General features: G+C 39.6%; 2 long non-coding RNA genes and 1 other non-coding gene across 4 annotated transcripts; all 3 read left to right on the forward strand.

Moving 5' to 3' along the window:
* The first annotated feature begins 1,025 nt into the window (after positions 1 to 1,025).
* Positions 1,026 to 52,993, forward strand: LOC129658117 (uncharacterized). 2 transcript variants are annotated; one of them, XR_008717277.1, is made up of 6 exons: positions 1,026 to 1,227; positions 18,998 to 19,042; positions 34,184 to 34,330; positions 39,009 to 39,103; positions 39,287 to 39,473; positions 52,968 to 52,993. It is a non-coding gene; the product is annotated as an uncharacterized LOC129658117 (long non-coding RNA). The 2 variants fall into 2 exon arrangements; XR_008717276.1 differs by lacking the exon at positions 18,998 to 19,042.
* LOC129658204 (U6 spliceosomal RNA) lies at positions 20,644 to 20,751 on the forward strand. The gene has a single exon (XR_008717307.1). It is a non-coding gene; the product is annotated as a U6 spliceosomal RNA (small nuclear RNA).
* Positions 52,994 to 62,601: 9,608 nt separating the features above from the next.
* On the forward strand, positions 62,602 to 63,820 carry LOC129658118 (uncharacterized). The gene is made up of 2 exons (XR_008717278.1): positions 62,602 to 62,688; positions 63,529 to 63,820. It is a non-coding gene; the product is annotated as an uncharacterized LOC129658118 (long non-coding RNA).
* The last annotated feature ends 8,269 nt before the right edge of the window (positions 63,821 to 72,089 follow it).

Raw genomic sequence — 72,089 nt, forward strand, 5'->3', positions numbered from 1 at the left:
CCTCAGATATGCAGATGACACCATCCTTATGGCAGAAAGTGAAGAGAAACTAAAAAGCCTCTTGATGAAAGTGAAAGAGGAGAGAGAAAAAGTTGGCTTAAAGCTCAACATTCAGAAAACTAAGATCATGGCATCTGGTCCCATCACTTCATGGCAAATAGATGGGGAAACAGTGGAAACAGTGTCAGACTTTATTTTCTGGGGCTCTCAAATCACAGCAGATGGTGATTGCAGCCATGAAATTAAAAGACGCTTACTCCTTGGAAGGAAAGTTATGACCAACATAGATAGCATATTCAAAAGCAGAGACATTACTTTGCCAACAAAAGTCTGTCTAGTCAAGGCTATGGTTTTTCCAGTGGTCATGTATGGATGTGAGAGTTGGACTGTGAAGAGGGCTGAGCGCCGAAGAATTGATGGTTTTGAACTGTGGTGTTGGAGAAGGCTCTTGAGAGTCCCTTGGACTGCAAGGAGTTCCAACCAGTCCATCCTAAAGGCGATCAGTCCTGGGTTTTCTTTCGAAGGACTGATGCTAAAGCTGAAACTTCAATACTTTGGCCACCTCATGCAAAGAGTTGACTCGTTGGAAAAGACCTTGATGCTGGGAGGGATTGAGGGCAGGAGGAGAAGGGGATGCCAGAGGATGAGATGGCTGGATGGCATCACCGACTCGATGGACATGAGTTTGAGTAGACTCCAGGAGTTGGTGATGGACATGGAGGCCTGGCGTGCTGGGATTCATGGGGTCACAAAGAGTCAGACACGACTGAGCAACTGAAATGAATTGAAGACTAAATTTGTTTTCTTTTCTCAAATCTTGGGCTGATAATAGCTCAACAAACCAGTATTCATATCAATTGTTTTGTGGCTGGTGGATGACACACCTCATTCCACCCTATCTCAAAAATGCATATTGTGGGAGAGGGGCCTGGTGAAACTCGGTCAGCCTTGAGGCGTCTTTCTTATCTGATTAATAGTTTTCTAATAGACAGAAAACATCCAGCTGAAGACTAACAAGGGGCATTCTCAGTCCCCCTTCTGATGTGTATTTCAGAAGATTTCTGTGTCCCTTTTCACTTTAAGAAAACTCTGCTATACAAAAGCTCCTGAGTGATCAAGCCTGGTCCCTGATCTTGAAGCTAAATCTTCTTCTTTGGAGGTCACGAATCTGATGCCGTTAACTATAAGGTATCATCTCGGAGGTTCGTCTGGAATCTTCAGGACAAGGTAAGAACACTCACAGCTCTAGACTCTCTGCTTTCTCAGTATACACATTTTCTGCTTTACTTTGCTAACTCTCCGGTATGCTTCTGTGAATGAATGACACGCTGTGAGCAAAGTAAGCAATGAGCCCTGATTGCAGTGCTTCACATCGACTAAAGGCAGCCCCAAAAAGGGGAGTCTTGTCAGGGATTTATACCGACTTGCCAGTACCAAGAGATACCCAACATCCCTGCAAGGGGAGTGGCCAAAGATTGGCAAAGCGTGTGGACTGAACTTTTCTTTCTCGGTCATCTTTTTCCCAGTCTCTGACCACTTCATAATTGCATGGGGAATTAGAACTACTAACCTAATCTATCGAATTATAGACTTCCAAGGGAATTGTGATCCATGCTGTTACTATGTACTTTTACTTAGACACCAAGTATGGAAGCACCTATCCTTGTTAGGAGCCGAAATTTACAAGAGCGTGTTTGGGAGTGAGGCGGAGCTCTAGCTCCAGGAATGTCTCTCAGGCTAGAGGTCACTCTCTTGGCTGCCTGCCTCAGGGGCCAGCGACCTGAAAGTGAGTCTTTGTCATGGCTATGCCACCTATCTATGTGGATAAAAGTACTGCTGGTGACCATGAGATTTTTGGAGACACAGATCAGGAGTTCCAGGATCTGGTCAGATTGGAAGTGCAGTGGGCTTCTTCCTTTGGTAGTGTTAGCTCTTAGTGGACCAGAGGAGCTCTCTGGTGGGTTTTGTCTCAACTCCTTACATATTCTTTTGTGGAATCTGTGGAAATAAGCTGGAAGGCTTGGTCCTGATAGCTTGAGGACATAAATCACTCTTTTCTCACTGGCTGACACTTTCAGTATCACATATACTGATGTGGCAATGACTCAACACTTCTACTGTGGTCAGGACTGTACACAGGAGTGTGCATGGGCACATGTAAGATGGCTGCTTCCCCTAGTGGTCCTAGCTTGGGAAACATTCTGGGCAAGCTACTCTGCTCCACCCCAGGTGGCATCAGAGGAAAAGGGCAAATCAAACAAATGTCTTGGTGTTAAGAAACTGAAAATCAATCTGTGATGCCATCAGGTCTACCCCTGGTGCCTCCATGATAGAACTGGGAAGGATGAGTATAGAGCCTGCGTCAGTAAGGGACAGACTAAGTCCGACCAGGGAAAGAAAGCTTTGGTGGAAAGTCTGCCTACACCCCCATCTAAAGCAAGGAGGGATGCCTCCAGTGGAAAGAAGACACAGCTGTAGATGCTGCTTTTTTCTCTCTTATGCTGCTGCTGCTCAGTTGCCCCAGTCATGTCTGATTCCATGCAATCCCATAGACAGCAGCCCACCAGGCTCCTCTGTCCCTGGGACTCTCCAGGAAAGAATACTGGAGTGGGTTGCCATTTCCTTCTCCTTATCTCTCTCTCTCATAGATGGGAGCTAACAGTTCCAGAACCACTTCTTTAAAATGTATTTTTAAAAACTGGGACAAGTTTGATCCCCAGAATTTAAAAAGATATCACTCTGTGATACTGAATGGCCACAGTATCCTTTGGAAGGCAGGGAATGCTGGCCAGTTGAAAGGCCTCAATTATTACTGTTTTACAACTAGACCAGTTCTGTAGAAAACAAGGGAAATGGGTAGAAGTGACATAAGTGGTGCTCTTTATCTCTCTGTGAGACATGCCAGACTTGTGTCCTAAGGGTACAGATTTGGCTGTGAAACCTTCAGCTCCCTCCTGTCCTCTTACTTTGCCCCTGTATCTGGGGTTCCCAACTGAACAGGTTGAGAGTCAGGGCACCCTTCCAGGAGGGGTTGCCTCGGTCTTGGTAGAAATTCAAACAGTACCAATTGCGGTTGAGACTATCAAGAGGATCCAAAAAATACATAGAAGCCTTTATGGGGCTACCTTTACTTTATGAGCTTACTTGAAAAGAAATAATGTATGTCTTGGGACAGACGCTGACTCCTGATTCGGGAGCTTGAATTTTGGGGAAAACTACTGCTTTTGGAGATGAATGGCTTGAATGTGAGACAAGGGGAAAGAGTGAGCATGAAGTAGCTCCCCTCCCTACTGGAAGCCAATCAGTCCCTATAACAGAGACACTTTGTCAAGTGTATTCTTGAAAGACTCAAGTGAGTGCCGCTAAGACTTTAAAATATGCTCAGCTGGCTGACATGGAACAGGGAGAGAAGGAAACTCCTGGTAAATCCCTAGATAGACTACGGGAGGCTGTCCACAAGTTTACTGATGTTGATCCTGAAAGTTCAGAGGGAGAAATGATCTTTAAAGATAGATTTATCACTCAGTTGGCTCCAGATATTTGCTGTACATTACAAAAACAGGAGTTTGGACCAAATCAGTCTTTGAAAAACTGTTAGAGCTGGCTCAGATGGTGTATTATGGTAAAGAATATGAGGAGAAAAAAAGAACCAGACAAAGGACCAAAGGCCCAACGAAGGCTGTTAAATCTGCCTTGAAACAGCCTGAGAAAAATGCCCTGAAGGACTCAGGTAAAAAAGGATAGGCTTGCTATTACTGTGGAAAGGAGGGGCATCTCAAGCAGGATTGCCCTCAGGCATCTAAGGTGCCCCCAACTCCATGTCCAGTCTGCAAATGATCATATTGCAGAAGACTGCCCACTGAGGTGTAGGCCCCAGGGGTCGGACTCCCAAGACATTCGGGACTGAAGGTGCCCAGGGGTCCCTAACCAAGACCTATCCTAATAACACCTGAGGAATCCCTGGTATTGATAACTGTGGAGGGCCAATCAGTCAATTTTTTTTTGGACACCGCTTTCCTTCCCATTCACTACTGCAGTGGGGCTGTCTGGACAAGCCAAATGCTATTATTTCAGTCATACTTAAAGCTGCAACTGGGACTCTGTGCTATTTTCTCGAGTTTCCAATCATGCCAGTCTCCCTCACCTCTTCTGGGGAGGGATATGCTGAACAAGGTCCAGGCCTCTGTTTTCATAAATGTGGGGAACCTGCTCTTTTAACTGAACAAAATGTAAGTTATAAAGTGTGAACTGATGGGAAAACTGTGGGTCAAGCACAAAACACTGTTCCTGTCATTATCAAGCTCAAAGACCCTCACCTATTTTCCCATCAAAAGCAGTATTCACTAAAGCCTGAGGTTAATGAATGGGCAAAATCTTACTGTACTGCATTCTCATAATGTTAAGTGGGATCTTAAACTCTAAAGTTCAGAGTGACCATGGCTCCATCTTTAAAGATGCTGTAACTCAAGGGGGTATTAAAAGCTCTAAGATTAGAATATCACTCACACTATTCCTGGAGACCCCAATCTTCAGAAAAAGTTGAAAAGGCTAATGATATTAATAAAAGACATCCGTGTAAGCTAACTAGGAAACACAAGACAGTTGGTTTAAAGTTTTACCCGCAGCTTTAATGAGGATTCAAACTGTCCCTAAGAAGAAGGGACTATCTCTATGACAAACTGTTTTTATGCACAGATATTGTCATAGATCCTGAAGTCACATAGTTAAAATTAACTACGTGACTCACCTTTTAGCTTTTCAACAGACGTTACCCAGGGGTTAACTCCTGACCCAGTCTTTGAGTCAAACAAGCCACTGTTTGAGCTAGGAACCGAGATGGGCCTGAGAATTTAGGTGGGCTTGCTTCTGTTGACTCCAAAAGTCCTGAGTCTGTTGGTTGACCCTCAAGACAGCGCCTTCCTGTCCTGCACTCATTCCTACATTGCTTTCCGCAATGAGTCTAATTGCTGGATCTGCGGAGCACTCCCCTCCTCATCAATTGAACACTTCCCATGGCAGGTTTCTCCTTTTCAAGGAAAGGACTTTCTTCAACTCTGTGATGCTGTCTAACAATCATAAGATGGACTGCTATAACATATTGTACCTTAACTATGGACATAGTGTGACTTTTAATTTTGATTATGTTTTAACTTGGTATAATAACTATTTTGCCTTACATCTGTAACTGTAAAAAGGAGTTTGTTTCTAACCATCTGAAAGCATTTAAGTTACAAATTTTTGTCCAGGCTCCTATCAGTGCCACAACCTCCTCCAACTATTACTTGGGGCTCCTGGATCAGAGACCCTCAATATGAGTATTAGGAGAATATATTGGCTCAACAATTTAGGGACAATGCCCCTTTCCCTTAGATACATAACTCCTAAAAGAAAAGGGTGGGGGCACTCTTTCTGGCTCCTTCTGATGTCTCTATCAGAAGCTTTTTCTATCTCTTTTATATTTAATAAAACTTTATTACACAAAAGCTCTGAGCAATCAAACCTTGTCTCTGGCCCCAGATTGAATTTGTCTCCCCCAGAGGCCAAGAATCTCAGCATCTTTTTATGGTTTAACAACAACCTTTTAACTGTTTCAATACCTGTAGTGATTGTGATAACAGTATTGAATTATTTATAATGTAGCTGGTTGTAGTTATCAGTACTATTAAATTGTCAAAATCTAATAAAATTTATTTTGTGATTATTCATAAAATTGTGGAGGACAGGGACACTAACATCATTATGCTGGCATATGGAAAAATTTATTAGCTTCTGTAAACCAGCCTTTTAGAATAAGACCTAAAACCTATATGGGAATCATATGTGATGTTTTCTCAAATATTATATTCACTTGAGAATAAAAATAGAGAGAAATAATTTTGCTGTTTGGTAGGCAACTCTAGCATTCAGAAATGGAATGCATCAAGCATGTTCAAGTGAATCAATATCCCTCAGTGTGACTTGAGTATAAATCAAAATTTATGAACCAAATATGGCATACTGTGACAAAATTGAATAAATAAGAGAAAGTGATACTACAGAAATAAACATTTCTATATCAGGATGGCTGGCTATTATTTTTATCAAATGGTGGAAAAAGCAGTGCCAGAGAAACACTTGCATGAAAAGGATAATTTGCTCTTCCCTAAAAATTGAACATGGCAGCTAACTCCATCAAATCACAATAAATGTTATTTGTGGCAGATAATAGTACAAAAATCATAAGTAGATATATTCAAGAAAGTGTACTCAGAATTACATATTATCTTAAAACATAAAAGGTTAAAGAAAATCAGCTAATAGAATCTCCACATTATACAAATGTGAGGTGAAGTTATCTTGGCTAGGGTCAGAAAGCTGGTTAGTAACAGAATTTACAGCATCAGCTACATACAAGTCATTACAAAGTTTATATTTCGTATCCATGTCTCTCTCTCCTAGTTACAAACTACATCAACTATTGTTGTTGCTTAGTTGTTAAGTTGTGTCTGACCCTTTGGCAACCCCATGGACTGTAGCCTACCAGGCTTCTCTGTCTATGGTATTTCCCAAGCAAGAATATTAGAGTGGGTTGTCATCCTTCTCCAAGGGATCTTTCTGACACAGGGGTTGAACCTGCATCTCCTGCACAGACAGATGGGTTCTTTGTCAATGAGCCACCAGGGAAGGACCATGTCAACTATACTTGTGAGTTCACCACATTTATCAAATGAAAATCTGTATTGTGTCCAGCGAAATGAAATTTTTGATGGGAAAAAAAAAAAAAAAAAAACAACTTTTTTAGTTTAGCTTGTTCCGTGAAACATTTTGTGCATATTTATATTAAAATTATTTAGTGTTCATTTAAAATTCAAATTTATGTAGAAGTCCTGTACTTTATCTGACAATCTATATATTAGGAATTCCCATTTGGATGAAATTTGTACATCTTTAGGTCAACATACTCAAAATCAAATTTTTTATTTTCCACCTTCAAACTCAGCCTTCCTCTATGGCACTGTTCTTAGTGAATTTGGGTTTGATCCCCAGGTCCAAAAGATCCCCTAGAGAAGGAAATGAAATCCACTCCAGTATTCTCGCCTGGGAAATCCCATGGAAGGAGGCGCCTGACAGACTACAGTCCATAGAATCACAGAGAGTTAGACACGACTGAGTGAATTCACTTTTTACTTTCAATGGATTTATCTGCCGCTACTTTAGCCTCTTAATCTATTCATGACTTTAGGAAAAGGAATGGGTGAAAAAAGGTCGCTCAGTCGCATCTGACTCTTTGTGTTCCCATGGACTCTATAACCCATGGAATTCTCCAGGCCAGAATACTGGAGTGGGCAGCTTTTGCCTTCTCCAGGAGATCTTTCCAACCCAGGAATTGAATGGGGGTCTCCTGCATTGCAGGTGGATTCTTTACCAACTGAGCTATCGGGGAAGCCAGACACATGTCCCTGGGGGCTCAAACAGTAAAGCATCTGCCTACAAGGTTGTAGCTATCAATGTTCACTCATTAATGCCAAAGAAGGACCTAAAACATTCCCATTCAGAATCATTCCCAGTCTGGTCCCTGCTAGCTACAGCTAACTCAAGTTGGACAGAAAACCTTTGCCCTCAACAGTGTAGATCAGGGGTTTTCAATCACTGAATAATATTGCCCACTGATTGCTTTGTAAACAAAGCTGCATTAGGGCTTATCCATGCCCATATGTCTGTATTTTCTTTGTCTGTCTCCTTGCTATAACTCTAGATACACAAAATTATTCATAATGTTTTTGAACTTACAATACTCTATCTCAGTAGTAGGACAAAATTAGCAATCTCTTTGCAGAATGTTGTTTCTTCCAACATAAGCCATGACAATTCTCCTTAAAAACCCCACTCCTCTTTTATATTTCAACAAAAAGCACCTCTGCTTCCAGAAAACCTCCTGGTCTACCAGAAAGTATGAGGTCTCCACCTCTGGGTTCACTGGGACATTTCCTCTCTACCTCTTTGCTCTGGTTATCCCATTTGATATTTACAGAACTTTATCTTTTAAGATAGTGAAGTCACTCAGTTGTTTCTGACTCTTTGTGACCCCATGGACTACCAGACTCCTCCATCCATGGGATTTTCCAGGAAAGAGTACTGGTGTGGGTTGCCATTTCCTTCTCCAGGTATCTTCCTGACCCAGCGATTAAACCAGGTCTCCCACATTGCAGGCAGATGCTTTACCATCTGAGCCAACAGGGAAATGCATGCATCATTCCCTAATCTAGTGTCAGCACTTAGCAGAGATAGCTTGAAATAGGTGCTCATTCAATGAAGTACTGGAAACCTGAATCTTGTGTGCAGAACCTAGTCCCTGAGATAATCTCATTTTTCCAATGTCCTCATTTATCCTGTATTGACAGCTTTGCTTCAGGCCTATGAATGTGTATCTAAAATATGCTTATTATTGACACTGTAATGCAAAATCGGTTTCTGAAATTAAGAATTATGTCTAAAAGGTTAGAATAAATCTGCATAGTTAAAACCACCTTCCAAAAAAAGGTATTTCAGGATACACATTAAACACATAAAAATCAACAAGAGAAGGTGCAAAGTCAACAAAAATATTGAAAGAAATATCTCTCAGTTGCCTGAGAACATTTGCTAGGTATGAAATCAATTTTCTATCTTTGGTTTGTTATTATTACTATTGTGTTGTTGTTGTTTCCCATTAATTCACTTGGTGTTGCATAGAATGGGAAGCTGGTTTGTCAATATACACATTTTTAAATACTGGAAGTCAAATTGTGCCATTGAAAATGTAAAATTGAACCTCTTTTCTAAAGGAAGGTTGTGTGCATGTGTGGTAAAACGCTTCAGTCCTGTCTGACTATGTGGCCCTACAGACTGTAGCCCACCAGGCTCCTCTGTCCATGGGATTCTCCAGGCAAGAATACTGGAGTGGGTTGCCATTCTTTTCTCCAGGAGATCTTCTCAACCCAGGGGACAAACCCATGTTTCTTATTTCTCCTGCTTTTGCAGGTAGGTTCTTTACCACTAGCACTACCTGGAAAGCCCAAGGCAAGGGTAGGGACACTAATATCCTCATCCCAAGAAATGTTATTTAAAATGCATTATCAAATATATATATATATGATATACATATTATATATATATATATGATCACAAAGGCACTTAAACAGAAGAAAACAGTAATTTTACTGTTAACAATTGAGAGGAAGATTAATTGGGGGAATAGACGTGGGAGGATGGAACACAAATTGCTCTTACTAAAGCAATATTTCATGCAAAGATGGGCACAATAAAGAACAGAAGTTGTATGGACCTAACAGAAGCAGAATGGCACCCCACTCCAGTACTCCTGCCTGGAAAATCCCATGGATGGAGGAGCCTGGTGGGCTACAGTCCATGGGGTCGCTAAGAGTCGGACACGACTGAGCAACTTCACTTTCACTTTCACGCATTGGAGAAGGAAATGGCAACCCACTCCAGTGTTCTTGCCTGGAGAATCCCAGGGACGGCAGAGCCTGGTGGGCTGCTGTCTATGGAGTTGTACAGAGTCAGACACAACTGAAGCAACTTAGCAGCAGCAACAGAAGCAGAAAATATTAAGAAGAAGTGTCAAGAATACACAGAACTACTATAGCAAAAAAGATCATGACCCAGATAACCACCATGGTGTGATCCCTCACCTAGAGCCAGACATCCTGGAATGTGAAGTCAAGTGGGCCTTCGGAAGCATAGTTACAAACAAAACTAGTGGAGGTGATGGAATTCAAGTTGAGCTATTTCAAATCCTAAAAGATAATGCTGTTAAAGTGCTGCATTCAATGTGTCAGCAAATTTGGAAAACTCAGCAATGGCCACAGAACTGGAAAAGGTCAGTTTTCATTCCAATCCCAAAGAAAGTAATGGCAAAGAATGCTCAAACTACCACACAATCATCTCACGTGCTAGTAAGTAATGCTCAAAAACTGCAACCCAGGCTTCGACAGTATGTAAACCATGAACTTCCATATGTTTAAGCTGCATTTAGAAAAGGCAGACGAACCAAAAGTCAAATTGCCAACATACGGTGGATCATCAAAAAAGCTAGTGATTTCAGGAAAAACATCTATTTCTGCAGGTCAGGAAGCCATAGTTACAATTGGACATGGAACAACAGACTGGTTCTAAATAGGGAAAGGAGTACTTTGAGACTGTATATTGTCACCCTGCTGATTTAACTTCTATGCAGAGTACATCATAAGAAATGCTGCACTGGATGAAGCACAAGCTGGAATCAAGATTGCAGGGAGAAATATCAATAACTTCAGATATGCAGATTGACACCACCCTTATGGCAGAAAGCAAATAAGAACTAAAGAGCCTCTTCATGAAAGTGAAAGAGGAGAGTGAAAAAGTTGGCTTAAAACTCAACGTTCAGAAAACTAAGATCATGGCATCTGGTCCCATCACTTCATGGGAAATAGATGGGGAAACAATGGAAACAGTGACAGACTTTATTTTCTGGGGCTCCAAAATCACTGCAGATAGTGACTACAGCCATGAAATTAAAAGACACTTGCTCCTTGGAAGAAAAGTTATGACCAACCTAGACACCATACTGAAAAACAAAGACATTACTTTGCCAAAAAATGTATGCTTAGTTGAAGCTATGGTTTTTCCAGTAGTCATGTATGGATGTAAGAGTTGGACTATAAAGAAAGCTGAGTGCCGAATAATTGATGCTTTTGAACTGTGGCATTGGAGAAGACTTTTGAGAGTCTCTTGGACTACAAGAAGATCCAACCAGTCCATCCTAAAGCAAATCAGTCCTGAATATTCATTGCAAGGACTGTTGTTGAAGCTGAAACTCCAATACTTTGACCTTTTGATGTGAAGAACTGACTCATTTGAAAAGACCCTGATGCTGGGAATGATTGAAGGCAGAAAGCGAAGGGAACGACAAGGAATGTGATGGTTGGAGGGCATCCCTGGCTCAATGGACATGAATCTCAGTAAAGTCTGGGAGTTGGTAATGGACAGAGAAGCCTGGCGTGCTGCAGTCCATGCAGTCGCAAAGAGTCGGACATGACTGAAAGACTGAACTGAACTGAAAGCAATATTTGTAAAGACATTGTAGAGTTATGTAATAACTACCTTAAGAGCTAGATACATAAATTGTTAACAGCAGATGAACCTGGACAGTAAGATTAGCAATGGGGAAGTGTAAAGTAGGAAACTGATATTTTTCATCAAAAAAAAGAAACTTTTATATGATCCGTGGGTGTTTTTTAATGTCATATACTTTTTGATATTTAAGTGATTTTTAAATATATTTTCTCCTTAGATCTTATCCCTGTAACAGCGTTTGTGAGTATTTTAATCCTTTATTCATGGACTCACATTTCAGTTATCCTTATTTAACTCTAAGTCCCAGAATATTCCCTGAACGATTGGGCATTATATTTCCTGTTTTATTTACATTCAGCTCGATATTTGCCACAAAACAAGTGTCTAACTCTGAAACATTTTCATGCAGTCTTCCAGAGGTCTTCAGTAGGACTGAGCCCCAGTTGACCTCATAACTGTTCATTAGTATACACTGTATTGAGAACCTTGTATTTTCTGCTTCACTTTCCCATTTCCTACTGGTTCAGCCTGTGACCCCATTGAAAATAGACTGTTTCACTCAGAGCCTTTTATCAAGATTTTTTTTCAAGGGAAACACAAGCTATGATAATTGGAGCCAAGAATAGAATTATTTTCAGTAGAAACCAAGACCCAGGGTTACATTGCTAAATGGCCAAATGGCAACAAGACACCATAGTGGGTGGTAAGTCAGGTTAATAGAACTGTCAACCATGGTGGATGGTGATGGAATATATATAGGTGTGAGAATATATACTGGGTTATGGAACAATGGGAAATTTAAGAATTCTGGCTGTTAACAAGTGCCCTAGAGCTCTGAAAGAGAAAATGCTTGTCTTAGTTTAGGCAACTATTAAACAAGGGAACACTGGAAGAGCAAATAAGCCTTAATGGAAAGTTTTAAAAAGACTGTTAACTTCACCTGGAGGATAGACTTTGCTAAGTATCAGACCTGAGACTTGATTATAAGGGTTTCAGAGTTAGGTTGAAGGCTGAATTCACAGACCCAGCAAGTCTTCTGTAATAAATTTAGGTCCGTGATAAGAGAAGAATAGAACGCTGAAATCCAGGATGGGAATATTGGGCAGGTGTGTTTGAATCCCAAGATTTCCTTAAACCTATGCTGAAAAATTGCCTTTTAATAAAAAAAGAGAATCGTCTCTCATTGCATAAAGACCATGCAAGGACTTTACCCAAGGTTAATGTTAGCCAACAGGATAATTAACCTTCTCAAGATCTGCTCCTCCTTTCATTGTTCTCAGTCAATAGTTAATGTTAACATGGTCAGAATGAAGGAGTTTAAGAGGGACACAATCAGAGACCAGTAGAGCATGCCTCAGGATAGATACAGAGGGTCCAGCACAATGTATGTTTGATGGAAGATAGTTTATTTGTATGAGGGCACTCTTCACTGTTTTAGGATTTACTACTCCTACAAGGATACCTAGTATACTTCTGAAATTGGTCCTTGAGGCAGAGAAACAATGATGGTCTACAAAGAAATGAAGGAGAGATGACAGAATAGCTTTAGCAGATAGGAATGGAAGATTTCAGAATAGTTGAGGCTCATAGAGGTAAAGTGGATACAAATTATTAGAGGTAATAATTGCAGCCATGAAATTAAAAGACACTTACTCCTTGGAAGGAAAGTTATGACCAACCTAGACACCATATTAGAAAGCAGAGATATTACTTTGCTAACAAAGGTCCGTCTAGTCAAGGCTATGGTTTTTCCAGTGATCATGTATGGATGTGAGAGTTGGACTGTGAAGGAAGCTGGGCACCAAAGAATTGATGGTTTTGAACTGTGGTGTTGGAGAAGACTCTTAAGAGTCCCTTGGATTGCAAGGAGATCCAACCAGTCCATTCTAAAGGAGATCAGTCCTGGGTGTTCTTTGGAAGGAATGATGCTAAAGCTGAAATTCCAGTACTTTGGCCACCTCATGCAAAGAGTTGACTCATTGGAAAACACCCTGATGCTGGGAGGGATTGAGGGCAGGAGGAGATGGGGACGACAGAGGATGAGATGGTTGGATGGCATCACCGACTCAATGGACATGCATTTGGGTGAACTCCGGGAGTTGGTGATGGACGGGGGGGCCTGGTGTGCTACAGTTCATGGGGTCGCAAAGAGACGGCACGACTGAGTAACTGCACGGAACTGAATTCAACAAAAAAAGATTACAAATTTTTTTAATGTACAAGGAAAGCATGTGTCAGCTACTACAATGGAAAATCACTCTTCCTTACCCAGTTTCCAAACATAAACCAGTTGTTGAACTCTAGAACCTACTGAGTGAAAGATCATATCTGTTCAAGACACAGTAGATACTTCTTCTCAAAACAGCAGCCTATAAAAGTAAGTTTTTTTATTTATTTTTAATTAGAGGATGACAGCTTTACAATATTTTTTTGGTTTCTGCCACATATCAGCATGAATCAGCCATCAGTTCAGTTCAGTTGCTCAGTCGTGTCCGACTCTTTGTGACCCCATGAATCTCAGCAAGCCAGGCCTCCCTGTCCATCACCAACTCCCAGAGTTCACCCAGACTCACGTCCATTGAGTCAGTGATACCATCCAGCCATCTCATCCTCTGTCATCCCCTTCTCCTCCTGCCTCCAATCCCTCCCAGCATCAGAGTCTTTTCCAATGAGTCACCTCTTCACATGAGGTGGCCAAAGTACTGGAGTTTCAGCTTTAGCATCATTCCTTCCAAAGAAATCCCAGGGCTGATCTCCTTCAGAATGGACTGGTTGGATCTCCTTGCAGTCCAAGGGACTCTCAAGAGTCTTCTCCAACACCACAGTTCAAAAGCATCAATTCTTTGGTGCTCAGCCTTCTTCACAGTCCAACTCTCACATCCATACATGATCACTGGAAAAACCATAGCCTAGACTAGACGAACCTTTGTTGGCAAAGTAATGTCTCTGCTTTTGAATATGCATATCCCCTCACTCTTTAACCTCCATCCTACCTCCCATCCCATCCCACCCCTCTAGATTGTCACAGAACACTGGGTTTGAGCTCCCTGCATCATGAAGCAAATTTCTCCTAGCTATTTAATTTTACATATTGTAATGCATATGTTTCAATGCTGCTCTCTCAGTTGATCCCACCCTCTCCTTCTGCTACTGTGTTCACAAGTCTGTTTTCTATATCTGCATCTCATCACTGCACTGCAGATAGGTTCATCAGTTCCAGCTTTCTATATTCCATATACATGAATTAATATATGATATTTGTCTTTCTCTTTCTGACTTACTTCACTCTGTGTGATAGGCTCTCGGTTCATTCACCACATTAGAGTGACTCAAATATGTTCCTTTTTTATGGCTGAGTAATATTCCATTGTGTACATGTACCACAACTTTATTCATTCATTTGCCAATGGACATCTAGATTGCTTCCCTGTCCCAGCTGCTGTAAATAGTTCTGTGATGAACACTGGGGTGCATGTGTCTCTTTCAATTATGGTTGTCTCAGGGTATGTTCCTAGTAGTGGGATTGCTGGGTGGTATGGTAGTTTAATTCCTAATTTTTTAAGGAATCTCCATACATAGTGGCTGTATCAATCTGCATTCCCACCAGCAGTGCAAGAGGTTTCCCTTTTCTCCACATCCTCTCCAGCATTTATTCTTTGTAATTACGTTTGATGATGGCCACTCTGACTGGTGTTAGATGATACCTCATTGTAGTTTTGATTTGTATTTCTCTAGTAATGAGCTATGTTGAGCATCTTTTCATGAGTTTATTAGCCATCTGTATGTCTTTTTTGGAGTAATATCTGTTTCAGCAATCTGCCCACTTTTTGATTGAGTTTTTTTTTTTTTTTTTTTTTTTTCGGGTATTGAGCTGAATGAGCTGTTTGTATACTTTGGAGGTTAATGCTTTGTCAATTTTTTCATTTGCTATTATTTTCTCCCATTCTGAGGGTTGTCTTTTCACTAGGAATAAGCCTACCTAAAGAGACAAAAGACCTATATGCAGAAAACTTTAAGACATTGATGAATGAAATCAAGGATGACACAAACATATTGAAAGATATTCTGTGTTCCTGGATTGGAAAAATCAATATTGTGAAAATGACTATACCATTCAAAGTAATAGGTAGATTCAATTCAATCACTATCAAACTACCAATGATATTTTTCACAAAACTAGAACAAAAAATTCATAATTTGTATGGAAGCACAAAAGACCCTAAATAGCCAAAGTAACCTTGAGGAGAAAAAATGGAGCTGGGGGAATTAACAGGTCTGAATTTAGACTATACTACAAAGTTATAGCCATCAAGACAGTATGGTATTGGCACAAAAAAAGAAATATATTGTTCTAATGGAACAAGATAGAAAGCCCAGAGATAAACCCACATACCTATCTTTGACAAAGGAGGCAAGAATATACAACAGAGTAGATAGTCTCTTCAATAAATGATGCTGGGAAAACTGGACAGCTCTGTGTAAAAGAATGAAATTAGAACACTTCCTAACACCATGCACAAAAATAAAATCAAAATGGATTAATGACCTAAATGTAAGACCAGAAACTATAAAACCCTTAGAGGAAAATATAGGCAGAACACTCTTTGATGTAAATCATAGCAAGATCTTATATGACCCACCTTTCACAGTAATGGAAATAAAAGCAAAAATAAACAAAAAAGTGAAAGTGAAGTCGCTAAGTTGTGTCCAACTCTTTGTGGCCCCATGGACTGTAACCCACCAGGCTTCTCCATCCATGGGATTTTACAGGAATGGGTTGCCATTTCCTTCTCCAGGGAATCTTCCTGACCCAGGGATTGAACCCAGGTCTCCCACATTGTAGGCAGAAGTTTTACCATCTGAGCCACCAGGGAAGCAAGTGGGACCTAATTAAAAGCTATTGCACAGCAAAAGAAACTAAACATATTTTTTTTAATTGAGGAAAAATTATCTGGATGTTGATAAGGCCATTGGATACAGGATCTGAATTACCACTGGTAAAATAGAAATGAAGACAGCCTCATTACTTCTTTTAGAGTGTGGATATACGGACTTTTGACCCAAATATGTGCCATCTCAGTTTCTGAAATGATTGGGTCATTTCCTCAGCCTCATAGCACAATCCACATGGATATATTTAGCAGCTGGCAGAACCATCATCGTGTTCCTTCATCTGTGGATGAAGAGCTATTATGCTATAAAAGTCCAAATAGAAGCTTGTAAAACTGTCTGCATCCCTCATTTACAGAAAGTCAAAAGTGCTGGTGCATCCTAGATGAAGTTGCACAGATAATGCCATCTTCAAAAACTTAAATGATGTAGCAGTGGTGGGCTTCATTATATCCTGCTTAATTCACTGATATGGGATGTATGAGTTAAAAAAAAAAAGATGGATTTTGACAGATGATGGCAAGCTTTCATAAATAAAGTGGTAGTGATGGTTTCTGTGTTTGGAAATATACCTTTTCTAAAAGAAATCACCATATGGAAATATATGACCTTAGAAACTATAAAACAAGTTACTGATTTGGGGAAACTATTTGTTTCAATACCTATCAGGAAGGCAAATCAGCTGTTGTTAGCAGTCACTTGGAAAGACAGCAGTACACCTTAACAGCCTTGCCTCAGGGTTATGTTAATCTCTTGCTCTGTAGGTCAATGGGACCTTGATCATCTAGACACATTGCCTTGCACAAAACTATTCTCAGCAAACTTTTACTGTAAAAAGTCAAATAGGAAATTTTTGAGGCTTTGCAGGCCATGTTTGCCTGGTGGTTCAGACAGTATAGAATCCACCTGCAATGCAGGAGACCTGGGTTTGATCCCTAGGTTGGGAAGATTCCCTGGAGGAGGGTGTGGCAACCCACTCCAGTATTCTTGTCTGGAGAATCCCATGGACAGAGGAGCCTGGCAGGGGCAGTCCATTGGGTTGCAAAGAGTTGGACATGACTGAGTGACTAAGCACACACACAGACCATGCGATCTTTGTCACAACTCCTAAAATCTTCCATTGAGCAGTCATAGACATTATGTAAATAAATGAGAATGATGGTGTCCTGATAAAACTTTATAAATGAAAGCAGATGACAGGCTGCGTTTGGCTTGGAAGCTGTAGTTTTTATACCTCTGTACTACACCAACTGTATCATATTAATTTGACCTGGAGATTGTGAAATGTCAAGCACTCTGGAAATACTGGAAAGGTACCTACGTATCAAGGGAATGTTAAACCCTAAAAAGTTTTGGTTAACTGACATATCTGTGAAGTTTTTAGAGGTTTGAGAAATTGGGTAAAACTGAGGCATTTCTTATAAACTCAATTTCAGGGTATTTGCTCTGTACTTTCTAGGACTAAGAAACTGGGACAGTGCTTGGATGGTCATTTTGAGTTTTAAAGATATTAATACCATGAACCATTTTAGTAATATAACTCAGAATCAGTTCTTAGACATTCATTAAGAAGTCAGTTTTGAGTGTGACTCGAACAATAGAGCCTTCTCTAGTAAGTTCAGGAAATGGTTCAGTTTGGATGCATTCAAGAAACTGAAGGTATTTATGTGTTATCTGTGGTAATCCACAATATTGACACTCTGTAAAACTTCTGAAGACAGGCAGTGTTCTTTGTACCAGAGCACTATTTGGTTTTGCATGGCAAATACAACAAGCCACTGTACCTTAATAGAAAGTCTATAATAGACCATGAGACATCTAGTGAGTATGCAATGTGTATGTTCATATGTGAGTTCACATAAAATATCCTTTATACTCTACAGTGAGTCCCTTATGAGCTAATTATTTTCAGGAGAGTATAGCATTAATCCATCATATTATGGAAGTGGTACTGTGTGAGCTGGGCATGAGTATGGCAGGAGAGTACAAATAATTTGTACAAATGGGTGTACTATATATTTATATCACTGACTCTCATGGCCAATCCTCTCCTTGGCTCATCATGTGACCCTATTGAGGGTTCCCAGGTACTGGCTGCCTAGAAGAATATCCTGAAACTGGTTCATTAATGGGTCTACTCCATATGTTGGTATGAACAGAAAATATACAATTTTTGAAGTACAATCCCAATCATGTATATATATATATATATATGAAATACAGTGGTGATGGCCATTCCTCCCCAGTGGGCAGATCCTTGGCAGTACATCTGTTCTTCAACTTGGTGGGGAAGTGATTACAGATAAGAATACACACAGAGATACTTGACCAGTGATAAATGACTTAGCCTGAAAAAGACTGGAAATTGAGGATAACAAAATAAGAAAATTGTCAGGAAGACACTAGGGGATAGACCTGTGAGACCAAAAGGTGTAAATATTTTATCTCAAGCGATGCCCACTAGAAAGAGTATTCATCTCAGCAGAAATGCTAACCAACCAGATAAACAGGATGAGCTCATACAGTTAGAGTGCAGCCACCTGCCCTTATTGCTCATCCCAGAGAGCAATCTACCCAGAGAGTGAGCATCCATGATGGTAGGAATGGTGGTCATTCACAGCCATGGGGTTGCAAAGACATGGACACAGCTGAGCTACTAATATACATGGCTGCAATATTACAGGCTTCCTTGACCAAGGCTATAATGATTATCCTGCTAATGTTAAATCTATCATTAGTAAAGTTAGAAATCAAGCCCTTGCTATGGTAATATATAATTATAAGACAAATTAGCCACTTAGAGACAAATTACATAAGAACTCTATCACTTGAATAGGACTGGCATCTCATCCTTACAAGAATTGGTGTATTTTCTGGATATGGGTTGGTCATCCCTGAGCATATTGTTGAGACATTATATTCATTCCTTTTGCATCAAATGTTTCTGTGTATTACTGATTTGGTCACATCATATTAAGAAAAACTGTTTTGTTTTGGTTTTTTTCCCCCATAGACTTTATCTGGCCACTGGAATAGACTGAAAGTACCAATGAATTAAGTATGTAGAAGCAACATTCAACTCATTATTAACAGAAGTTGGGTGTTTAACAACATCAGTTCCCTTGTTTCTTGGGTAGGAGAATCTTGAGGTGTGTCCTTTGCAGTTTTCCAGAGGTCTCTAGCAAGACTGAGATCCTGTGACACACGATGGTAACCAGTTAATTAGCAGAACTTTTATTGACTTTTCTTCCCTTTCTTATCTTACTTTCCCACCCCCCTCCTTCCATGATTTCTGGCATCACATCACAAAAAAACCACTTGCATTCAACTCCTTGTCTCGTATTTTTCTTCTCAAGAATTCCTAACTTAATACATTTGTATTTAGAAAATTGTCCATAAGGCCAAACTAGTTAACTTCATTTGTAGAATATTTTTTTCAAAACATCTTTATTTATTCATTGGACAAAGATTTTGGGGGTATATTTTATGCATGTCATATATCTCTGATCTTAAGCAAAGCACAGACTAATGACTTGAGAGACAAATAAAGCAAAATTAGAATGCTACTTGACAAGTCCTTAAATAGAGAATTACAGGAGCCACAACAACAGCGAGGCAGAGAGAGCTTACTTCAGAATTAGTTCAGAGATCAGGGTATCCTAGTTGATACTGTGATAGATTGAAGCTTCTCCATAAGTAAGGAGGTTGGGAAGGCTAATTTAGCTTTTAGGACTTAATGGGACACAAATTATGGAAGAACATTTTGGGCCAAAGGAGCAGCATATGAAAAAATGCATAAATGTGTCCAGAGGAGAAAAGAAACTATACTTTTGTTCTTTTCATTTACTTATTTCTTTAGAGACAAGGAATGGCATTGAAGGATTTATTATTTTGATATCTTATTTTTGTGCCTTTGAATCTGCTCAGTCAACATTTATACAAGAAAAAGTACAGTTTCCAAACTGACTTAGTGAATATATTTTGAGCCTGCTAGAGTTTTTTCTTTTTTTTAGTAATAAATATTTTATATGGTGAATATGAGATCAGGAAGATAAATGCTCCTAATGGTAAATACATATCTGCAACTCCTATCTCTCAATGGTATCATTTGATTCTAGGACCTAAGGAACAACATACTTTTGATCACTTCTGTTAAAACCAACTTTATCACATGCATTGTGTAAAACAGATGTGTGTGTGTGTGTGTGTGTGTGTGTGTGTGTGTGTTAGTGATGGTGATGGTGTTAGTGGAGGGTGTTCCCTGACTAGACTAGAAATAGAAAGTCTCCTCAATTCTTCCACCTCCCCAGGAAATGTTGGAACAGATTATTCCTCCCTTCTTGCCACTCATCACTCACTACTCTCTGAAGCCTGGAAGATGGTACTGGCATGTGTGAAAGCTAGATATTTGTTGGCTATTGGTATTTGTTGATTACTGATGAAAGTTGATAATGCATGTTATGCCCTTTGTCTTTCTTTTTTCCAATACAATCCAAATGTACATCAACTGGTGAACAAATAAACAAAATGTGCTTGTTTTTCCCACACAATGGAATACTACTCAGCAACAAAAAGAAATATTGACACATGCTACAGTGTGGATAAATCTTAAAAACATTATCATATATGGAAGAAGCCACACACAAAAGGCCACATATTGTACTTGCTTTGGCAGCACATATACTAAAAATTGAAACAATACAGAGAAAGCTAACATGGTCCCCACAAAATGATAACATGCAAATTCATAAAGCACTCCATAGTTTTTCATGACAATGGCAAAAATAGTGTAATATGTCAATGCATCAAAATAACACATTTTACATCTTAAGTTTACAGTTGCTACTGCTGCTAAGTCGCTTCAGTCGTGTCCAACTCTGTGCGACCCCATAGACGGCAGCCCACCAGGCTCCCCCATCCCTGGGATTCTCCAGGCAAGAACACTGGAGTGGGTTGCCCTTTCCTTCTCCAATGCATGAAAGTGAAAAGTGAAAGTGAAGTCGCTCAGTCATGTCCAATTCTTTGTGACCCCATGGACTGCAGCCCACCAGGCTCCTCTGTCCATGGGATTTTCTAGGCAAAAGTACTGGAGTGGGGTGCCATTGCCTTACACATCAAATGTATTTAATTTTAAAAAGACCACTTACTGTATTGTTCCATTTTATGAAATGTCAAGAATAGGCAAATCTTCAAAGATAGAAAGTGATTTAGCTAGGACTGTGGGTATACGTGAAAGGTGGGTTTGAGAGGTAAAGGCTAATAAGCATTGCATTTCTTCTGAGAGTGATGAAAACATTTTAAAATTAGAGCACGTTGTGCCTTTTGTCTTTCTTTAAAGGAATCTATCCACAAGCTGAACACGTTTCCCAGTCTCCTGCTGTGACGTATAAGTTTCCTACTGTCCTCTTTTTTTTTTTAATTTTATTTTATTTTTTAACTTTACAATATTGTATTGGTTTTGCCATATATAAACATGAATCCGCCACAGGTATACATGTGTTCCCCATCCTGAACCCTCTTCCCTCCTCCCTCCCTGTACATCCCTCTAGGTCATCCCAGTGCACCAGCCCCAAGCATCCAGTATCGTGCATCGAACCTGGACTGGCGACTTGTTTCATATATGATATTATGCATGTTTCAATGCCATTCTCCCAAATCATCCCACCCTCTGGTGTGGAGAAAAGGGAACCCTCTTACACTGTTGGTGGGAATGTAAACTAGTACAGCCACTATGGAGAAGACTGTGGAGATTCCTTAAAAAACTGGAAATAGAACTGCCTTATGATCCAGCAATCCCACTGCTGCCCATACACACCGAGGAAACCAGAATTGAAAGAGACACGTGTACCCCAGTGTTCATCACAGCACTGTTTATAATAGCCAGGACATGGAAGCAACCTACTGTCCTCTTGAATGTCCATCTGTAACAGGGCTCAGTTCCTAGAAGAGGAATTGAGAATCCTTATTCTGACTTCAGAGATAATACTTTGCCAAAAAAGGTCCATCTAGTCAAGGCTATGGTTTTTCCAGTGGTCATGTATGGATGTGAGAGTTAGACTGTGAAGAAAGCTGAGCGCCAAAGAATTGATGCTTTTGAACTGTGGTGTTGGAGAAGACTCTTGAGAGTCCCTTGGACTGCAAGGAGATACAACCAGTCCATTCTGAAGGAGATCAGCCCTGGGATTTCTTTGGAAGGAATGATGCTAAAGCTGAAACTCCAGTACTTTGGCCACCTCATGTGAAGAGTTGACTCATTGGAAAAGATTCTGATGCTGGGAGGGATTGGGGGCAGGAGGAGAAGGGGACTACAGAGGATGAGATGGCTGGATGGCATCACTGACTCGATGGACATGAGTCTGAGTGAACTCCTGGAGTTGGTTATGGACAGGGAGGCCTGGCGTGCTGTGATTCATGGGGTCGCAAGGAGTTGGACACGACTGAGCAACTGAACTGAACTGATTTTGACTTCAAGGTCAGGCTTCCAACAGTTAAATATAAGAAATAAAGTGGATTATGTGTTTTAATGTTTACCCAGTTCCTATATGTCGGTTGGTCTATAATCTGGTGGGCAGGAAGGCAAAATTATTAGGTTCCTCCAAATTTCAGCAGGTTTTCTTTCTTCTGATGGTTACAAGAACACTTTGTTTTCCTTAGCACAAGGCGTATTATATCTGGAGCTGAAACCAGTCAGCTAGAGCTGAAAGTTATTGTAGGGAGCACGCAGTGAATGACTCAATTCATAGGAAACTCAGGTCTAGATATTTTAAGTGATTTTCTAAAATCATATATCTACTTGGAGGAAGAACTATGGCAAGAATTTAAGTCTACTGATACTTCAGGCTATTTTTCATATACTCTGACTTCTCAATAAATATGTACTTAATAAATAAATAAATGTAATACTAAAAAATATAGTAACATTCCCTGGCTTGTCAGATGGTAAAAAGTCTGCCTGCTATACAGGAGATCTGGGTTCAATTCCTGGGTCAGGAAGATCCCTTTGAGAAGGAAATGGCAACCCACTCCAGTACTATTGCCTGGAAAATCCCATGGACAGAGGAACCTGGCAGGCCCTGTCCATGAGGTCGCAAAGAGTTGGACATGACTGAGTGACTAAGCATATACATTAGCCTATTTACAGGATACTGTCATATGAATGCATTAGACCTTAAGAGAATAGAGCATTTTAATACTAATTTCACTTCCAGAACACTTTCTGGAGTTCAGTGCAAGCAGTATTATACTTCGTAACTGTCTCTTGATAACAAAGGGAATTAAAGTGGACTTACAAAAAAGGAGCAAAAAAAGTGAACTGTTTCATCAAATGATTCATATTTATTTGGGAAAACCAGCCTGCAACAAACCAGCACATTACCAAATATACAGCATTGGTTACAGTGGAGTTTCAGGGGTAGATCAGGCAATCAGAAGTGGATAGACAGGGGAATCTCTCTAGAGAAACTGAAAAGGCATTGCAGATCCCTGAGCCTATCTGTAGAGGTGGTTAGATGGCTAAAGGCATCTTAGTAGACAGGATAGATAGAAGCCAGGTAGCTGGGGTGGGAAGGTCTGTGGAAACAGAGAAAGAAGAGGGATCTTATAGATGAATGCTGGGGAAGAAAATGAGTGGGTGGGTGTCCTTGAGCTCCCCAATTAAGGTGAGATGAAGAGATTTATTACTCAATCAGCAGTGTACACATATGTGAAAAGGAATCATTTGGTATACATCACTTTTTTAAATTAATTTTTTATTGGCTCATAGTTGCTTCACAATTTTGTGCTAGCTTCTGCTGTTCAGCAAAGTGAATCAGTTGTATGTAGACATATACCCCTTCTGTTTTAGATTTCCTTCCCATTTAGGTCACCACAGAGCTCTGAGCACAGTTCCCTAAGCTATGCAATAGATTCTCATTAGTTGTCTATTTTTTACATAGTATCAATAGTGTATATACATCAATTCTTATTTCCCAATTCATCCCACCTCCCTCCCCTCTGCCTTGGTGACAATTTGTTCTCTACATCTGTATCTTCTATTTCTGCTTTGCAAATAAGATCACATATCATTTTTCTAGATTCCACATACATGCATTAATATGCAGTATTTGACCTTTTTCTTTCTGACATACTTCACTCTGTATGACAGTTTCCAGATCCATCCACATCTCCACAAATGATCCAAATCCATTCCTTTTTAGGGCTGAGTAATATTCCACCAGATATATGTACCACACATTCTTTAATCCATTCATCTGTTGATGGACATTTAGGCTGCTTTCATGTCCTGGCTATTGTAAATAGTGCTGCTATGAATATTAGGTTGCATGTATCTTTTTGAATTACAGTTTTCTCTGGGTGTAGGCTGAGTAGTGGGGTTTCTGGTCTCATAATATTTACCCTGGGTTTAAAATGTATATTCAGTTCGGTTCAGTTCAGTCGCTCAGTCATGTCCGACTCTTTGCGACCCCCTGAATCGCAGCACGCCAGGCCTCCCTGTCCATCACCAACTCCAGGAGTTCACCCAGACTCACATCCATTGAGTCAGTGATGCCATCCTCATCTCATCCAGCCAGCCTCATCTCCCTCTGAGGGGAGATCCTCAGCCATCTCCCCCCTTCTCCTGCCCCCAATCCCTCCCAGCATCTCATCCTCTGTCATCCCCTTCTCCTTCTGCCACCAATCCCTCCCAGCATCAGAGTCTTTTCCAATGAGTCAACTCTTCGCATGAGGTGGCCAAAGTACTAGAGTTTCAGCTTTAGCATCATTCCTTCCAAAGAAATCCCAGGGTTGATCTCCTTCAGAATGGACTGGTTGGATCTCCTGGCAGTCCAAGGGACTCTCAAGAGTCTTCACCAACACCACAGTTCAAAAGCAACAATTCTTTGGCACTCAGCTTTCTTCACAGTCCAACTCTCACATCCATACATGATCACTGGAAAAACCATAGCCTTGACTAGACGGACTTTTGTTGGCAAAGTAATGTCTCTGCTTTTGAATATGCTATCTAGGTTGGACATAACTTTCCTTACAAGGAGTAAGCGTCTTTTAATTTCATGGCTGCAGTCACCATCTGCAGTGATTTTGGAGCCCAGAAAAATAAAGTCTGACACTGTTTCCACTGTTTCCCCATCTATTTCCCATGAAGTGATGGGACCAGATGCCATGATCTTCGTTTTCTGAATGTTGAGCTTTTTTTTTTTTAATTTTATTTTATTTTTAAACTTTACATAATTGTATTAGTTTTGCCAAATATCAAGCTTTAAGCCAACTTTTTCACTCTCCACTTTCACTTTCATCAAGAGGCTTTTGAGTTCCTCTTCACTTTCTGCCATAAGGGTTGTGTCATCCGCATATCTGAGCTTATTGATATTTCTCCCAGAAATCTTGATTCCAGCTTTTGTTTCTTCCAGTCCAGCGTTTCTCATGATGTACTCTGCATATGAGCTCTTCTATATCTTCTAAAGCTTGCCAGTGTTTAGGTTTACTCCATTTCCCATCAGTATACAATATTTGAATCAAAAGGCAGCTTCTCATTATCCTATATAATTCTCCTCCTCCTTCCCATCACCTCCCTTTAACACTTTCATCATAGTTTTCTTACAAATGTTGCTTCTCTTCCCTTAATTTCCCACAAGACTCAACCAAGTTGACCTTTACTACACAGTTCAAACATAACCTCATAAATAAGTTTTATCTCTTTCTTCCTCCTATGAACTCTTCTAACATGTAGCTATAACCTGTGTGTGTACTTGTGTGTGTATTTTTAGGTTTATTATTCCACTAAATTTGTCATTTCTCAAAGGAATGACCCAAGTAATTTAAATCTGTATTTGTCAGTGCAGCTAATGGGCAGACTGTCCAAGACTTGTGACTTCTGTATGAAGGTTTTTCTTCCTCTTAACAATACTGCAGAGGGTGACTGTAGCCATGAAATTAAAAGACACTTACTCCTTGGAAGGAAAGTTATGACCAACCTAGAGAGCATATTCAAAAGCAGAGTCATTACTTTGCCAACAAAAGTCCGTCTAGTCAAGGCTATGGTTTTTCCTGTGGTCATGTATGGATGTGAGAGTTGGACTGTGAAGAAGGCTGAGCGCCGAAGACTTGTTGCTTTTGAACTGTGGTGTTGGCGAAGACTCTTGAGAGTCCCTTGGACTTCAAGGAGATCCAACCAGTCCATTCTGAAGGAGATCAGCCCTGGGATTTCTTTGGAAGGAATGATGCTAAAGCTGAAACTCTAGTACTTTGGCCACCTCATGCGAAGAGTTGACTCATTGGAAAAGACTCTGATGCTGGGAGGGATTGGGGGCAGGAGGAGAAGGGGATGACAGAGGATGAGATGGCTGGATGGCATCACTGATTTGATGGACGTGAGTCTGAGTAAACTCCGCGAGTTGGTGATGGACAGGGAGGCCTGGCGTGCTGCGATTCATGGGGTCGCAAAGAGTCGAACACGACTGAGCAACTGAACTGAATAGAGTTGAGGCTTTAAGTGCACCTCATTATGGAGAGGCGCCATTTTGGTTTCAATGCATGGGAGAAAAACATAACGTCTTTGCTTTTTTTCTAGAAACAGATGAAAGAGGGAGAGATGACAATTCAATTGTTCCTCCTGATATTAACACAGTTGTATTAGTAACAGTGATATCAACAACTAACTTTAATATAGCCTCTTTCCATCCTTAAGAGCTATGTGGTTGCAAACACTACCTCATATGGAGTTTCAAAATGACGATTTTATTCTCATTTTCATGATACAAAAACATCCAGATAAAGTCAAAATTGTATATTTTTCTATTTTTAAAAAGGAATCTTATTTACAAGATTAAAAATCTTTATAACAAATTACTTTTAATGAGAATCTATTCTATATCATTTACTAAGCATCACTCCTAGAAACTATCATTATTTTCATTTTATAGATGAAAAAGCTGAGTCACTTGTTCATTGCTTCAAAGCTAATAGATACCAGATCTGAAGCTACAAGCACGTGTTCTGAATCTAAGCCTGTACTAATTTCAAAATATCTCACCACTTGAAAGTAAGATAAAGCACAGAAAGAAAATAAGAAAAGAGAAATAAGAAAGGTGTGTAGAAGGCACACATGTGAGTGTGTAGAGACTCACTTTTTTTTTTTTTAAGGACACAGGAGGACTATGTAGAAGAGCACTCAGTAGACAGAACATCTTTGACTTCCCTAGTAGGAACAAAAATGATTTTCAGGAAATGCCAACTGAAACATTGATGCCAAAGCTAAGCTTATGGAAATTCCCCCCCTGAGTAGATCCTTGTATTATTTTTATTTGATTCTTCTTGGGACATCTAGGGTTATTTCCAAATTCATTACCTTTCAGTAACAAACTATATTCTTATAGAAATACTCCAGTAAATGTCTTTCAGGATCATGTAATTCCTTTATGGGTTGTATGGGGAAACCCTCTGCCTACTTGATTTACAAAACGCAGATGGTTAGTAATACTTGAGTTGTTATTGATGCCTCCTGACATCTTTCTCAGCACCCTTAAAGAGAGTGGCATAATTCTTTAAGACATAATATTACACTTAGGAATTGCTTTAAAAGATCATCAATCTTTTGTGCATGACTCTGAACACTCAGCTAGTGTTAAATAAACCATGACTAGAAATGAAATTCAAAATACTTTGAGTGATTTCTGCAAAATGTTCTCCATTTGCCAATTATGTCCTACCATATTTCATCTTATCAGTTATTCATTATTCTTGACTAAAAATACAGTTATGACAAACAGTATATCTCAAAGGAAGTTTCATGATTTTCCAAAGAAATACGATCAATATGTCCCAGCCAAGCCATCCTTTATATTTTGCACTTGGTGGAAATAACATTGTGAGTGATGATGATGGTGACTTTATTTGCAGGTGTTGACGAATTTGGCTATTAGGAATATAAATATAACTGAAAGGAATATCAAAACAAAATGGCATAGTTATCAAAAAGATGTCTGCTAAACATGGATTGGACTTTCGCCAGGAGGAATGGCAATCATTGAAGGATTCTTTCCTTTTTATACAATATGTAATAAAGAAAATACATGCAAAATTCAATCAGCAAGAAGAGGCGCTAGACTCCCCACCTTCCACCTTCCAGAAACAGATTGAAAAGTACCCGAAGGTTTGAACTTTAAATCATCTACTTGTTTTATGAAAATAACTATGATACATGGTCAAGGAAATGAAATTGTTATGTATTCTGATCTGAGGTCTTCTTGGATGTTGTGTTCTTGTACATTACATAACTTCTCTGACCCTCAGTTTCTTGGGTATTTAAATTAGTGCTTCAAGTATCAAATAAGGTACAAACATAAAAATATTTTTAAATATAAAGAGCTCTTCAAATATAAAGAATCACTCTTTATATTCCCTGGAGAAAAATAATTTTCCTAGTGCTAAAATAAGGTTAAAATTAAAACCATGTATTATTCATGTATATAAGCTATAAAACTATATTAACACAAATGCACCAATATAGTTTACAGAGTAAAAAAAGTCATTTAAATTAATAGATTTATGAAATCAATTAGCAGCAATTATATATCATCATATATCACTACTATAAGCAATATGCTGTAACTAACAACTGCAGTTTGAGGTATTCAACACTTTCATAAAATTATCCTCACATCTTCCATCCTGCTGTGTCTCTGTGATGCTTCCAGCAGCTTTTCTGGCATTCAAACTTATAAGCCATTTTAAGTTGAAGATTCTCTAGCTTTCCCAGGTATGGCCACCTCAGTCTTAAAGTGATCCCAGTACCTTTTTCTACAGAGAATATCAAGAACATTTTGATTAGAATCTAAGCCTTCAAAGCTTACAAGTAGAGCATGTGTTCTGGGGATGGTGGTTGGGGGAGATGCCTGAAATAAAAATCTGATGAAAGGGAGAATACAGTCATAGGTCATAGTATGTAAATAGGCTGTACCATTGTTGTGACATGAAAATATCCAGACAGCCACTCTCTAGAGGTTTGCTTCTACCAACACTGCCAACAATCAGGCCATGTACCTTTACATCATAACTTCTATCAGCCATGATAACATGGGTGGATAATGTATCTGTATGTCACTAATATCATATGTGTGTGTGCTAACTCACTTCAGACATGTCCAACTCTTTGCAACCCTATTGACTATAGCCCACCAGGTTCCTCTGTCCATGGGATTCTCCACATTAAATCTTATTTTCTGTTTCAATTACTCAACTTTGAATCAAAATTAAATTTTCAAGTGATTTCAAAGTATATATGAGAACAGTCTTATGGACTCTGTGAGAGAGGGAGAGGGTGGGAAGATTTGGGAGAATGGCATTGAAACATGTAAAATATCATGTATGAAACGAGTTGCCAGTCCAGGTTCGATGCTCGATACTGGATGCTTGGGGCTGGTGCACTGGGACGACCCAGAGGGATGGAATGGGGAGGGAGGAGGGAGGAGGGCTCAGGATGGGGAACACATGTATACCTGTGGCGGATTCATTTTGATATTTGGCAAAACTAATACAGTTATGTAAAGTTTAAAAATAAAATAAAATTAAAAAAAATTGCAAACAAACAAACAAAAAAAAACAAAGTATATATGAGCATTATTTTAATGCTGTCATGTGTCTCATCAAATATATTCTTCTTTCTGAAAAAAAAAAAAAAAAAAAGTGAAAGTTAGTCACCCAGTCATGCCCAAGTCTTTGCCATCGCATGGACAACATCCCACCAGGCTACTCTGTCCATGGAATTCTCCAGGTAAGAGTACTGGAGTGGGTTGCCATTTCCTTCTCCAGGGCATCTTCCCGACCCAGGGATCAAACCCATGTCTCTTACGTCTCCTGCATTGGCAGGAGGGTTTCTTTACCAACTGAGACACTAAGGAAGCCTTCTTTCTAATGTTTCTCATTTGGAATTTTATTTATTATTTAATTTTATAAATAGCACAGTGATAAATAAAGCTTGGGCATGGATATTTTATTAGGTATAGTAAAATTTTCTTAACATAGATTTTTCTAAATGATGATAGCAATAACTAAAGCAGCCTATTCTAAATCTGTACTGAGCACTTCATATGCATTATTTGACTGATACATGTCGCAATTTTGTGAGATTATGTTACTATTATGATCATTTTAAATCAAACAATAGTTGATTTGCAATGTTATATTAATTTCAGGGGTACAGCAAGGTGATTCAGTTACACACACACACACACACACACACATAGATATATTCTTCTTCAAGTTATTTTCCCATGTAGGCTATTTGAAAATATTGAGTATAATCCCCTGTGATATATAATAGGTCCTTGTCATTTCCCAAACTCCTAATTTATCCCTCCCCTGCTCCCTTTCCCTTTTAGTAATCATAAATTTATTTTCTATGTCTGTGACTCTATTTCTGCTTTGTAAATAAGTTCCTTTGTATCTTTTTTAAGAAAATATTTCACTATGTTATATGATATTTGTCTTTGTCTAATTTACTTCATTTAGTATAATCTCTAATCCATCCATGTTGCTGCAAATTTAGGTGGCCTGCATGTCTTGGTTATTATAAATAGTGCTGCAATGAACACTGAGGTGCTCGTATCTTTTTGAGCTATCGTCTTCTCTGTATACATGCCCAGGAATGGGATTGCAGCATCATATAGTAGTTCTATTTTTAGTTTTTCAGGAACCTCCATACTGTGTCCATAGTGGCTATTACAATTTTACATCCTGACAAACGGAGTGAGAAGGTTCTCTTTCCTCCACACCCTCTCCAGCATTTATTGTTTATACACTTTTTGATGATAACCATTCTGACAGATGAGGAGATAACTCTCTGCACTTTGGATTTGCATTTCTCTAATAATTAGTGATGTTGAGCATCTTTTCATGTGTGTTTGGCCTTCTGCATGTCTTCTTTGGAGAAAGGTTTAGTTAGGTTTCCTGCCCAGTTTTCAATTGAATTGCTTTTGGTGGGTCTTTTTTTTTTTTTTTTACTTTGGTATTGAGCTGAATGAGCTACTTGCATATTTGGGAGATTAGTTCCTCGTTGGTTGCAAATATTTTCTCTCATTCTGTAGGTTGTCTGCTTGTGTTGTTTATGGTTTCTTTTTCTGGGCAAAATCTTTTTAGACTAGAAAAGTAATCAGGAAGGCCAAGTGTGCTATTAGCGAGTGAATGGAAGAGCCTGAATTGGGTTCAAGTGTGCCAGAGTTCAGGGTGCCTCACAAAAGTACTGCCTGCATGCATGTCAAAGGCAGGAAAATACAGCCACCTTCAGAAAAATAGAAACAAGGGTTTAAAGTTTATATAAAATTTACTTTGTTGTTATCATGATAGTCTCAATAAAATTCCCTCCCAGGACTCATGCTAAGTGGAAGGGAACTCCTAGATTTAATTTTTAACTGTAAGTATCTAATAATGAAGATACAAAGCTCGGTGGAAAACCACTAGGGTGAGATTCTTAAAAATGTGAAAATTTCCCACCTCTTTAGGAGTCATTAGATGTTTAAATAAACCACTATATGGGTGTCACCAGTTGGAGGAGAGTTCTATTTAAACCTGCAAATACTCTGAGAACAAAAATAGATTTCAAAAACTTCACAAGTTAATGGATGACAGGAAAAAAATTAACAATGTAGCTGAAACTTTTGTCCAAGTGCTGCTGACAAAGACAGTTGGCTTAATAGGAGACACATACTACATTTTTGCTTGAAAATTCACTTTATAAATAGAAGTTGATACAAGTACTAATATTTGGTCAGTAAAGATAGCATCTAGGCTTAAAGAGATAAAATTTTGTGCCACTGAGAGAAACAGAAAGGAGTCATCCCTATAAAACAATGAATGATTGAATAAAATATAGAATTATGTATATAAAATAATAACCCATGAACTGAACCATCAATGAAACCTCATAAAAGGGGACATTTTATAGAAGCAGAAATTAGTCACTGTATTTTGCAGAATGGAAATGCAAAATAAGTGAATTAGGTTCACCTAGTCTAGCCTACAGGGCTTCCCTGGTAGCTCAGTGAAAAAGAATCTGCCTGCAATTCAAGACACCCGGGTTTGACCCCTGGGTTGGGAGGATCCCCTGGAGGAGGGCGTAGCAGCCCACTCCAGTACTCTTGACTTGAAAATTCCATGACCAGAGGAGCCTGGTGGGCTACAGTTCATAGGGTCGTACAGCATCAGGTATGACTGAGTGACTAAGCAGCAGCAGCAGTCTAGACTACCCCCTGGACTTGTGGTATCACTAGCACTTTTGTGCTTAGACAATAGTAAACAGATAGTTGCTACACATGTAACCTGGCAAGGCAAAACACCCATAGATTCAAGGATTCAGGAGTAAGGATCTGGGTTACTCTACTGGGTAACCAACCCAGGTCAGTGGAAGAAGCAAAGGGAGACTGCTCTGTAAATGGACAGCGGAGGACTATGAAACTTTGTGTCTTAAGGAAATTATAGAAAATAATACAGAATGGGGGACAACAGAGGATGACATGGTTGGATGGCATCACCAACTCGATGGACATGAGTTTGAGCAAGCTCCAGGAGTTGGTGATGGACAGGGAAGCCTGGCGTGTGCAGTCTTCTGAACTGAATTCAGTTCTGAACTGAATAAAGAATGGAAAAAAACATAATGGATCATTTTACCTGTGAATAGGTTGACTAAAGCAGAGTAGAATTGCTGGTGTTAGAGAGAAGAGAAAGCCTGTATATTTGAATTGGATAGAAGAATGAGATTATAAATACAGATGCAGGAAGGTCATGGTGTTGGAGAAGACTCATGAGAGTCCCTATGACAGCAAGGAGATGAAACCAGTCAATCCTAAAGGAAATCAACCCTGAATATTCATCGGAAGGACTGGTGCTAAAGCTGAAGCTCCAAAATTTTGGTCATTTAATGTGAAGAGCTGACACATTGGAAAAGACCCAGATGCTGGGAAAGATTGAGAACAAGAGGAGGAAAGGGGTGACAGAGGATGAGCTAGTTGGATGGCATCTCTGATTCAATGGACATGAGTTTGAGCAAACTTAGGGAGGTAGTGAAAGACAGGGAAACCTGGTGTGGTGGAGTTCATGGGGTCACAAAGAGTTGGATATGACTTAGTGACTGAACAACAACAGAATATTATGGTGGGAAGATAAAATCATACCCATGTGATTGGATTTATGCAATAATCGTTAAGGTCATTGATTACCCTAGAGTGTGGGCACTGCAAATGTTGAAACTTTTAGGAGGGAGACAGTTATCTGAAATAGTTTTCTGAAAGAGGACAACATACTTATGTAGAAAGTGTGGTTCTTAGGAAAATACGGTTGATACAGATTGGGGCACTTGAAATAGACATCTCAGAGTCTGAGCAGTTGTGGATGGGACAAGATGTAGTATATGTCTTCAGACACCAGAAATGGGAGCAGACAGGGACAAGGTCATTGGAGCTGAAATGGCAAGAACAAAACAGTCCGGGCTATTGGATAATATTATCACCATAGTGGTGAAGACCACCAATGATGTTAACAGAAGTTAGTGGTAGAGAAGATGACTGTAAGCCAGATGCTAAAGACATTAATGGATAAGGGTTACTGACAGGTGAGTAGTTGATAACAGCAATAAAGAAGGGAGTAGTGGGTGCTAAAATTTAATGTCACATACTTAAGAGGAGCTTTTTTATGTAGCGGGTGGAATAAATAGTTTGGAAGTTGCAGTAAGGAGCAAGCAGAAAACTTATCCCACTACAAGAGCTAACTGAAGCTGGTGGCAAACAAAAGAGCATTTTTCCTCTGTCTCTCACAAATCACACACACATGCCTGTGTTTGAGCACTCACTTATTCTCATATATGTTACCTTAATACAATTAAGCAAATACATATACCCTTACGCAAGTAAATAGATTCATATAATCTCAACAATTCTTTTTAAAATTCTTTTTAAAGTATTTCTTTATAATATGGGAGGTTCATTTACCACATCCAGTATGTAAAAGTATACTATTTCAATATTTATAATGAATAAGTAAATTGTTTATATATGTTTAATTTATAAATGCCTCTATACACATCTATATGAATTAGATGTGTGCATTTTTTCACATATATGTTGAATTTTCTCTGCTGATTTATTGTTTTTCAAAACTATGTTTGGACGATTCAAACAGATGTGTTGTAACTATATCAAAACTTTGTTTCTAGGAATGGATTGGCAAGGATCTGGAGAAGGGGCAGAGAGATTGTCTAGGGGACCAACGGGCATGAGCGAGTCCTGCTGGCACCACTGACTACCTTCTGCACATACCTCCTTTCCTTCCTACCTGGCCCCAGTGTTCAAGTATCAGCAAGGTTTGGCTTCAGGGGAATTTGGTCTTCTAACCACACCAAACTTATGTGAACCTTGGCTGTATTAGAACACTTCTGATATTTCTGCACCAAACCCAGTGAATTTGACTAGCAACAACACACGAGAAAAGCTACCAAGGGCACTTATGATAATTATTTTCTGTCTTGAAAATAGTGACCTATTTGAGAGGAATGCAGATGGGGCCGTGCTGTCCAGATTTTCCTTCCAGCTGTAATAACTGGAACAATGATAGTCACACTTAAACCAGGGATGGATTCCACCTGGGGAAATAAGCAACAATATAAAGATGAAAGACAGTTAAAGGAGTGAGTTGTGACATCAAAATGATGTTCAAACTTGGTATAACAACAACAAACAAAAACCTTTAAAATACCTTATTTATCACAATTGTTTCCATTTGGTTGGATTTTCTCTTCTCTATAATGTCAGTTGTTGTTGTTCAGTCACCCAGTTGTGTCCAACTCTTTGTGACCCCATGGACTGCAGCACTCCAGGCCTCCCTGTCCCGCACTATCTACTGGAGATTTTCCAAGTTCATGTTCATTGCATCAGTGATGCTGTCTAGCCATCTCATCCTCTGATGCCCTCTTCTCCTTCTGCCCTCAATCTTTACCAGCATCAGGGACTTCTCCAATAAGCCATCTATTCACATCAGATGAGCAAAATACTGGAGCTTCAGCTTCAGCATCAGCCCTTCCAGTGAATATTCAGGGTTGATCTCCCTTAAGACTGACTGGTTTGATCTCCATGCTGTCCAACAGACCTTCAGGAATCTTCTCCAGCACCACAGTTCAGTGGCATCGATTCTTTGGCATTCTGCCTTCCTTATGGTCCAGCTCTCACAACTGTACATGACCACTGGGAAGACCATAGCCCTGACATAATGTCAGTTGGTAATGTCTATTTTCTATTAGTACTGGATACGATGTTTTCCATAATTAAGGTAAAATGTTTTGTAGCAAGCAGGTTTTGTGACTATAAGGCTGATGATAGTATTTAATTAAAATCTATCATTTTACAAGAGTTTAAATTTAGGAATAAAATTATGTTCTCAAACATTTATAGTAGTTATGGCAAACAACAACAACAACAAAAACACAACCAGAAACGAAACCAAATGACTCAGAATAATAAGGATACCTGATGTATTGATAAAATTTGCCATTCACTAAGCACTTGTCTTTAAATCATTGCCTTTAACCTAGAAACTAGTCTTTTATCTTCTTATCTAGTGCTGTTTCTACTACTGCCTTCTGTCCTCATAAATCTCACCATATCGGGAGACAGAAAGATTGATAGACCATGCAAATTTGTTTTCCTTCTGTCTGACTACAAACCATTTTTTTTTTTCACAAGCAGGTGGGAAGAAAGTAAGTGTAAATAATAACAATGCTTTCGTTCTGTGAAACCATGGAGGACTGTGAATCTGTCTCCAGGAGATGATGAAGGATGAAACAATGATATAGAGTAGAGGGTGTTGGCAGAGAGTATCATCTGTTGCCTTTTAGACAGGTAACAGATCATCTCTGGATTTAGGGCAAGGGCTGATGTGCCAAATCAGATTTACTTTGACACTGGCTGCAAAGTATTGTAGAAAAAGAGAGGAAAGGATAAAGAAAGATTTTTTTTTTTTAAATTAAAGCTTCAGTTCAGTTCAGTTCAGTCACTCAGTCATGTCCAACTCTTTGCAACCCCATGGACTGCAGCACACCAGGCCTCGGAGCTTGCTCAAACTCATGTCCAGACTCTAGTTGGTGATGCAATCCAACCATCACATCCTCTGTCATTCCCCTCTCCTCGTGCCTTCAATCTTTCTCAGGATCAGGGGCTTTTCCAATGAGTCAGTTCTTTGCATCAGGTGGCCAAAGTATCAGAGCTTCAGCTTCAGCATCAGTCCTTCCAATGAATATTCAGGACTGATTTCCTTTAGGATGGACTGATTGGATCTCCTTGCAGTACAAGGGATTCTCAAGAGTCTTCTCCAACACCACAGTTCAAAAACATCAATTCTTCAGTGCTCAGCTTTCTTTATGGTCCAACTCTCACATCCATACATGACTACTGGGAAAACCATAGCTTTGACTATCCAGACCTTTGTCATTAAAGTAATGTCTCTGAAGTAATGTCTCTGCTTTTTAATATGCTGTCTAGGTTTGGCATAGTTTTTTTCTTCCTAGGTTTGTCATAGCTTTTTCTTCCAAGGAACAAGTGCCTTTTAATTTCATGGCTGCAGTCACCATCTGCAGTGATTTTGGAGCCCAAGAAAATAAAGTCTGTCATTGTTTCCTCATCTATTTGTTATGAATTGATGGGACAGGATGCTATGATCTTATTTTCTTGAATGTTGAGTTTTAAGCCAACTTTTTCACTCTTCTCTTTCACTTTCATCAAGAGGCTTTTCAGTTCCTCTTCCTTTTCTACCATAATGGTGGTGTCATTTGCATATCTGAAGTGAAGTGAAATGAAGTGAAGTGGCTCAGTCCTGTCCGACTCTTTGCGACCCCATGGACTGTAGCTTACAAGGCTCATCATATCTGAGGTTATTGATATTTCTTCCAGCAATCTTGATTCCAGCTTGTGCTTCATCCACATGCCAAGCTTACCACAGGCCAAGTAATGCATTCTTAAATATAAATAATATTATATTACTTATATGTATAAAAGGTGAAAGTGTTAGTTGCTCAGTCATGTCCTACTCTCTGCAACACCATGGACTATAGCCTGCCAGGCTCCTTAGTCCATGGAATTCCCTAGGAAAGAATACTAGAGAATTCCATGTATTGAAAGCATTGTTAACATCTTTCATATTATATCTTCTGTAGATTTTTTTTTATTGGTGTACAGTTGCTTTACAATATTGGGTTAGTTTCTGCTGTAGAGCAAAGTGAATCAGCCTTACATATACATATATCCCCATTTTTTTTTTTTTTTTTAATTTCCTTCCCATTTAGGTCACCACAGAGCACTGGGCTAAACTCAAGACCATTACTGTCTGTCCAGAAGACTAACAGAGAGATTCAGAGAGATATTTCTTGAAATAATGAGTGAACATTAGACTTGCAAAGTTCTGTAAAGGCCATTTAAACCATCTACTTCAGAGATGAAAATTTAAGAGCTATATATTTTGTTGGCTGTCCAAATTTACAGAATTAGCAGCAGAGTTGGTGCTAGAATCACACTGAGTTTAGAACATAAGCAACAAATATAAGCCTTCATTCAGTTTGTTCATATTTACTAAGGTTCTTCTATACTCAGATGTGTCAGACATCTAACAACACTCACACGAAACACAGTGCAAAATGTAAGAGTCAAGAGTCTGAAGAAAAAGTAAGCTGACAAGTGAAATTTAAGGTATACTGTCATAAAATTTCCACGAAATGTTGACTCCTTGTGTTGGGTTCTTGGAAAGCTTCAGGTGAGCAGAGAGAATGGAGAGTCTTCTCCCAGAGCTTCTCTGAAGCTTCTTTAGAATAGGAATCAAATCATGTTGATCATTGAGTCATTGCTAATGCTAATGCTAAGTTGCTTCAGTCATGTCCAACTCTGTGCGACCCCATAGATGGCAGCCCACCAGGCTCCGTAGTCCCTGGGATTCTCCAGGCAAGAACACTGGAGTGGGTTGCCATTTCCTTCTCCAATGCATGAAAGAGAAAAGTGAAAGTGAAGTCGCTCAGTTGTGTCCGACTCTTAGCGACCCCATGGACTGCAGCCTACCAGGCTCCTCCGTCCATGGATTTTCCAGGCAAGAGTACTGGAGTGGGGTGCCATTGCCTTTTCCGATTGAGTCATTAGCCACTTTAAAAAAAAATCAAACTCTCTGTGATTTAGGTGGCAATTCGAGTCCAAAATCCATAGGGTAAGCCATCAAGGGATTCCAGTATGAGCTGAAACTATGGTCCATGGGTTGAATTTTTTATCTTAATAAAAAGCTGCCTTTTAACTGACTTTTTAACTGACTGAATCAGGCACATAGAATATTAAGAGTAATATTTACTTAAATTTTACTGGTATGGATTGTAATCACATATATAAAATGCCTTCACAGCACACCTAGATTATTATTTGACTGAATAACCAAAGACTAGCCATGTTGACACATAAAATTGCCCATCAAAGCAACCTTATCTTAATAGAGGACATCTTGATCACCCAATAAAAATAATTCATTTTTTGCATTCATTACATGTGGCATTGGTGGTAAAGAAACCACTGCCAATATAGGAGACTTAAGAGACTCAACAGACTTGGGTTTGATCCCTGGGTGGGGAAGATCCCCTGGACTAGGAAAGGGCAACTCATTCCAGTATTCATGCCTGGAGAATCCCATGGACAGAGCAAACTGGTGGGCTTCAGTCCACAGGGTCACAAAGAGTCAGATATCACAGAAGTGACTTAGCACAGCATATATTGTCCAAAGAGTTTCAGTGCATTATCTCACTGAATGTAAAACAAATATTGCTGCTGCTATTTATTAAAGAGAATATAGAGGCTAATGACACCCATACTGTTCAAATTCCACTATTGTTAAGGGGGTTTGAGCCCAAAACCCAGGTCCTGAACTCTGTTCAGTAAAAAGATGCCACTTAGCTTCATACAGAGTAGCTTGCCTCTGTGGAGTATTCTATTTCTAAGTTGTTCTGACCTCTTCTTTACGTCCAGAATAGAGTCCACATGTTCAGATAGTGAAGCTATATCACAGAAAGAGTCTGGATCAGTGAATCATCTGGAATTTCAATGAGCAAGAAGTTGTGTTGGTAAGAAATTATTTTGTTAAACAACTGACTTTTGGAGGTTGTTGGTTAGTAGAGCATAAACTTAGTCTACGTTAACTAATTAACTTCATTAACTTCTTAGGGAGTTGATTTAAGGATTTTATTGGATAAAAGATGGGAAAATGTTGGAAAAAGCCAAACATTACTGTGTTTTTAATCCTGCAGCTGTGTTTCCTTTAAGACACTGACCGTTGTAAACAAGCCAGGACATCACGGCTGACTTCTCTCACTGGATATTATTTATTCCTCCAAGAAGTTTTACCAGCTGAATACGTCAAATTACTTCTCAATTTTAATTAGGCAGAAATGGCAAGATCTCATAACAGAGAAACACATTGGCAATGGAATTCAGGTAATAAATTAAGCTTTTAAACTTTTTTTTTTTTTTTTTTTGTCCTCTCTACTCCACTGTCCAGCCCAGGGTCAGACACATGATGGCCATCAATGTATTTTTGTTTCTAAGATGTCAAACTCTTCTCAGTTCATGTCCCAAATATCGTAGTAAAATTAGCCATGCATACCATTGTGTCGTAAACTGCATACAGAAGGCTTGAAACACTTAAAATTCTTTTCCAGCCAAGGTGGAAAGCTATAAAAAATAGATTTTTTAGCCAATGCTTCCCATATTCAACAAAGTAATTTGTACATGTTCAACTAGCAATGTCTACTGGGGTGATGTGTAGTGTCTTTAGGGCTTCCCAGGTGACTCAGTGGTAAAGAATCCACCTACCAATGCAGAAGCTGCAGAAGACACAGGTTCAATCCTTGAGTCAGGAAGATTCCCTGGAGGAGGAAATGATAACCCACTCCAGTATTCTTTGCAGGAGAATCTCATGGACTGAGAAGCATGGTGGGCTAAAAACCATGGGGTCACAAAGAACTGGACATGACTGAGCATGCACACATGTAGTGTCTTCAAAGAGTACTCAGCCTCTGTAAGACTCAGAAGTGAAAAGATCTTGATGCTGGGAAAAATTAAGGGCAGGAGGAAAAGCAGACAACTGAGGATAAGATGGTTGGATGGAATCACCAACTCAAAGGACATGAGTTTGAGTAAACTCTGGGAGATCAAGGAAGCCTGGTGTGCTGTAATTCTTGAGGTCCAAAAAGTCAGATACAACTTACCAACTGAACAACAACAAAGCTCAGAGGTATGGTATGGTTTTCCACATCCACCACTACAGAAAAGTATTTTGTTCAGAGTACATGGATATCAAAATAATCCACATTGACTCTATATAACTTTGAAGGGAACAAAATCAATCAAAAGCTTATGTTGAAAAATGATGATTAATGATTAACAATGTTGAGAATCTTTTCATGAGCTTTTGGCCATCTGTATAACTCCTTCAGATAAATCTCCATTGAAGTCTTCTGCTTGACATTCATGTAAGGAGCTTCTAAATGCACTGATGCCCAGATCCCACCTAACAGGTTCTGATTGAATTGCTCTTGGATGGAGCCTGGACTTCAGATCACTTTGTAAAAGTTCCTCATCTGGTTTATTACATAACCAGGATAGAGAGAGATACTCTGGCCTGCACCAGTGCTTCTCAGAAACGTATTTTCATGTGTATCACATGAGAACCTTGTGAAAATTAACATTCTGATTCAGTGGTCCTGAGGTGGGTCCTGAAACATCTGCATTTTTGGTCCCTGGTTTGAGTTGCAGGGTATAAATTACTGAGATGTTCTGCCTTGGGGAGAGAATGACTAATAGACTGTATCCTGCTCAGCTGCTCCAAGGGGGTTTTCTACTTTGTAGCTGAGGCTAGTGAGATACAACCTCCATGCATGTTTCTGTTGTTGTTGTTGTTGTTTTTAAAGTGGAATTTGACCTAGATGCTAGTATGTTCTTGAAATGGACCTAGAGACAAAGCATATGACCTTGTCTTATGAGCAGAAAGATCCATAATAGTTTAAGAAAGACATGAACTACAGAAGAGCAGCAGAATCCTGTGACTGACAGGAGTAGTACAATTGGGAGAGGCTTAGTATGATTAGTGCAATTAAGGAACTTCCCGGTGAGAATCTGCCTACAATGGAGGAGACCCAGGTTCCATCCCTGGGTTGGGAAGATACCCTGGAGAAGGGAATGGCAACCCACTCCAGTATTCTTGCCTGGAGAATTCCATGGACAAAGGAGCCTGGGGCCTGGCAGGCTACAGTCCATGGGTGTCCACAAGGAGTCAGACACAACTGAGCAACTAACACTTTGTAACTCACAACTTTGTGACATGGCTAAGGAAGGAAGGGAAAGTATAGAAACCATGTACTTCATATGACTGAGCATACATGATACTCACACACAATCCACATTGAGCCTCAATTCCTTTACTCCTTCCACCTAAGGCAAGAACCAATGTTTCCAAGGGCTTTGGCCAGGGGGAAAGTGTGGGGAGGCGATACAAACATCTCCTTCTAATCTAGCTCATTATAAATTACTTGATGTTACACCTTGTCTTCGATAAAAAGATACCTAGGTTTCTTAACCTGTGAATCCTAAAGCTAACTTTCAGTACTGAAAATTCTAAAAAGATTCATAGAGGTGTCATTCTAATGTATAAATTATGCTATAATAAGATTCATAAGATAAAATTAGCCTTTATTTTGTCTCCTAACATTTGGGTTCAGGTTAATCTACACTGGGGCTTCCTAGGTTGCACGCTGGTAGACTCCACCTGCCAATGCAGGAGATGCAAGAGACATAGTTTCAATCCCTGGGTTGGGAAGACCCCCTGAAAATGGCAACCTATCCCAGTATTCTTGCCTGGAAAATCCCTTGGATAGAGGAGCCCGATGGGGTACAGTCCATGGGGTCACAAATAGTTGAACATGACTGAGTGACTGAGCACACACACACAATCCATATTGAGTGTCAATTCCTCTACTCCTCCTGCTTAAGGCATCAACCAACTTCTAACCAAATAATAGGATCTTTGGGGGTTCCTGGGGATTGGAGTTTTAAGAAAACTCTCCTAGATGGCTTTAATGTGAAACCATAGTTGAGAGTCATGGGTCTTTAAGACTTTGGAAGTAGTGTTAAAACACTTATTTGACTACAGTTTTAAGTGGTATGTCTCAATTCAAGTAGAGCACCCTTCTTTGCTGATTTCAGTTCTTAATTCTGACTGTAAGTGTAGAGGTCCTAGTATTCTAGAGGCAGAGGTAATGGGCAATGCCCCTTTCTCAGGGCACAAATGGTCCAAATAGTCTCTTTGACCTGGGCTGCCCCTCAGTGTGTTCCCATGTAATAGGCAACTTTGGATATGACTTGGTTCATCAAATTCCATGGAGCATCAGTGAAATAGTGAGAAGTCTCAAAAACACCATACACCAAAAGGAACAATTCAAGGAGAGAAAAGAAAAACAAAAACCACACAGTCACCCAAAGAGGTCCTTACATAGTTCATAATTTGGTAACCAAACTTGAACTTTATTCTCTGATGACATGAAACAGTAATGTCGTCGTCGGGAGTGATAAGGGTGTTTTGATCTCATTGCAGAAGTTTAAATATCCCATTAACACTCTGATTATAGATAGCTAGATATCACTTCCAAGTATGTTCCCATTCGAAGTTATACCTTTAGTTCTGGGATAAAGTTTCATCCCTTCTAAAGGTACTTGATGGATGTGAGTCTGAGTGAACTCCGGGAGTTGGTGATGGACAGGGAGGCCTGGCGTGCTGCGATTCATGGAGTCGCAAAGAGTCGGACACGACTGAGCGACTGATCTGATCTGAAAGGTACTTGAATTTTTTGTTTGCCATACATAGATTTGCCATACAACTTCATTTCAAATTATTCACCTTAACTATACCACTAGCCCTAAATCTGTTTCTTTATATATAAAGATAGCAGTTAGCATATAGCATGCAAGTATTTTTTCACACTAAAGGATTGGGATGGGGAGGTAGGAGGGAGGCTCAAGAGGGAGGGGAATATGTACACATATGGCTGATTCATGTTATTTTACCACAAAATAATAAAACATTGTAAAGGAATTTTACTACAATTAAAAAATAAACTTAAAATATAGCTAATCTTGTTATATATGTTACAAATTTGCATTTTCACCTTTACTATGAATTACATAAACATATATTAAATGAATGTACTTATAGCATTAGTTGAGTAAAATGATGTTCAGTTAAATTCTGCATAATGGATAGGAAGGAAATGAAAAGTATCTTCTTGTAAAAAGTATTTTATGCTATACCAATTTTTCATATTACCTGTGGAAAGAGAGGATTACATGTGTGTTGGATTTCAAATGAAGGATTTGCACAGGAATGAGGAAAAGAAATGATGGGCCATGAACACTGCCTTCTAGACCTTCTTTCTCGCCTTCCCCAATGAAACCAGCAGTTGCCAAACTACTGGTTTGTTTGAATATATATATTTTAAAGAATATTCAGTTCAGTTCAGTCTCTCAGTAGTGTCCGACTCTTTGGGACCCCATGGACTGCAGCATGCCAGGCCTCCCTGTCCATCACCTGGACAGGGTCTCCTGGAGTTTACTCAAACTCATGTCCATTGAATCAGTGATGCCATCCAACCATCTCATCCTCTGTTGTTCCCTTCTCCTCTCACCTTGAATATTTCCCAGCATCAGGGTCTTTTCAAATGAGTCAGCTCTTCACATCAGGTGGCCAAAGTATTGGAGTTTTAGCTTCCACATCAGTCCTTCCAATGAACATTTAGGACTGATTTCCTTTAGGATGGACTGGTTAGATCTCTTTGTTCAAGGGACTCTCAAGAGTCTTCTCCAACACCACAGTTCAAAAGCATCAGTTCTTCGTTGCTCAGCTTTCTTTATAATCTAACTCTCACATCCATACGTGACTACTGGAAAAACCATAGCCTTGACTAGACAGACATTTGTTGGCAAGGTAATGTCTCTGCTTTTTAACATGCTGTCTAGGTTGGTCATAATTTTTCTTCAAGGAGTAAGCGTCTTTTTATTTCATGGCTGCAGTCACCATCTACTGTGATTTTGGAACCCCCAAAAATAGTCTGCCACTGTTTTCACTGTTTCTCCATCTCTTTGCCATGAAGTGATATTGATAGTAAAAAAGAAAATAAAAGGATATTAGAAGGAAATAAAAACCTGAATTCTCCAAACAGTTCTCACAATTCATTAACTTATAATCTGAAGTCTGTCTCTTATATCAGGGAGGTAGTCTTCCCCCTTTAGGCCTCAGATTCCTAAAATCTGAACAAACGAAGGTATCACATCCAGTTCTAAGATGGCACTGTTTGGGGAGCGGGAAGCCCTGAAACAGTTAACAACTAGTCAGAGTTTGGGAAAATGCAAGGAGAAGCTGTCACCACTGGAGCTTGGCCAGCAGCCCTTTTATTCAATTCCTGGTCTCCCCTCCCATCTAGTCCTCACCCCTGCTAACCTACCCCAGATGGGTTACACACAGACCTGCCAAAGTGTCCTCTAGACGAAGTACCACCAAAAAGGCAATCTTTTCTTTTCCCCTAAAAATATCTGTTGTCAATCACCTTGCAAACTCAGGACAGCTTCCAGGGGTCTGGACTTGTTTGGAAATTTCACTTTACCGCTTGAGTGCCAGACTCAAGAGACACAGCTCTGACATCAATTAACAGCACGACAAATTGGCAGCAGCCATTTCTGGAAATAGCTTCCGCACTGACAGTGAAATATAATGGTTGAGAAACAGCCCCTCCAGTAACACTCTGTCATTCTCCCACACAGCTGACACACCCTCCACCTTCCCCCAGACTTATACAGTACACACATGCATGCACACATTCTTACAAAGAGGCTATACAGCTAGGCTTGCACACACAGGCTTACAGGAAGCTTGCACATACAGGTACTCATGCTCCTCTCCACACAGCGGTTCAAACATACACCCCCTGAGGCATTTGTATTTGCTCATACATGCAACCCTTCACAATCACACACACACAGATGCCCATACATCCATAGATACACACACGGGATCAGTCACCTATGCATGTACACAAACTCAAGTGTGCCTTTCTGATGGCTCAAAGGCTCTACACATGCCTGCAAACCCAGGACTCACTAAGACACACACACAGAGTACAGAGAAAAAGTTCTTAAACGCTGTGTTATTTGAATACAAGAACTTGAACAAATACAGGCAGATATAAATACCAATCCAACGCAAGAGACTGAAGACAAGTTTCTGAAGTAAAGTTGAGAAAAGCAGCTGTTTTTGTTCTAAGCAAAGAGTGTAAAATCCAGAATAAACAAAACAATGCTCTTTGTGCATTCTGGTTTTAATATATTTAGCTGTGAATGGCTTTATCTGCCATATTTCTCTCTCTCTCTTTTTGCCACTCAGGTTACTGGAGTTATGTTTACATAACAAGGTCTTAGAACATTTAATTAAATTAATATTTCTTTTATGTGAAAAAATACTGCCTTCAAGGGCTGGTTTTAGTTGTTGTTTAGCACCATTTACTCAATGGAGAAACTCTTCATGGTTTTCAGTCTTGACATGTTTTTCTACAAATTGCATCTATTTACATTTTCCAGCACCTACCATCGCCTCTAAGAGTTTGCAGATCACTGGCTAGGAAAGAAGAAAGGCTGTTTTTCCAAAACTCCATATTTTTTATGCCTTTCAGATGTTTGGGAAACTAAGCAGGTTTATTAACACTTACTTTGGGGCATGTGAGCAGAAAAAATGAGTGTGCTGATGTCCTTACCATAAGTGAGAACAGCTGGAGCTGGAGAACAGAAACAGAGTAACAGTGCCTGTATTTATCAAAAGTTAAATCAGTTCTGGAATCTTGGTGGGCGATGATCTGGCAAACAATGGAGTAAGGTGCAGTAAGTTGCAGAAGCCTGGGGCAGGACAGAAGCCTGGGGCAGGACCCAGCTCCCTGCATCAGATGCCTGTGTGGCTCAGGGCAAAGAGCTTTAAGCTCTGAGACTGAGGCGCCTTCAGTGCAAGAAGAGGGTGATGATCCCTCACTGAATTTTAGAGACAGGGAGGGATCAGTGTAGGATTTCTGGTACTCAAACATCATGATGCGTTTTATCTTTCCTTCAATTATTGTCTGCAATGTCATCTATGTTGTTGTTCAGTCACTAAGTTGTGTCCAATTCTTTGTGGACCCCATGGACTGTAGCACACCAGATTTCCCTGTCCTTCACTATCTCCTGGAGTTTGCTCAAATTCATGTCTATTGAGTGGGTGATGCCATCCAGCCATCTCATCCTCTGTCATGCCCTTCTTCTCTTAACCTGAATCTTTCTCAGCATCAAAGTCTTTTCCAAAGAGTTGGCTCTTCGCATCAGGTAGCCAAAGTATTGCAGCTTCAGCTTTAACATCAGTCCTTCCAGTGAATATTCAGGGTTGATTTCCTTTAGGATTGACTGGTTTGGTTTCCTTGCTGTCCAAGGGACTCACAAGCATCTTCTCCATTACCACAATTCAAAAGCATCATTTCTTTGGTGCTCAGACTTCCTTATGGTCTAACTCTCACATCCGTACATAACTATTGGAAAAGCCATTGCTTTGACTATACGGACCTTTGTTGACAAAGTAATGTCTCTGCTTTTTAATACACTGTCTAGGTTTGTCATAGCTTTTCTATAATCTGTACTAAACCCAAAACCAATGATTCTTAACCTATAACAGGATTCATATAATTTCCCATCTCAAAAAAGGATCATCTTATTTTCTAAGTGTTTTCACTTCCCCCTTGAGGAATTTTGTGGCTCCTGAACTCAGTGCCAACGTGTGTGAAGGAGGCTTCCCCACATCCACAAGTGATTCTATGACAGGAGTTGAGTGTCCTACAATCCAATTCTATTCTGATGCTATCTACCCAGAGACAGCTTCAGATTCCACAAGATTAAAGTTCAGTCCTCCAAGATTTCCCATCTTCCACTTCAGATGATGGTTACCACCTGTATTTCTGACCAACCAGGTATAGATTAGAGGTTCCAACCATCCCCTCCTTGGACTTCAGACCCCAGGTTATTACCTTTGCATGTGTGCTCACTTGTGTCCAAATCTTTTCGACCCCATGGACCGTAGCCTACCAGGCTCCTCTGTCCATGGAGTTTTCCAGTCACAAATACTGGTGGGTTGCCATTTCCAACTCCAGTGGGTTGAACCCACATCTTCCCAACTCAGGGACTGAACCCACATGTCTGGCATCTCTTGCATTGGCAGACTGATTCTTTACCACTAGCGCCATCTGGGAAGCCCCTTGTTACCTGTACTTCTAACCTAATGGTTGTAAACCAGATATTTCCACAACCTCCTTATCAGGTTTTATTAATTTACTAGACTGGCTCACATAATTCAGAGCAGCATTTTATTTACTAAATCCTTGGTTGGTTTTATAAGATGCAGCTCAGGAGCTGTCAGATGGAAGGGATGCCTAGGGCAAGTTTTATGGGAAGGAGCATGAGCTCCTGTGCCCTCCCCAGGGTCTTCACTTTCCTCAAATTCCCCTGTGCTTACCAATTCAAAAGCTCTCTGAAACCCATTCTTTTGAGTTTTGTGGAGACTCCATTACATGGACATTGTTGATCAACTCATTGACCGTTGGCAACTGATTTAATTTGCAACCCCTCACCTTTTCTCAGAGTTTGGCAGTGGTGAGACTGAAAGTTTCAATCCCTGTGGTTGGCTCCATGGGCAACCAACCTCCACGTGTAGGTCCTTTACAAAAGTAACTCATTAACATAAGAAGCATCTTTAAATTTTATAACTTAGGAAATTCCTTTGAAAGTTGTATACTAGGAAATATGAAGGAAAACCAAATATATATGAGAAATAAGTATTTGATCATCTGAATGACCAAATCCACCATTTTATCTCCTATACCCAAGTAAGTGTCTGGCACCTAATAGATTTTCAGTAATATTTGTTGAAATGTCAGGGAGGGTCCTCAAATACTCCAATTTGGATCTTTTATCCCAACCCAAAACCAAAACCAAAAAAAAAAAAAGGAAGAACCACCCTATTCTTCCAATGAAGAAGCATAATTGCAATGGTCAGAATATGTTCCTCCCAAATTCATAGGTTGAAATATGGCCTCCAGTGAGATGGTATTAGGAGATGGGTACTTTGGAAGGTGATTAGGTCATGAAGGGTGGAGCCCTCATTAGTGAGATCAGTGCCCTTGTAAAAGACACCTCGGAGAACTCTCTCACCCTCCTCCTGCCATGTGAAGGGGCAGCAAGAACTAGGAAACATGACACCATATCTGTCACACACAAAAGACACCAAATCTACCAGCACCTTGAGCTTGGACATGCCATCTGCAGAACTGTAGAGAAATAAATGTTTGTTAATGAAGCCATGTAGTCTACAGCATATTGTTATAGCAGTATGAACTGATTAAGACCATAATAGAAAACTAGGGCTATAATTTCCCAGTATTCTTTCCCTAGGGTCTGGAATGGAACATAAAAGAGGCTTAATAAATATGTGTTACATGAATCAATAAAGTAACAATAAGAATGTTTTGTAGGAACAACAACAAAAATATACCATTAAAACATCAGCGTTAAAATAACTCAGTTCAACATTTCTTGCAGAGAAGCACTTCTTCTTGTTCCTTTCTTATTCTTACTTATCTGCTTCTAGTGAGGTTCCTCTCACTAGACCCAAAATATGCAAAATCTGACATACCACCCTCTGCTTTTCTGATACTACACTTTATCTCAATTTCAACTATATTTTTATTTTCTAATTGCCACAGGCATTAGTCATGTAAATTCCCATCTCAAACTCATCCTCTTCATAACATTTACCTTTCAATATTCATTGAGCTGGAACAGTCTACCAGAAAAGCCTTCCTGCAAATGCCTTAAATAAGTATGGTCATCAACATTTACCCGTTGGGCATCTTGAGTCCCCCTCCACCTGTCTACACCTTGCTGGGTCTCCTGTTCATACTCTCTTAGCACTTTTTCTCCTTCAGCATTAAATGTTGTTGCAATTTAAATAACTACGGCTTGCTCCCTTTTCTTCTTCCTGCACAAATCTATGCATAAAACTTCTCTGAGAAGCAGTGTGATATAAAGTGCACAGGGCTCAAATTTACCTTTAAAAGATTTAAAAATACCTATGACCTTGAATAGCAATAAATGGGAAAGATCTGCCAAGTGTACTGAAGGGCAAAGACACTTGATGAAAAAGGCAAATGTATAAACCAAAGTCAGCAAAAATAGCTCCCAAAAGGATGTGTAATACACAAAGGGCAAATCCAACACTTTTTTTTTTTTTTTTTTTTTAATAACTAGAACAGGGTATGCAGACTAGCAGATTTCCCTGGTGGCTCAGATGGTAAAGAGTCTACCTGCAATGCCAGAGACCCAGGTTTGATCCCTGGGTGGAAACTGAATCAAGGTCTCCCCCATTGCATGCAGATCCCCTGGAGAAGGAAATGACTACCCATTCCAGTATTCTTGGGGCTTCTCTGGTGGCTCAGATGGTGAAGAATCTGCCAGCAATGGTATGGGGTGGGGGGAGGGGAGGGTCTGGGTTGGTGATTCTGGGTCAGGAAAATCTCCTGAAAAAGAGAATGGCTACCCACTTCAGTATTCTTGCCTGGAGAATCCCCACGGAGAGAGGGGTCTGGTGGGGGACTACAATCCATGGGTTCACAAACAACTGGACATGACCAAGCAAATAACACTTTCACTTTTTCATGCAGACCAGCATCCTTGATACCCCTTCCACAGGACTAAGATGTGGGCAAAATAAGTGGTTTCAGGAAATATTGAAGCAGTTTCTTACAAAAGGAAGAATATTGACCTTGGAGCAATCTGGCTACATTAGATTTCTGCTTTCTGGAAAGAGGCAAAGACACCAGAAAATCAGTCATATAACCTTGCCAAATAAGCCACACCATGCTGTTACATGGGTAAACTCAATGCCTAAACTCATTCTGTTTCCAATATAACACAAATTCTCCTGAAAATAGCTGTCCTGTGAGAACCCACCAGACTCAAAGATGAGAAACCAGTAAGAAGGAAGCAGCACAGGATCTCCACAAAGATGCTATAAGAAGTAAGAATAAAAGGAACAGCAAAATGCGAAAGATGACTAAGCCTCACAAGAAAAAATATTGCCATAGAGCAGATGTAATATATGAGCAAACACACAGTCATAAATAAAATTTTAAAAATACCTTTAAAAAAGTGCACTAGTAAGATATACCATGTTAACCAAAAGAGATGTAGCATGAGCTGGTAGAATTGGGAAACAAGTGAAAAGGGAAAGGGAAAAACATAATCTACAAAGCATGTCTGCATTAGAAGGAGCACAAAGGAAAATAGAATCTGCTCAAAGCATAGTAAGGCCATGAAAGGTAAAAAGTAAGAGAAAATTGAACAGAGGGTTTTAAAAGTTTGTTGATGGCAGATATAAAGCAAAGGAAAGGAAAGATGACTGCACACACACACACACATACTATGAAAGGTAACTTCAAAGCCTAATAAATATGCTTTTGTTAAAAATAGAACTATCGTCAGTCAGTTCAGTTCAGTTCAGTCGATGAGTCACGTCCGACTCTTTGTGACCCCATGAATCGCAGCACGCCAGGCCTCCCTGTCCATCACCAGCTCCCGGAGTTCACTCAGTCTCACGTCCATCGAGTCAGTGATGCCATCCAGCTATCTCATCCTCTGTCGTCCCGTCTCCTCCTGCCCCCAATCCCTCCCAGCATCAGAGTCTTTTCCAATGAGTCAACTCTTCGCATGATGTGGCCAAAGTACTGGAGTTTCAGCTTTAGCATCATTCCTTCCAAAGAAATCCCAGGGCTGATCTCCTTCAGAAGGGACTGGATGGATCTCCTTGCAGTCCAAGGGATTCTCAAGAGTCTTCTCCAACACCACAGTTCAAAAGCATCATATAACCCCATTCCTGGGAATATACTTGGAGAAAACTATAGTTTAAAAAGATATATGCACACTGATGTTCACTGCAGCATTATTTACAATAGCCGGGCATGGAAGAACCTAAATGTGCATTAACAGAGAAGTAGATAAAGATGGTGCAGTACATGTATAGAATGGAATATTACTCATCCATATAAAGGGACAAAATAGCACCATTTGAAGAGTTGTGGATGGACCCAAAGACTGCCATACAGAGTAAAGCAAGTCAAAAAGAGAAAAACAAGCATCATGTAATATCATTTATATATGGAATCTAGAAAAATAGTACAGATAAACTTATTTGCAAAGCAGAAATAGAGAACAAACTTATGGTTACCAAGAGGGAGAGGGAGAGTGGGATGAACTGGGAGATTGGGATTGATATATACACACTACAGTGTATCAAATCCTTCCCTGGTGGCTCAAACTGTAGATCAATGGAACAAAACAGAAAGCCCAGAGATAAACCCATGCACTTATGGACACCTTATCTTTGACAAAGGAGGCAAGAATATACAATGGAGAAAAGACAATCTCTTTAACAAGTGGTGCTGGGAAAACTGGTCAACCACTTGTAAAAGAATGAAACTACAACACTTTCTAATACCACACACAAAAATAAACTCAAAATGGATTAAACATCTAAACGTAAGACCAGAAACTATAAAACTCTTAGAGGAGGATATAGGCAAAACACTCTCCGACATAAATCACAGCAATATCCTCTATGACCCACCTCCCAGAATACTGGAAATAAAAGCAAAAATAAACAAATGGGACCTAATTAAAATTAAAAGCTTCTGCACAACAAAGGAAACTATAAGCAAGGTGAAAAGACAACCTTCAGAATGGAAGAAAATAATAGCAACTGACAAACAACTAATCTCAAAAATATACAAACAACTCCTGCAGCTCAATTCCAGAAAAAAAATGACCCAATCAAAAAATGGGCCAAAGAACTAAACAGACATTTCTCCAAAGAAGACATACAGATGGCTAACAAACACATGAAAAGATGCTCAACATCACTCATTATCAGAGAAATGCAAATCAAAACCGCAATGAGGTACCATTTCATGCCAGTCAGAATGGCTGTGATCCAAAAGCCTGCAAGAAATAAATGTTGGAGAGGGTGTGGAGAAAAGGGAAACCTCTTACAGTGTTGGTGGCAATGCAAACTAGTACAGCCACTATGGAGAACAGTGTGGAGATTCCTTTAAAAACTGGAAATAGAACTGCCCTATGACCCAGCAATCCCACTGCTGGGCATACACACCGAGGAAACCAGAATTGAAAGAGACACGTGTACCCCAATGTTCATCGCAGCACTGTTTATAATAGCCAGGACATGGAAGCAACCTAGATGTCCATCAGCAGATGAATGGATAAGAAAGCTGTGGTACATATACACAATGAAGTATTACTCAGCCATTAAAAAGAATACATTTGAATAAGTTATAATGAGATGGATGAAAGTGGAGCCTATTATACAGAGTGAAATAAGCCAGAAAGAAAAACACCAATACAGAATACTAATTCATATACATGGAATTTAGAAAGATGGTAATGATAACCCTGTATGCAAGACAGCAAAAGAGACACAGATATATAGAACAGTCTTTTGGACTCTGTGGGAGAGGGAGAGGGTGGGATGATTTGGGGGAATGTCATGGAAACAGGTATAATATCATATAAGAAACAAATTGCCAGTCCAGGTTCGATACAGGATCCTTGGGGCTGGTGCACTGGGATGACCCGGAAGGATGGTATAGGGAGGGAGGTGGGAGGGGGGTTCAGGATGGGGAACACATGTGCGCCCGTGGCAGATTCATGTTGATGTGTGGCAGAACCAATACAATATTGTAAAGTAATTAGCCCCCAGTTAAAATAAATAAATTTAAATTAAAAAATAAATAAAAGTCTGCCTTTTCAAAGGATTAAAAGAAGAAGAAGAAGAAGAAGAATCTGCCTGCAATGTGGGAGACTCAGATTCGATCCCTGCATCAGGAAGATCCCCAGGAGAAGGGAATGGTAAACCGCTCCAGTATTCTTGCCTGGAAATTCCACGGACAGAAGAACCTGTTGGGCTATAGTTCATGGGGTCACAAAGAGCTGGACATGACTGGGTGACTATACATTCTTTTCATGTATATTCTATTCATTCCTTTCATGTATAAAATAGATAAGTCATCAGAACGTACTGTATACCACAGGGAACCCTACTCAATACGCTGTGGTGACCTAACTGGGAAGGAAATCTAAAAAGAAGAGGTGTGTGTGTAAGTATAGCTGATTTAAGGGCTTCCTTAGTGGCTCAGTGGTAAAGAATCTGCCTACCAATGCAGGAGATATGAGTTTGATCCTTGGGTCAGGCTGATCCCTTGGAGAAGGATATGGCAACCCAATCTGATATTCTTGTCTGGAAAAATCCTATGGACAGAGGAGCCTGGCAGACTACAGTCCATGGGGTCCCAAAAGATTTGGGCATGACTTAGTGACTAAACAAGAAGAACAACAGCATGGCTGACTCATTTTTCTGTACAGCAGAAACTGACCCAGCACTGTGAAGCAGCTGTACTCTGATATAAATGAAAAAGAAGAAAAAATTGAATACATAGGTATTTAAAGCTATGGTTTAGTAAATCTTTTCAGATGTAAAAAAAGACCTAATTATCAATGGCACCCGACTCCAGTACTCTTGCCTGGAAAATCCCATGGGCGGAGGAGCCTGGTAGGCTGCAGTCCATGGGGTTGCTGAGGGTCGGACACGACTGAGCGACTTCACTTTCACTTTTCACTTTCATGCATTGGAGAAGGGACACTGAACCCACTCCAGTGTTCTTGCCTGGAGAATCCCAGGGACAGAGGAGCCTGGTGGGCTGCCGTCTATGGGGTTGCACAGAGTCGGACACGACTGACGTGACTTAGCAGCATGTATGCTGAAAGGGTTGCCTATAACCCAAGACTTTTTGAAAAAAGAGAAGTTAAAGCTACTGGTCTTCTAGGATAAAGAAAGAACACTTTGGGTATCTAGGTGTATGATTAGATTATCTATGTGAGAAACTAAGTGGGCTAGATTTAAAATGATCCACAGCAACATTTACTGTCAAAAGACTGAAGAGCATGTGTTTCCAACATCCTCAAGGAAATGTGAATTTTAGCCAGAAGAAATTTTGGTCTATTTATGAAGTCAGCATTCATTCATTTGTTCTGAAATACTTATTGAGCACCTAGTATTGTCAAGCATTCTAGGTGCAGGGGATACAATGTCAGCAATAGTAATAACAACTAACAGACAAAAACTGACTCATAGAGCTTGCATTCTAATTATAGGTTAAAAAAAAAAAAGAGCAATGAATGAAATAAAGTCATATATATGTGTAATGGGAGGAGGTGAAACTTGTGGTTACTAGGAGGTAAAGGAGGGAAGGGATAAATTGGAAGACTGAGATTGGTGTATACATACTACTATATATAAAACAGATAACCAAAATGGACCTACTGCATAGCACAGGGAATTCTACTCAATAGTCTATAATGGACTAATGGGAAAAGAATCTATAAAAAGAGTAAGTATATGTATGTGTATAACTGCTTTACTCTCCTGTACAGCTGATACTAACAGAATATTGTCAATCAACTGTACTTTAAGAAACTTTTAAAAATTGAGTTATATAAAAGAAGCATTGAAAGGAAACAAAGATTGACGAAAGTGTTGCTATTTTAGACAGGACACCCAGGAAAGCGTTAATGAGATGTGACATGAATAAAAATAAGACGGAGTACAGGAGCAAGCCTTGCATATATCCAGGGAAAGAACATTCTAAAAAAGAGAACAGATAGTGCTAAAACCCTGAAGCATGACTGAAATGTTTGGGAAACAAGGTCAGTGTGGCTGGAACAGAGTGAGTCTGAGGCAATGGGAAGATGAGATCAGGAAGTTAATGTGGAAAAGTTATTTTTGAATTAGTTATTCTAAGGATTTGAGATTTTACTCTGAAATGGGACATCATCAGAGGGTTTTAAGATGAGTGACATGATCTCTTGTATATTTTAACTCACTTGCTCTGTCTTCTGCATTATACAATGCCTGAAGACAGAAGACAAACATAGGGAGTTTATTTAGGGATCTATTAAATAATGTGAGTTAAAGCTGATGGTAGCTTGAACCTAAGTGGGTTTAAGTGAGAAGCAAAAGGATTTGTTTATGAAGCAAATGTAGGATTCAAAAATGAGAGAGAAGCTCTAATTCATCGTTGGTAGAATATGAAATGGCAAGCTACTTTGGAGGACTCGTTGGCACTTTCTTACAAAGCTAAACATTCTCTTACCATAAGATGCAAAGATGAAGCAATTATGTCCTGATACTTGCTTAAAGGTATTAAAAATTCATGTGTATACAAAAATTGGCAGACATATGCTTAGGACAGTTTTATTTATAATTGCCAAAACCTGGAAGCAATTGAGATGTCCTTTAGTAGACAAATGAATAAATAAATCGTGGTACATGCAGACAATGGGATGTTAGAGCCAAAAACTGATGGGCTTCCAAGCCATGAAAATATACGGAGAAACCTAAAATGTATATTACAAAGTGAAGACATTCAATCTGAACAGGCTAAATAATGAGTGATTTCAACTACATAACATTCTGGAAAAAGCAAAATTATTGAACAGTAAAATAATAAAATAAAATGAGTGATTGGCAAGGATTAAGGGAGAGAGAGTGATGAATAGGCAGAGCATAGAGGATTTTAGGGCAAAAGAACTATTCTGAATGATCCTATGGTGGTGGATACATGGCAATATACATTTTCTCAAACTCATTAATGTACAGCACCAACAGTGAACCTTATGTAAACTACAGGCTTTAAGTAACAAGGTAGGTTCATCAGTTATAACACATACATCACTCTGATGGGGGACAATGATACTGGGAGAGGCTTTGAATGCCCAGAGGCAGGAGCATCTTTGTACATTCTGCTCAATTATGCTGTGAGTCTAAAACTTCTCCAAAAAATAAAGTCTATATAGAAAGTAAATAAAAAGAGAAGAGTAAAAAAAAAAAAAAATTCAACTCCAGGTCTATTAAAAATCCAATGTTTCCTTTTTGTTCTAAACCACTGGAGGAAAAATGAAATTATCATTTACTTGGAAAAATGCTGGAAGGAACAGTTTTGAGATCTGGTAGTGGGTAGATAAGAAGCCTACTTTGAAAACCATAACACTGGCATTCCAGGTAGGGAAGCTGAATCAATCAATCAATCAATTCAGTCACTCAGTCATGTCCCACTCTTTGCGACCCCTTGAACCGCAGCACACCAAGCCTCCCTCTCCATCACCAACTCCCGGGGTCCACCCAAACCCTTGGTCATAGAGTCAGTGATGCTATCCAACCATCTCATCCTCTGTTGTCCCCTTATCCTCTTACCTTCAATCTTACCTACCATCAGGGTCTTTTCAAATGAGTCAGCCCTTCGCATCAGGTGGCCAAAGTATTGGAGTTTCAGATTCAACATCAATCCTTCCAATGAACACCCAGGACTGATCTCCTTTAGGATGGACTAGTTGAATCTCCTTGTAGTCCAAGGGACTCTTAAGAGTCTTCTCCAAGGCCACAGTTCAAAATAATCAATTCTTTGCTGCTCAGTTTTCTTTATAGTCCAACCCTCACATCCATACATGACCACTGGAAAAACCATAGCCTTGACTAGACGAACCTTTGTTGACAAAGTAATGTCTCTACTTTTTAATATGCTGTCTAGGTTGGTCATAACTTTCCTTCAAAAGGCCAAGTGTCTTTTAATTTCATGGCTGCAATCACCATCTGCAGTGATTTTGCAGCCCAGAAAAATAAAGTCAGCCACTATTTCCACTGTTTCTCCATCTATGTACCATGAAGTGATGGGACTGGATGCCATGATCTTCATTTTCTGAATGTTGAGCTTTAAGCCAACTTTTTCACTCTCCTCTTTCACTTTCATCAAGAGGCTTTTTAGTTCCTATTCACTATCTGCCATAAGGGTGGTGTCATCTGCATATCTGAGGTTATTGATATTTCTCCCAGCAATCTTGATTTCAGCTTGTGCTTCTTCCAGCCCCGTGTTTCTCATGAAGTACTCTGCATATAAGTTAAATAAGCAGGGTGACAATATACAGCCTTGACATACTCCTTTTCCTATTGGAACCAGTCTGTTGTTCCATGTCCAGTTCGAACTGTTGCTTCCTGACCTGCATAAATGTTTCTCAAAAGGCAGGTTGGGTGGTCTGGTATTCCCATCTCTTTCAGAATTTTCCACAGTCTATTGTGATCCACACAGTCAAAGGCTTTGGCATAGTCAATAAGGCAGAAATAGATGTTTTTCTGGAACTCTCTTGCTTTTTCCATGATCCAGCGGATGTTGGCAATTTGATCTCTGGTTCCTCTGCCTTTTCTAAAACCAGCTTGAACATCTGGAAGCTCACAGTTCATGTATTGCTGAAGCCTGGCTTGGAGAATTTTGAGCATTACTTTACTAGCATGTGAGATGAGTGCAATTGTGCGGTAGTTTGAGCACTCTTTGGCATTGCCTTTCTTTGGGATTGGAATGAAAACTGACCCTTTCCAGTCCTGTGGCCACTGCTGAGTTTTCCAAATTTGCTGTCATATTGAGTGCAGCACTTTCACAGCATCATCTTTTAGGATTTGAAATAGCTCAACTGGAATTCCATCACTTCCACTAGCTTTGTTTAGTGATGCTTTCTAAGGCCCACTTGACTTCACATTCCAGGATGTCTGGTTCTAGGTGAGTGACCACACCATTGTGATTATCTGGGTCGTGAAGATCTTTTTTGTACAGTTCTTCTGTATATTCTTGCCCCCTCTTCTTGATATCTTCTGCTCCTGTTAGTTCCATACCATTTCTGTCCTTTATCGAGCCCATCTTTGCATCAAATGTCCCCTTGATATCTCTGATTTTCTTGAAGAGATCTCTAGTCTTTCCCATTCTACTATTTTGTTGTTGTTGTTGTTGTTGTTTTCCATTCTATTGTTTTCCTCTATTTCTTTGCATTAATCGTTGAGGAAGGCTTTCTTATCTCTCCTTGTTATTCTTTGGAACTCTGGCTTCAAATGGGTATATCTTTCATTTTCTCCTTTACTTTTCACTTCCCTTATTTCACAGCTATTTGTAAGGCCTCATCAGGCAGCCATTTTCCTTTTTTGCATTTCTTTTTCTTGGGGATGGTCTTGATTCCTGTCTTCTGTACAATGTCACAAACCTCCGTTCATAGTTCATCAGGCACTCTGTCTATCAGATCTAGTCCCTTAAATCTATTTCTCACTTCCACTGCATAGTCATCAGGGATTTGATTTAGGTTACACCTGAATGGTCTAGTGGTTTTCTCCACTTTCTTCAATTTCAGTCTGAATTTGTAGTAAGGAGTTCATGATCTGAACCAAAGTCAGCTCCCAGTCTTGCTTTTGCTGACTGTGTAGAGCTTCTCCATCTTTGGCTGCAAAGAATATAATCTGTCTGATTTTGGTGTAGACCATCTGATGATGTCCATGTATAGAGTCTTCTCTTGTGTTGTTGGAAGAGGGTGTTTTCTATGATCAGTACAGTCTCTCTGCAGAACTCTATTAGCTTTTGCCCTGCTTCATTCTGTACTCCAAGGCCAAATTTTCCTGTTACTCCACGTGTTTCTTGACTTCCTACTTTTGCATTCCAGTCCCATATAATGAAAAGGATATCTTTTTTGGGTGTTAGTTCTAGAAGGTCTTGTAGGTCTTCATAGAACTTTCAACTTCAGCTTCTTCAGCATTACTGGTAGGGGCATAGACTTGGATTACCATGATACTGAGTGGTTTGCCTTGGAAATTAACAGAGATCATTCTGTCCTTTTTGAGATTGCATCGAAGTACTGCATTTCGGACTCTTTTGTTGACCATGATGGCTACTTCATTTCTTCTAAGGGATTCCTGCCCACAATAATAGATATAATGCTCATTTGAGTTAAATTCACCCATTCCAGAAGCTGAAAAAGTGGTTTGATCTATGATGAAATATTTGGAGCATCACATATTGTGAACAAAACTTTTAAGTATTACAAGACAAACTTTAGCAAAACTTAAGATGAATAGAAAATCTTTGGGAAAAGAACCCACAGTGGACTTTGAACTCATACATCTGTAGGGCTAAGATTAAGAACACTGCGATACTCAATATTTAATGAAAAGAATAAAGATGTTATAAACTTAGAAACAGAAAAATGGCAGATAGCAAAAGAAAAAAGTGTTTAAGAATATTAATGTCCTTGTATCATGCATCCAGGAGAAGGCAATGGCAACCCACTCCAGTACTCTTGCCTGGAGAATCCCAGGGACGGGGAAGCCTGGTGGGCTGCCATCTATGGGGTTGCACAGAGTCGGACACGACTGAAGTGACTTAGCAGCAGCAGCAGCAGCATCGTGCATCCAAGCTCTCAAAATTATATAATTTTAAATGGGTAGATTGCATTACAAGGATGCAAATACATTAAAATTTGTAAAGTTAAATAGTGGAGTAAAAAGAAAAAAACATTTTATTATTAAGAAACAATAAGTATGGCAGACAGTTTAGCATCATACCTGCTTCCTTCCACTCTTACTACTTCAGTGCACGTCAGCACAAACTAGAACTGCCAGCCTCTGTTTCTTGTTGCTGTTTGTAGGTTGTTGTTGTTGTTTTTTAACTTCCGTTGCTTTGTTTTTTGTTTTGCTTTTGCTTGAGGGCTTGGCTTTCTGCTGCAAAAAACCACTTCACCCACCTAAGTGGCATCAAGAAGTGCCATGAAATTAATACCCCTTCAAATCACCCTCAGCCCATACTCTTCCCATCAGTTGAATAACTCTGGTATACAAACACATATTCTACCCTTGCTACCCAAGTTTTTCAGTGACTCACAGCAACAATAGGCCCTTTTACTGTCTGTCTTCCCTTCCCATCTATATCCCTACCTTTTGTCTCAGAGAAACCTTCCATCTGCGCCTGGTTCTGATGGAGAACAAGCTAAAATGGTTGGTGTGAGAATGGTCCCAGGAGGGCTCTGAAAACTGGGAGACAGTAACAGTGTTATTTTGGGATTAATAGGTGCCTGGTGTACTTCAGCTATCACGGGTCTCACAATGTCACTCATAGCTGTGATGCATTAGTATGTGATAAAAACCAAGGAGGGGGGGGGCAACTAATCCACCATTTCTATCCTTTGAGAGGTAACAGGCAAGAAGTATTGTGGAACTGGTTATGGTTTAGTGCAATTGAAACACTGAAGGAAGAAGTGACAGCTCACGTCAGCTAATCACCAAAAGAGGGCATGACTGAAAAGCCCTCTTTTCAGTCAAATATATTTGTTGAAATGAATATAAGGTTGAATGAATATAAGGTCACCTCCTCAAGGTCACCTACTTTCCCATTTAGTCAGTGGTTTATTCTCTGGATATCCAGAACACCATGCTGGTCCAGTATATTATGAAATCATGGTGAATAGACCTGGAGAGCAGGAAGTGTCGAGAGTGCTGTGCTCTAGTTGGATATACGCAGACTAGAGGATATGTGATAGTGTGTGATAAATCCTGTCATGAATGATTTATGCAGCTGCTACACTGGTAAAATTTTTCCATTGATCTGAGGAATGTTAGAACATCATCTTAAAGGAAAAAGAACAAGTGGTTATATACTTCCCACCATTAAAGGAGAAACAAATACTTGATATGATCTTCAGATTTTGAAGACAGGATACCACACTTGGGAATACTGATGTGGCCTATGTATTGGGTGACTCAGAAAGCTGTCAGCTTGTGATACAAAGTTTTTCCAAGGGGCCTATATGACCTGGCAAATACAACCATCTGTGTTAGGTATGAACACCGTGTGAAGTCTCTGGCAAACCTTAACAAAGTCAGAGCACAAATCTCTAAGGTTAGGAAAAAAAGGCATACTTCCTGCAACACAGAACTTTACTGTTTTAAAAGCAATGCCTCATGTGCTGTTGGACCCCAGTAAAACTGGGAGCATGATTACAGGACACCAAGTTATTATGCAAAACCGGGAAGGTTACTGTTGTCAGCCTCACCAGGTCACATAGACAGGTGGGAACAGCAGTAATACATTGTGATCCATTTATGTCCATAAGACGGAGTTCACTTTTATAAACAGGTGGCCTAAATGTCTATGACACCCATTTTTGTCATAATTGCCTCTTCCTCTCAGCTCACTTCAATGGCCTTGTGGGGGTCATCAAAGAGGAAAATCTCTTTGTTCTTGAATGAGCTATCTGGATATGTACGCATGAGCTCAGAATGGACCTCTGTTATACTACATGTGTGCATGCTTAGTCGCTTCAGTCATGTCTGACTCTTTGAGACACTATGGACTGTAGCCCACCAGACTCCTCTGTCCGTAGGATTCTCCAGGCAAGAATAATGGAGTGGGTTGACTTGCCCTCTTCCAGGGGATCTTCCCAACCCAGAGATCAAACCCATGTCTCCTGTGCCTCCTGCATTGTAAGCAGATTATTTGCTACTAAGCCACCAGGGAAGCCCCCCTGTTACACTATAGCTTCATTCAAAAGTGGTTTTGCAAGATATCAATGAGTAAAATCCTCCTACTGGGCAGAGTCATAAGCATTAAACCTCTATTTATCAACTTGATGCATAGAGAGAACTGGTCTGAGTGAAGAATATATATGGGCTTATAGACAGTGATAAATGCCTTGTTTTTTTGGCCAGGGAACTTAAAGGAGGAAGATTAAAAGATGGAAGAAAAAAATTTTAGAGCAAGAGGAACATGGATGGTCCTTCAAGGTTGTATGCAAAGTGTGCAGATCTTTATCCTCTCCAACCTGAGAAATCACTGAATAACCAAGGAGACCGCTGACCTTTTCCAGGGAGGATTAGCTAACCTCTCTTCTCAGCTACCCCATGCTATGGTGGCATGAGTGGAGAGAGTGTGTGATTTCACACCTGATTTAGTTACTAGGGCTACTAAGTGTCCAACCCTTCAGCAACAGAGACAAACACTGAGCATATGATATGATGCTATCTTTTCTAAAAGACAAACTAACTAGCCACCTAACAGCAAGTTGATTTCACTGGACACTTTCTGCCTGTAGGGAGTCTATTTCATAATTGCTGGGATTGACAATTATCTTGGGAAAGGATTTGTTCTCCTTTATTCTGAGTGCTTTGACCAGAACCACTGTATGATAGGTCCTTAGGTTATTGTCATGGGATTTCGCACAATACTATCTCAGATCAAGGTTTCCCAGATGGTGCTATTGGTAAAGAATTTTTGTCTGCCAATGCAGGAGACACGGGAGACATAGGTTCAGTCTCTGCATCAGGAAGATCTCCTGGAGTAGGAAATAGTGATCAACTGAACTATTCTTGCCTGAAAAATTTCATGAGCAGACGATTCTAGTAGGCTACATACAGTCCATGGGGCTGCAAAGAGTCGAACATGACTGAGTGACTGAATGTATTTCAGACCAAGGGACTGACTTAAAGCAACAAGCAAGAGTGACACTTTGCATGTGACCACAAGATCCACCGGTTCTTTCATGCATTCCATCACTTCCATCCTGACCATCAGGAACCCTAGGATAGATTCTTCAAGATACAGTTAAGGCGCCAGCTCAGGTATGATACCCTACGGATCTGAAGGGTATTGATGCCCTTCAATATTTGATGTATATTCAACCAATAGCTATGATCTGATGTGTATGATGTGGTAGGTAAATTAGGTCCAGAATCCAAGAAGTAGGAGGTGGAAGTGACCCCCCTCATCATCGCTCTCTGTGATCCTCTTGGGGAATGTGTGCTTTCTATACCTACCTGTTTCCATCTTTAGGTTTTGCTGGATTCTAGAGGTCCAATCAAAGGGGCAGCAGAATGATCTTTCCAGAGATACAGTGAGAATTCTACTATGTCTCCCATCATGTGACTCTTCATGCAAGTAGTATAACAGGCTAAGAAAACAATGACTATAATGGGTACCATCAGTTGACCTCAATAATCACAAGAAGGTAATGTTGCTATTATAAGGATCAGTAAGCATCAAACTCAAGGAATTTCTAGGGGCATGTCTTGATGCCTCCAAGTTCTGTCTTATAATCATAGTAAAGAAGAAGTTGTAACAACCATAACCTAATAAGATCATCAAAACCAATGAGGAGCAGAAATGGTGGTAGAGGCAAAAGGTGATGGGCATCAATCAAGTCTCTAGAACCAGCTTTTAGCAGTTGGAACTTGAGCTTGTTTTATCAAGGCTTCCTTTGTAAGACTTCCTTTCTTTAGACATTGGGAAGGCCACCATCTCAGATAACCACTGATGGGAATTTGACATGGGACCTAAGTGAATCTGTGCAGTGCAAGAGATGGGCTATAGAATATCTATGGGTGTCTTGTCTATATCTCCAAGCCATTTCAATTTTAGGGGAGAAAATTTCAACTTTGAGTACTTGTGTTTCTTTGTCCTAGAAAGTTACTGGTGTCACTTCCGCTGTGAGAAAAGTCAGAAGTACAAGGAAATCGACACTCCTGGGAGCAGCCCTCAAAAAGTTACCAGAGTGGATTGGCTTACAATCCCAAGTCTCCTCACCTTCAGATGAGATGATGCTGAGAGTGTTTTGCACTGGTCCTAAGAGATTCCCAGCAAAACTCCATTCCAGGCTCTCATGGTGGGAGCTGGCTGGATAACACCTCCTCAGTGCCTTTTTCCATCCCCACTTTCCTATCATCATCTTCCAAATAAATGACTTTAGACTTGAAATCTTTGTCTCAAGATCTGCTTCTGGGAGAAACTAAATGAAGACACTAGTGTTGTAATCTTATAATTGCTCATCCTGAAGATTCAATAGTTGCTGTATAAACGAGTGGAATAGCAAGAATTTATACAAAGTTGTAGTTAGAAAAGTAACACTAAGAAGAGCAATTAATGGAACATAATTCTAAATTATCAAGGGATATACACATAACCAAAAAATATTTCATGTAGTAAAAGATTTTAAAAATGAGCAGTAAAAGCAGAAAGTGGCACATAAAATATGAGCTAAAATCAAGACCAAACATATATTTCATAAAAATAAATGAAAATAAAATTGCCCATTTAAATACAAAGAATATAACATAGGATTGCAAAGGAAAAGGATAGGTCTATAAATTGACTCAGAGAGGCTTAAAAATAAAATTCTGGGCAATGTTATAGTGAGAAAATGAGATGAAAATGTGGACCAATCTAAATATCATTCAAAAATAAGCTAAAAATGAAATACAGAAGAGTCATTTATAGATAAAGCTTATAGTTTTAATACAGATCAAGAAATTTTAAATATTTATTTAATAAATAGTTTAGGATATATCTTTATAATTACTGTAGGAAAACTATATGAAATGACAGGAAAGTAAATAGAAACATATTGCTCATTTAATTTACTTTCCTCAGTGTTTGACATAGAAACATGTAAGGAACAACATACAAAACTTGACAGCTATGTAGTTATTTTGATGTTACTAAATTCTAATCCCCAAAAGGATAGACTATCCCTTCCTTTTTCAAGTTTATAGTATAAAGTTAAATGCATAAGATGCCTTCCCATGAAAAGAAAATACATTCTATACATAAGTAAAAATGAAAAATATCAAGGAGTTAGGAACTTAAATGATCTTAAAAAGATAAAAACTAAAGATTATTTTCATAAATATTTTTTGAAAATACATGTTTAGTAATGATGAAAGCTATAAACATTTTCAGTTCAGTTCAGTTCAGTTCAGTCGCTCAGTTGTGTCCGACTCTTCCCGGCCCCATGAATCGCAGCATGCCAAGCCTCCCTGTCCATCACCAACTCCTGGAGTTCACTGAGACTCACGTCCATCGAGTCAGGGATGCCATCCAGCCATCTCATCCTCTGTCGTCCCCTTCTCCTCCTGTCCCCAATCCCTCCCAGCATCAGAGTCTGTTCCAATGAGTCAACTCTTCGCATGAGGTGGCCAAAGTACTGGACTTTCAGCTTCAGCATCATTCCTTCCAAAGAAATCCCAGGGCTGATCTGCTTCAGAATGGACTGGTTGGAGTTCCTTGCAGTCCAAGGGACTCTCAAGAGTCTTCTCCAACACCACAGTTCAACAGCATCAATTCTTCGGCGCTCAGACTTCTTCACAGTACAACTCTCACATCCATACATGACCGTAGGAAAAATCATAGCCTTGACTAGACGGACCTTTGTTGGCAAAGTAATGTCTCTGCTTTTGAATATGCTATCTAGGTTGGTCATAACTTTCCTTCCAAGGAGTAAGCGTCTTTTAATTTCATGGCTGCAGTCACCATCTGCAGTGATTTTGGAGCCCCCAAAAATAAAGTCTGACACTGTTTCCATTGTTTCCCCATCTTTTCCCATGAAGTCATGGGACTGGATGCCATGATCTTCATTTTCTGAATGTTGAGCTTTAAGCCAACTTTTTCACTCTCCTCTTTCACTTTCATCAAGAGGCTTTTGAGATCCTGTTCACGTTCTGCCATAAGGGTGGTGTCATCTGCATATCTGAGGTTATTGATATTTCTCCCGGCAATCTTGATTCCAGCTTGTGTTTCTTCCAGTCCAGCGTTTCTCATGATGTACTCTGCATATAAGTTAAATAAGCAGGGTAATAATATACAGCCCTGACGTACTCCTTTTCCTATTTGGAACCAGTCTGTTGTTCCCTGTCTGGTTCTAACTGTTGCTTCCTGATCTGCATATACGTTTCTCAAGAGGCAGATCAGGTGGTCTGGTATTCCCATCTCTTTCAGAATTTTCCACAGTTTATTGTGATCCACACAGTCAAAGGCTTTGGCATAGTCAATAAAGCAGAAATAGATATTTTTCTGGAACTTTCTTGCTTTTCCAATGATCCAGCGGATGTTGGCAATTTGATCTCTGGTTCCTCTGCCTTTTCTAAAACCAGCTTGAATATCAGGAAGTTCACGGTTCACATATTGCTGAAGCCTGGCTTGGAGAATTTTGAGCATTACTTTACTAGTGTGTGAGATGAGTGCAATTGTGTGGTAGTTTGAGCATTCTTTGGCATTGCCTTTCTTTGGGATTGGAATGAAAACTGACCTTTTCCAGTCCTGTGGCCACTGCTGAGTTTTCCAAATTTGCTGGCATATTGAATGCAGCACTTTCACAGCATCATCTTTCAGGATTTGAAATAGCTCCACTGGAATTCCATCACCTCCACTAGCTTTGTTCATATACATAATATAAAACATGCTGCAAGGCAAAAATGCAAGCACAAGTTGGATAAAAAGTTTACAGCACATATTACAAGTGAAGGCCTTGTTTTCTTAATGTACAGTTAATAAAAATTACAAAGAAAATCCCAACCCTTCATGAGAATAATTATCAAGACATAATTTCACAGAAGAGCAAACATAGTTTAAGAAAATAAATACAAAATAAAGCTACAATGATACATCATTTTTCATCTTTAAGACTTCTAAGGAGAAAGCCACTTAATAACACAGTATAATGGCAATGGGTTGAACACATTCCCATTATTGCTGGTTACAGTATAAACTGCTACAATCTCCACTGGAGGGCAAAATGACAGTTATCAAATACCCATACTTCCTGACCCAGAAATTAATTTTTAAGCAGTTGTTCTATATACAGACTCACGTAATTACAAAATTTTAAATATGAGGTTCATTTCAACCTCTTTTTTCCCTCTAAAAAATAGAGTAGAAGATCTACCTAAGGGAAAGTTGTTAAATATATTATGCTACACTTATGGAATGGAATACTCTTCATTACAATGAATGAGAAATTCCTGTCAAAGTTCATATAAGAAATTTCCAATTATTATTAAATGAAGAAAACATGAGTAGCAGATAAGGACAAAACATTCTACCATTTAAAATTAATGTTTATTCATCCAATCATTCAAAAATATGTATTGGCATATACTTCATTTTAGGTTCTGGGTGCTGTGCTTAGTTGCTCAGTCTTGTCTGATTCTCTGCGGCCCCATGGACTAGCCTGCCAGGCTTCTCTGTCCACGGAATTTTTCAAGCAAGAATACTGGAGCAGATTGCATTTACAACTCCAGGGCATTTTCCTGACCCAGGGATTGAACCCATGTCTCTTGTGTCTCCTGCATGGCGATGGATTCTTTACCACTAGTGCCACTGGTAAGACTGAGTTCTGAGTTCTTATTCTAGGTGTAGGGATTTTAATAGATGGTCGAAGGAAAGTAACAGATTGATGGCATTATAAAGTTCAAACAGGGGTAAGTGTTCTAAAGAATTATACCAAAGATGAATAAAAAGGAAATCACAGACATAGGGATTAGAAAATGCTATTTTTTTCCTCTTCCCAAGCCATCATTTTATTATAACTGTTATTAATGTATGGTTCATTTACAATATTATATTCATTTAGGCACACAATATAGTGATCCAAGCTTTATAGATTACGCTCCATTTAAAGTTATAAAATAAGGGCCATCAGCACCTTTGCTGTATCCTTGGTGCTTATTAATTTTATACATAGTAGTTCATGTCTCAATCCCATTCTCCTTTTCTGCGCCCCACTTTCCTCTGGCAACTACTGGTCCGTTCTCTATAACTGTGAGTCTGTTTCTGTTTTGTTACCTACATTTCTCTGGGTGCTCTTTTAAATACGGATGATCAGTGATGTCTATTCTCAAGAACCAACACTTCAGTAGGTTTTTTTGAAAAGGTGGAGGAGTTGACCTTGTGAGTAACCGAAGTGGTACATAAAAATACAGGCAATGAAAAACAGGTATGAACTTCCATGCAATACCACTTACAAATGAAGTGACTTGTAGTACGTGAGACCTGTCTTGGGACTTCCCTGGTCGTCCAGTGGTTAAGACTTCATTTTCTAAAGAAAGGGGAGTGAGTTTGATCTCTAGTCAGGTAGGTAAAATCCCACATGCCTCATGGCCAAAAACCAAAGCATAAAACATAAGCAGTATTGTAACAATAGCAAAAATAAACACTTTAAAAATGGTTCACATGAAAATTCTAATAAGTAAAAGTAAGACATGTTTCATGTGTTTACATGTGACTATATATTCCTCTGCTCTTCCCTGGTGACCCAGACAGTAAAGAATTCCTGCAATGCGGGAGACCTGGATTCGATCCCTATGTTGGGAAGATCCTCTAGAGGAGGGCATGGTAACCCACTCCAGTATTCTTGCCTGGAGAACCCCATGGACAGAGGAGCCTGGCGGGCTACAGTCCATGGGGTTTCAGAGTCCGACACAGCTGAAGCAACCAAGCACAAGCACAGCGCAACATATATTCCTCCTCTTTGTTGCTTTACTTGTTTATTTACTTGTTTATTTTTTGAGGCATGGGCTGGATAATATGATGCTTTGTAAGGATCAGACATCCTGGAAAATACTAGTAGATGGAAAATGCTCAGTAATATGCTTTTGGCTTCCCTGATAGCTCAATCAGTAAAGAATCCACCTGCAATGCAGGAGGCCCAGGTTTGATCCCTGGGTTAGGAAGATCCTCTGGAGAAAGAAATGGCAACCCACTCTAGCATTCTTGCCTGGGAAATACCATGGGACAGAGGAGCCTGGCAGGTTTCAGTCCAGGGGTCACAAGACTTGAACACAACCTTGCAACTAAAGCATCACCACCAACACGCTTTTATTAACAAGCTTTACTTTTCTCTTCAACATCTTACCTCTTTTTCCTGTGGTTCCCACTCTGAAACTGTCATGAGCTCATCAGCTAAGGCCAAGAGTGATCCACAATCTTCTCTCCCTCGTTATGTCATTTTGCATCATTTCTTCTTTAAGAAGCACTATTAAGTAGAATTTACCCCTCATTGGCTTTCTTAATAAAATCCCAAATTCCCATGAAACCCACTATCCTCAGCTATTTACCTAAACGATTATAATCTCCTCCACCTTCTTAACACTAATGCAGAGAGGATATGAATTCCACCTTAATTGGTCTTTTGCCCTAATTAAAATTTCTAGAGTTTCTTCTTAAGTGTTATTCAAGCACTCTTTCCTCCATACTTCTAATGTTGAACTGTTTTTTAATTTGTTTTCATTTGTTCCTTTTCTCATCAGTATTATGTTGGGTTGAAAGAATCTTGAAACTTGGATGCAGAATTGAAAACCAAGGACATTTTCTCCTTTACTGGTTAAACCTCCCTTCTCTGAGCCTGGACATTCTTCTTCGCTAAGGTGAAGTTGCTTCACAAGGGGATCAGATAACTATAAATCTATCATCCAATGGCAGACTCTTCAAAAGTTAGATTTTCATCTCTTTTATTCTGCTATTTTCCCCCACAGGAGAAAAGGGAAAGAGTGTGGTCCCAAGACAAACTTGATTTCATGCATTAGTTTTAGAAGTTTGGGTATTTATTCATTCACTGAAAAATAAATCTCGTTATTTTCATCCCTGTAAGTTCAGTGATGCTATTACCTACTGGCTCAATTAACACTCTCACATAAAATCTGACTTGACCTTTGTTGCTGTTCAGTCATTCAGTCATGTTCGACTCTGTTACCCCATGAACTTCAGCACACCAGGCTTTCTTGTCCTTCACCACCTCCCTGTTCAGTTCAGTTCAGTTCAGTCGCTCAGTCGTGTCTGACTCTTTGCAACCCCATGAATCGCAGTATGCCAGGCCTCCCTGTCCATCACCAACTCCCGGAGTTCACTCAGACTCATGTCCATCGAGTCAGTGATGCCATCCAGCCATCCCATCCTCTGTCGTCCCCTTCTTCTCCTGCCCCCAATCCCTCCCAGCATCAGAGTCTTTTCCAATGAGTCAACTCTTTGCATGAGGTGGCCAAAGTATTGGAGTTTCAGCTTTAGCATCATTCCTTCCAAAGAAATCCCAGGGCTGATCTCCTTCAGAATGGACTGGTTGGACCTCCTTGCAGTCCAAGGGACTCTCATCAAACGCCTCCATACCGACACTGAAACCAAGCACCACACAAGGGCCAACAAGTTCCAGGGCAAGACATAACAAGCAAATTCTCCAGCAACAAAGGAACACACCCCTGAGCTTCAAGATATAGGCTGCCCAAAGTCACCCCAAAACCATAGACATCTCATAACTCATTACTGGACATTTCATTACACCCCAGAGAGAAGAAATACAGCTCCATCCACCAGAACATCGACACAAGCTTCCCTAACCAGGAAACCTTGACAAGCCACCTGTACAAACCGACACACAGCGAGGAAATGCCACAATAAACAGAACTCCACAAACTGCCAGAATACAGAAAGGACGCCCCAAACTCCGCAATTTAAACAAGATGAAGAGACAGAGGAATAGCCAGCAGATAAAGGAACAGGATAAATGCCCACCAAACCAAAAAAAAGAGGAAGAGATAGGGAATCTACCTGATAAAGAATTCCGAATAATGATAGTGAAATTGATCCAAAATCTTGAAATTAAAGTGGAATCACAGATAAATAGACTGGAGGCAAGGATTGAGAAGATGCAAGAAAGGTTTAACAAGGACTTAGAAGAAATAAAAAAGAGTCAATATATAATGAATAATGCAATAAGTGAAATTAAAAATACTCTGGAGGCAACAAATAGTAGAATACCAGAGGCAGAAGATAGGATTAGTGAATTAGAAGATAGAATGGTAGAAATAAATGAATCAGAGAGGATAAAAGAAAAACGAATTAAAAGAAATGAGGACAATCTCAGAGACCTCCAGGACAATATTAAACGCTACAACATTCGAATCATAGGGGTCCCAGAAGAAGAAGACAAAAAGAAAGACCATGAGAAAATACTTGAGGAGATAATAGTTGAAAACTTCCTTAAAATGGGGAAGGAAATAATTACCCAAGTCCAAGAAACCCAGAGAGTCCCAAACAGGATAAACCCAAGGTGAAACACCCCAAGACACATATTAATCAAATTAACAAAGATCAAACACAAAGAACAAATATTAAAAGCAGCAAGGGAAAAACAACAAATAACACACAAGGGAATTCCCATAAGGATAACAGCTGATCTTTCAATAGAAACTCTTCAAGCCAGGAGGGAATGGCAAGACATACTTAAAATGATGAAAGAAAATAACCTACAGCCCAGATTATTGTACCCAGCAAGGATCTCATTCAAGTATGAAGGAGAAATCAAAAGCTTTTCAGACAAGCAAAAGCTGAGAGAATTCTGCACCACCAAACCAGCTCTCCAACAAATACTAAAGGATATTCTCTAGACAGGAAACACAAAAACGGTGTATAAATTCGAACCCAAAACAATAAAGTAAATGGCAACGGGATCATACTTATCAGTAATTACCTTAAACGTAAATGGGTTGAATGCCCCAACCAAAAGACAAAGACTGGCTGAATGAATACAAAAACAAGACCCCTACATATGTTGTCTACAAGAGTCCCACCTCAAAACAAGGGACACATACAGACTGAAAGTGAAGGGCTGGAAAAAGATTTTCCATGCAAATAGGGACCAAAAGAAAGAAGGAGTAGCAATACTCATATCAGATAAAATAGACTTTAAAACAAAGGCTGTGAAAAGAGACAAAGAAGGTCACTACATAATAATCAAAGGATCAATCCAAGAAGAAGATATAACAATTATAAATATATATGCACCCAACACGGGAGCACCGCAGTATGTAAGACAAATGCTAACAAGTATGAAAGGAGAAATTAACAATAACACAAAAATAGTGGGAGACTTTAATACCCCACTCACACCTATGGATAGATCAACTAAACAGAAAATTAACAAGGAAACACAAACTTTAAACGATACAATAGATCAGTTAGACCTAATTGATATCTATAGGACATTTCATCCCAAAACAATGAATTTCACCTTTTTCTCAAGCGCACATGGAACCTTCTACAGGATAGATCACATCCTGGGCCATAAAGCTAGCCTTGGCACATTCAAAAAAATAGAAATCATTCCAAGCATCTTTTCTTACCACAATGCAGTAAGATTAGATCTCAATTACAGGAGAAAAACTATTAAAAATTCCAACATATGGAGGCTGAACAACACGCT

This window comes from Bubalus kerabau, chromosome 7 (genome assembly GCF_029407905.1).
Source record: "Bubalus kerabau isolate K-KA32 ecotype Philippines breed swamp buffalo chromosome 7, PCC_UOA_SB_1v2, whole genome shotgun sequence".
NCBI classification, from domain to species: Eukaryota; Metazoa; Chordata; class Mammalia; order Artiodactyla; family Bovidae; genus Bubalus; species Bubalus kerabau.